General features: G+C 38.2%; 3 protein-coding genes across 3 annotated transcripts; 2 read left to right on the top strand and 1 right to left on the bottom strand.

The window, feature by feature from the left end:
* Positions 1-24,830: 24,830 nt before the first annotated feature.
* On the top strand, positions 24,831-28,781 carry LOC133032397 (uncharacterized). The gene is made up of 3 exons (XM_061106327.1): positions 24,831-25,384; positions 25,483-27,384; positions 27,437-28,781. Exons 1-3 carry the CDS (start codon positions 24,831-24,833, stop codon positions 28,779-28,781), a joined length of 3,801 nt encoding a protein of 1,266 aa, XP_060962310.1.
* Positions 28,782-31,071: 2,290 nt separating this feature from the next.
* LOC133031942 (uncharacterized) lies at positions 31,072-33,223 on the top strand. The gene is made up of 4 exons (XM_061105731.1): positions 31,072-31,964; positions 32,059-32,250; positions 32,338-32,663; positions 32,743-33,223. Exons 1-4 carry the CDS (start codon positions 31,461-31,463, stop codon positions 32,879-32,881), a joined length of 1,161 nt encoding a protein of 386 aa, XP_060961714.1. The 5' UTR covers positions 31,072-31,460; the 3' UTR covers positions 32,882-33,223.
* A 14,319-nt stretch (positions 33,224-47,542) lies between these two features.
* Positions 47,543-51,237, bottom strand: LOC115699949 (probable transcription factor KAN4). Its single transcript, XM_030627499.2, has 6 exons — positions 49,853-51,237; positions 49,704-49,780; positions 49,355-49,391; positions 49,038-49,224; positions 48,129-48,222; positions 47,543-48,018 (listed from the first exon to the last, which is right to left on the bottom strand). Exons 1-6 carry the CDS (start codon positions 50,508-50,510, stop codon positions 47,863-47,865), a joined length of 1,209 nt encoding a protein of 402 aa, XP_030483359.1. The 5' UTR covers positions 50,511-51,237; the 3' UTR covers positions 47,543-47,862.
* Between the last annotated feature and the right edge of the window lie 9,711 nt (positions 51,238-60,948).

Raw genomic sequence — 60,948 nt, 5'->3', positions numbered from 1 at the left:
TTCGGGGGCCCCGGACCATGAGCACTGGCAAGTGGGTGGCAACGTTGTAACATTGCCTGGCCTCCCCTTGATTTCCCCTCACCGTTCCGACTCCGGCTTCCTGAGTAGGAAATTTTAGGCATAGGTGTCGGATGGAAGTTATTGCACCAAAGTCGACGAGGGCCGGTCGGCCTAAGATTGCGTTGTAGGCTGTTGGACAGTCTACCACCACGAAGGTGCAATACTTAAACGTGCTGCGGGAGTGTCCGGGCACGGGGTAACCGGGAGCCCGACTTTTCCCATCGGGATTAGAGTTGTCCCGTTAAACCCCGTGAGCCGCGATCCGCTAGGAGAGAGGTCCCGGTCGGTCAACCCTATCGCAGTGAAGGCCTCTTTGAAGAGCAGGTTCACGGAACTTCCATTATCAATCAGGACCCTGGCCACCACTTTATTTGCAATGGGGGTCTCTATGACCAGTGGGTCGTGGTGAGGAAAACGCACTGTCTTGGCGTCCTCTTCCGTGAACGTTATGGGCTGGTCCATTAGCCGAGGCCTTTGAGTGGGAGTTGAGTAACCTCCCACACCTCACTGTGCCTTGCGGCCTCGGCGTATCTTTTTCGCTCCTTCCGAGTGTTACCTCCGATATGGGGACCTCACGGAGATCATGGCTACCCGTCCATTAGGCCGGGGCGGTAGTCCGGGTATATCTTGGGTGTCACTGCGGGAGCGGGCGGAGGCAATACTCCTGCTGTACCCCCTGGTGTTCCCGAAGGCATGCCCCCTGCCACCTGCCCCGGGTTAAGGTGGGGTAACCTATTCTTGATCCATTCATAGAGGTGGCCCAACCGGATCAGATTCTCAATCTCATCTTTGAGATTTTTACACTCGTTGGTGCTGTGGCCGATGTCGTTGTGATATTCGCACCTTTTGCTCGGATCTCTCCGGGAGCTGTCCCTGTACAATGGCTGGGGCCTCCGGTAATGCGTATTCTGCCTCGTGGCAAAATAGACACGTTCCTGAGAGTCCGTGAGCTACGTGTCTTGGGTGTATTGGGGTGTGTACCCCTTCTTTGGCGCTTCTCTCCGTTCGGGTGCTGCCCTTGGAAGACCTCTTGCTTCTAGACCCTTGAGTAGGGCTGTTAAGCTAGCGGTTGGGGCAGCTGTGAAGGAGCCCGTCCATTCACCCGGACGGATTGCCGTAATGGGAAGATGCGGGGGCGGGGCTTGGTTGTATCCGGGGTAGCGGAAAACCGTATGCCACCGAACCGGCGGGGTCGCGGTCGGGACGATGCCGAGGGCGATACCCACGGCATGTATCCCGCTATCCGGTGGGATAATAGCCTCCGTAAGCCACGATCCGGGCCTCTTCGAGGTTAATATATTTTTGGACTCGCTTCGGAAGTCCCGAAGGCTAGCGGCGCCTTCTTGCCGTAATGGTCGTTCCGGAAGGGAGTTCCGGTGCGGATTCTGCTTGGAGAAGCGCAAGCTGTTGTCCGTCATCGACCTTCTTGGTCTTCGAGGCTTCCTCTCGGAACCTCTTGATGTAATTTTTCAAAGTCTCGGTGGGTAGTTGCTTGATGTTAGTCAAGGCACTAACTTCCAAATTGACCTTCCTGGCGGCGACAAATTGTCTCCGAAGTTGGTTTGGAGTTTGTTCCAACATCCCACCGATCCCGGTTCTAGTTTCTTGAACCACTCCTCCGCCGAACCGCTCGAGTGAGGGCGAAGCATAGGCATTTGGCGTCATTGCCGACCCGCATGAAGTCATGACTCGGTTGAATCGGGACAAGTGATCACCGGGGTCGGAGTTCCCGGTATATGCCGCCATTTCGGGCATTTTGAAGTTTTTAGGGAGCTCCGCCTCCGGGATATGCTTGGCGCGGGGCTCCGGTCCTCACTGTCCGAGTCGGAGTCATCTCCCTTCTGCCTCCGGGAGACTCGGGCAATATCTTTTCGAAGGATGGCAAGCTCTGCCATAATCCCTTCGTTTACGATGCACCCGAGGAGACTTCGGGTACGTATCTTTTTGATCAAGGTGATCCCGAAGGTCACCTTGATTCCCATTGATTTGATTTCTCAAATCAATGGGTGGACATCTCTGTCCTCCTCTTCCTCTACCCCCCGGTTCCTGGTGCACGGAAACGCTTTTTCGGTCCCCTCGATCCTGAGGGCCAAGACTCCCTCTTTGGGGCTTGCCCCTCTGCGGACCTTTCCCTTTAGGGAAATCTGAGCGGACCTTACGCGGATCCCCGCGCCTTTTCTTTCGACCGGGGGCGAAGTAGGGTTTTTTGTTTGGTTTTCCTCGGCGGGGTGCCTTATAGGGCTAGGTTCCCTAGGCCTTTGCCGCCGGGAATTGGGCGAAGACGTAGCCGGCTCCCCGTCGAGTCCGGCGGCCATTGCCTTGGGATGCACGTGAATGCCGTGCCTCCATGGCTTTCTCGCATGGCTAGCATCACCTCATGCATCTTTTGATTTTGCACTTTACGAGCTTCGATCTCAGCTTCGTGATCGATGGCTTTTTGTCTGAGGAGCACCAGCTCTTGGTAGCTTCCATCATCGTAAGCGTACTCGTCGAGGTGTTCCTCGTGGTTTTCATCTGGAACTTCTTCCTCGGACTCCTCTGCTGCCCTTGAGGCTACATCCTCTTCATTGGGATCTTGAGCATCTTCTAGAGGGCGAGGGTGACGTGTAGCTCTTGTCTCCACCATTGTTGTGAAGTTAAATGCTTGTTGTGAAGCAGCCTTCCTCAGCTCTCAATGAAAGCACCAAAATGTTGACCGAGGTTTTCGGCAACTAATAAAATATGAATATAATAATGAGCTGTAAGAAAGCGAGATGAAGACTTTTTACGTGGTTGGGGCGTTAATGAGCCTTAGTCCACGAGCCACTGATATTTATGGATGTCTTTAATACAGATTCTACACTTGGGAGAATGTTTCTCTCTTTAATACAAAGAATGTTCTTGGTGAGTTTTTTCTCTGTTTGCTCTTAAGCAGCCAAGATTCTCCGACCTCCTTAAATGAGCTTTGAGGGGGTATTTATAGTGTTTTGGTGGGGTAATCCCTAGAATTGTACTTACACATGTGTCTGTAAGTATCCATAAAGTTGGGCATTTCCGATGAATATACCATGGGTGATGCATGGTCAAATCCCTAGGTGCTGTAGGGTTTTTATGGGGAATGTCCTTTTTGTCTTATGATTGACGTGACTCTTCGCAGAGTAGCCGTCGCTAGACTTAAATGATCATTACTGTAGCGCTGCTGTTTGGGGGATGTGCCGTCAGACTTTATTGCGTGTTACAGTCCCAACACGCTTCCTCCCATGCAGCATTAAATGCGACTTGATGTCTCGGGAGAGACCTGACACATCCCGGAGTGCCTTTAAGCTATGCTCGCTTCCGGGAGTACCTTGTACTCCGGGGGCATCATCCGGGACCCATGCGAACAACGCTTCCTGGTGTCATACAAAGACTTAGCAGTTCTTCTCAAGTAATTTGATCCATGTGTCCCTTCCTGATTGGTCCACGTACATTGGGCGATTTTAGGAGCAACAGTTATAAAATAATATAAAATAATATAAAGAAGATGAGAAGAAAGAAGAAGAAGATGAAGAGAGAAAGAGAAAGTGAATGAGAATTTCTGAGTTCTTTATTCCAATGGGGTGAACCCCTATTTATACAAATACAAGAGTGAGATATTAAGAAACTAAGAAAAAGGGAAACTAAGAAAAAGAGGAATATTGATTACAATTAATGGTAATAAATAAAAGATTTGGACATCCACATAATTATTAATATTTATAACACTCCCCCTTGGATGTCCATAATAACTGCCTTATTAAAAATCTTGCTGAAAACTTGATCAAAGGAAAAAGAGTATAGTGTAAACTAACTCCCCCTCATTTAGGCATTTGTGGAGATCTTCTAATCGACGAATTTCGATCTTATCTGCCGTCTTCTCAAATGTTGATGTTGGTAATAACTTTGTGAATAAGTTTGTAAGATTGACACTTGATTGAATATGTTGAACACCAATATGCGTTTTCTTGAAGCGTATAAAGAAGAATTTCGTGAAATGTGTTCTAACTCTATCTCCTTCAATGTACCTCCTTTTAGTTGAACGATGCAAGCAGTATTATCCATAGAGAATTGCTTGGGTTGATACTTCTTTATTGAGTGCAATTCATATGTTTCCCAAATATGCTATGTCAATGATCTCACTCACACACATTCTCTACTTGCTTCATAAAATGCAAGTATGTTAACATAATTTATAGTTGCCTCGTTAAAAACCTTGCCAGAAAAACCCAGTGGGACAAAATCTGAGCTAAGGGAAAAAAGAGTACAATATATATTTCATATTCATAACTATTTGCAAGTTGCCTCGTTAAAAACCTTGCCAGGAAAACCCAGTGGGACAAAACCTGAGCTAAGGGAAAAAGAGTGCAACATGAATATGTCTCCCCCTCATGCACATATGATCCATAATTCTGTTGGTGATAATATATCTCATAAGATTATTGTTATCACTTTTAAAATATCACCATATATAATCTTTGATCATATATTTTCTATAACTCTTTCAGAGTATGCATGGACTTCTAAATTATAGATGAGGGGTTCGTGGAACATTAGTCTTTATCCAACTAATTGTATCATTCATGTGTGTACACAACTTTGTTCATACGAAAATTTAAAATTTCAAGTAGATATGAACATAACACATTAATGGTACTACAAATTTTCATTTGTGACAATGATGGTACTCCAAGACCATATATTTATTCCATCTTGTTTTATGATCTTAATTTCCATATCAAATGATCATATATCTATAATTCTTGATACATATGAAGTACTTCAGGACTTCAATACTAATGAACAAACTTTATACATTAATATTTCTCGAAATACAAAAGAAATAAAAGTTTGTTCTTCAATTAATCAAAAACTCTTCAAGAGTCTATCACAACGTATAATTTACGTATTTATATTGCATAGACAACCATAGGTATTTTTCAAATAATAATTTACTTACATGTCTTTATTTCATACAAAGATCTTTGTCATATAGTGCGCGCGACTTTGAATTTATATCACTTAAGACATGTATTAAATTCTTTTAGAATTTTTAGATAAGGCTTATTTCAAATTCTCACTATATTAGGAGCTCCAAATAAATAACCTTTTGTTGCAACATTTATGTGACGCTTATAAATCCTCATAAAATATATTCCAGGCTATAATCAAATCATGATTATATTTTCTCAATATTTAAGCCTTACTTCAATCAATCTCATGTCTATGCAAACTTTGTACAACAATTCATTATGTACAAATACATATATGCAAATTTCTCATTAGAAATATTTATTTGCACACCCTACAGGTCTTACTTCACTTTATGTGAGTAAATTTGCCTGGATTGCGTCATAATATTTTGGCCAAAAATCAAAATGTATGTCGATGATTCTCGACAAATCTAATACCATGATCCTTGCTATCTCATGTTAGTTTATTGCATATGCAAACATTCAATATTTATTGTCGACAAAAATTTCAATAAATGATAATTTCCTCCCATATTGACATAACTTATAGAGATCTCTTTAAATTACATATTTTTCAAATATGTTTATCATTTATAGGTACCTATAACGAATCACTTCAGTGATTCAATTATGATAAAATGTGTTATGTCTAACTTCTCTTGGGAGTCTTTTCGAGTACCGTTTTCATCACGGTTATCATTTTAATACTTTATAACATTAAGGTATCTCCATGAGTACCTCTAGATTTAACAACTTCAGGGCAAATCAAATGAACATTTATTAATAATTTCTACATTGTTCATTTACGCTTCAGGCGTTTTCAACTCATTCTATCTCAACTTTGAATAATATTGATTTGCAGTTGGTATATATCATTTTGAACTATATTGTTCTTATATACTTTGTGCAAGGATCATTTTTCAAAAATTATCATCGATCCCAACTGCTTCTCTCCCCCTGATCGAGAGAATTTTTAAAAATTGTGATATCTAATAATATTAATATACCTGTAGGGATTTCAGTATATCACAATGAATCAATATTTGTTTAAACTCATATATACTATATGACATTTAACTTCAGGTTCAATAAACTTCAGTTTCAAGTTCAATCCTTATGAACTTAATTCATTTCTAAGAATGAGTCATACGTGTATAATTAGAAATACATAAATTTACACATTTTGTAAATGCATGATTATATAATCTTATCACATCGATAAGAAACTATGCAATAAAAATCTAACAATGGCTCAAGATTGTTAAGAAAATATAATTTAAATATTTTCTATATGCAAATATATGCACATTCTTCTTTTGAGCCTTATAAATTAACAATGAGAAGAATCTTCTGGTTCTTCAACAAAATTTAGTCAAATTTTTTGACAATTTATTGCATATGATTGATCATGTCAAAATAATTCAATTCATGAACTTCAGGTTCACTATAATTTGTATTTCAATGAAACTTTCACAAGGTAATGTAAAATCACTACAACATATAAGTAATCATAAAAAGTTTCATTTTTATATACACGAATAATATAATTATATTATTCTCCAAAACATATACAATCTTCAGGAGTCACTATTATGTTTATCAAACTTTATATTTCTTCAGGAATCACTATCATCAATTTAATGATGTGTATAATTTAAAGAACATGACAACTTCATCATGTTATTGTAATGGTCAAATAGATATAACCATAATATATCATTCATTTTTCCTGGTATCTTTTTAACAAGTCGTCTAATTTATTAATAGACTATTCATCAGTCTAATTATCATGACTTGATATATTATATATTTAAATGTACGACCAGTACATACAATAAGCTATTTCTTATTACTTTCATAACTAGATAAAAGTTATACATCAGGTACATACAAATATATTTTACTACTCCAAGTAGCAATTGTATGTAAGACTTCTTCAGGAAGCTTTTCAAATAATCATTTTGTGATTCTTTATCACTTTGATTATATTAAATCACTAACGAATATTAGTAAATTATATATCCACTTTTGGGAATATGCAAACTGAATTAAATAGTAACTATATATACATATTCTGTACCAACAATAGTTTGAAACTATTGATTTTAAGAAATAATAAAATATGTATATATTAATTTGCTTCTGGCATTACCAATATATGTGAAATCTATATTCTTTGAAATAGAATTTCATGCCTATTCATTCTCTTTAGGTAATGATATTTAAATATTCTAAATGTACAATAAGTTTGTACAATTCACATTCTATTAAATAATCAAGTATACTTTTATCTTGATTATAAGTGTGTCCGTACTACAGGTACGCGACTACTATTATTCAATTCCACACATGATATATAGATTTTATGCACTTTGATTGTGTGTGGTAGTTCATCTTTTGGTTGTTTCCAATTTCTTCTGGAAATATTTGAGTAGCAAACAATGCCATTGATTATTTAAAATCATTACATTCACTTCGGGGAATGACGTTGAACAAGTAGAACATTATTATAAATTTCTTAAAAATTTATTACTTGTTCATATATAAAAAGAAATTACTCAGCAATTTCTTTAACAATATTTCAAAGAATATATGAATGCAATTTTTGCATAGTCTCCAAGATGTATGCAAAATTTAATCTTTAATATATGTCAGATTCAATAATTTCCAACATTGCAAGTAATAACAATGTATAATAACATGACTAATACGAGTAACCTTTAAAAGTAATTGAATTCAATTCGTATCATTCTCTGCAGGGAATGATGAACAATAAATACATGTCTCATGTATTTAAATAACATTAGTCATGCTCATTGTTATTCTTATACTTTGATGTTTCAATGCAATTTTCTTAACATTCTTTTTAGGTATTCAAAACCCACTATAAAATTGCATCAATAATAATCATTTTTAATGATTCTTTAGTTGTATTCACATAAATACAATCATTTTTTTTTTTGACAAATATAAAACATTTACTTCAGGAAATGTTTGTCAAAATCTATATCGATATTAGATTACTTTTCATTGTCATCAAAGAATACAAGAACATATATATAAATATGTATTCATCTCTTTCATTATATATCCATCAACTATATAATGAATATTACGTTTGCATAATCTTCAGGATATATGCAAGATTTTATTGAGGACGCATAATCATCAGGATATATGCAATATTTTATCGAGGATGAATAATCTTCGGGATATATACAATTTTTTATCGATGATGCATAATCTTCAGGATATATGCAATATTTTATCGATGATGCATAATGTTGACCGAGGTTTTCGGCAACTAATAAAATATGAATATAATAATGAGCTGTAAGAAAGCGAGATGAAGACTTTTTACGTGGTTGGGGCGTTAATGAGCCTTAGTCCACGAGCCACTGATATTTATGGATGTCTTTAATACAGATTCTACACTTGGGAGAATGTTTCTCTCTTTAATACAAAGAATGTTCTTGGTGAGTTTTTTCTCTGTTTGCTCTTAAGCAGCCAAGATTCTCCGACCTCCTTAAATGAGCTTTGAGGGGGTATTTATAGTGTTTTGGTGGGGTAATCCCTAGAATTGTACTTACACATGTGTCTGTAAGTATCCATAAAGTTGGGCATTTCCGATGAATATACCATGGGTGATGCATGGTCAAATCCCTAGGTGCTGTAGGGTTTTTATGGGGAATGTCCTTTTTGTCTTATGATTGACGTGACTCTTCGCAGAGTAGCCGTCGCTAGACTTAAATGATCATTACTGTAGCGCTGCTGTTTGGGGGATGTGCCGTCAGACTTTATTGCGTGTTACAGTCCCAACACGCTTCCTCCCATGCAGCATTAAATGCGACTTGATGTCTCGGGAGAGACCTGACACATCCCGGAGTGCCTTTAAGCTATGCTCGCTTCAGGGAGTACCTTGTACTCCGGGGGCATCATCCGGGACCCATGCGAACAACGCTTCCTGGTGTCATACAAAGACTTAGCAGTTCTTCTCAAGTAATTTGATCCATGTGTCCCTTCCTGATTGGTCCACGTACATTGGGCGATTTTAGGAGCAACATTTACCCCCCAAGCCTTGTTTACTTAGTAAAAATAAACCAAGGCTTGTTCAAGTGTCTCCAGTTGACTCCTCGTTTCCCCAGCTCGAGTCTCGAGCGCGTGGGGGCACACTAAATGATGTTATTTAATGCGACAATATGCTTGTTCGCAGGAATGTTTCCAGCCGCCTCCTCGGTCTTATGATACGACTTGGGGGCGCGTGAAGATGTGTCTAATAATGGCATTAAATGCAGTGATTCACTTTTGCAGAGGTCGATTCGTTTCACGCCCCATGATTGATGCGGCGCATTGATGGTGTCAGGCGGATACTCAAACGTTTGCACCGCCTTAATGGCGGATTGATCTGGCCCGTTGATCTGTTGGGAATTCGAATCGTGCGTTTCCCCTACCGTACGATTGGTAGGTGAAGACGCCTGTTCCTCATGCACTTTTGCCTATAAAAGCCACCACCTTTCCTTCATTTCGGTTACTTTCCATTCCTTACCATTTTTGCTTGAATTTCTCAGAGAGAAAAATTCCTCAAAGTAGCACAAACCGTCTTAACACTTAAACACTTTCTGTAATCTTCCAGTGTTCGATTTCGCCAGTGCTTCTCAACTCTCGCTCAACCATACCCAGTACCCCCAGTTCAACAATCAACTGTAAGTTTTTCGCATCTTTAGACACTAACATGCTTACATTTATTTTGTTTATTTTCTGGGTTCGTACTCAGAGATTTCTGGAGTGTGAGTGTTTGAGTTCTTCGAGTTCTGCTTTTACGTTTTACTGTATTAGTTGTAGGCGTACAGTTTTGTTTGAAGAAGGCCGTGTATCCTTCGTTTAGCAATTGCTTAGGGCGTAGGAAGACTTTTCTTTTCCTTTTTGCAAAACCACTTTTACTGTGATTTTACTGCACCCGACACTTGTTCAGGGATTCTCTTTCGAATTTCCCAGGTGACACGTGTCCGGAGGGGGCCTCTTTCCAGCGGTTAGGGGACCCCCACTCCCTTTTTTCTGGTTTAGGGTTTGATATGGGGCCTAACTGCTGGGTTTTTTCTTTTCGTTTTTCTCAGAGCATAACATGTCTGCTTCTGGCTCGAAGTCTTCGAAGAAGAAGGGGAAGAATATTGCCACCCTGGAGGAGGTTTCTCTGGGACCTGTTGCCCAGGAAGGGTACAAGTCCCGCGCCACTGGCTGGGAGGCGGCCGAGCTTCGATCGACCCTGACCTGCCCTCACCAGCTGGAGAACATCATTAACGTAGCTGGAATCAAACCCTCTACTTCAGGGACCTTCCACCGGCCTCCCCGTGACTCGGAGACGCCCAACTTCAACTATGATGGCTTCGGGGCTCGGAGTCGGACCCATCCGATGGCGGTGCAATGCTCCCGCTCCAGGATTATTTTGTTAATTTTCTTGTATTTGTCGGCCTTGCGCCATACCAACTTATTCCTCAAGCTTACCGCCTGCTCTCAGGCTTATTTATTTTTTACGCCACACGCGGCTGGGGGTCTCCCAGCCCGGCGGAGATTTTATATTTTTACGAACTTGTATCCGTCCCCAAGAAAGGGGACAAATTTAAGGACGGTTTTTATGGGTTCCGGATCCACCCTGCTAACGAAGGGAAGGTTCCGTATAACAGGCAGACTCATGTTAAGGAATACCGCCACCGATTTTTCTTCTCCTCCGGTTTTAGGGCCGTGGACCATCCGGAGCTTCTCACGGAGTGGGTGCGGATCCCACCTTACCAGCGGACGCTTACCACTCAGGCTTTCCTTCGAAGGGCCCAAGCCTTCGCCTCCTACGAAAATGCCGATCTTGACGTCGGGGGCCTGGTCACCACGGAGAATTGTAGAAAGGCCAAACTTATCCTTTCTCACCAATCCGTGGATGACTCCAACCTTTCCAAGGTTATCTGCCCTAACGTGAGGGCGCCAGTCGCGGAGAAGGCCTTCCGGGATGAGCTTATTGCTACGGCAGAGAAGAAGTACCAAGATTATCTCTACGGAAGGCCCGGGAGAAGGCGTATTCTAGTGCCAGTGCTGCCTGCGGGAGAGGGCTTCGCGTGGGGAGCCCGGTGGTGCGGAGGAGCCAAGCCATTGGCGGGAAGTCCGAAGCTAAATTTTTTGACAAGATACTTCAAGAAGAGATTGGAGGTCCTTCCGCCGGGGGACCCCTTCGTCTTGAAGGTTCTTCTGAGAACCAGACTTCCCGGCCTCAGCCTTCGGTCCCGAACCAAACTCGGGCGCTCCCGGTGCTAGCACTTCTGGTGCTGGTGGTAAGTCTCCTTTGATAATTCAATATGTCCCTTCCGTTGATGAATATACCAGTCGTAGGCCCATAGGGTTCGACGAGCGTCTCCGTAGGTTTAAGATGCCGTCGACCCGGTGGGGGGATCATTTGAAGGAGTTTTATTTTACAAACTTAGGAGATTACCTAGGTCGGTCCCGGATGGGCCCCGGCCCTCCGGAACCTATTCCCTTAGGTCCGTCGGCTTACATAGCGTCCAGCTGGTTTCGGCCCTCGGACAGTTATCTTGGAGATGATGCTGCCAGCATTAAAGTTCGGGACTTTGCTAGGGCCGAACTAGGGAGTCCGGGTAGGAGTAGTTTATTTACTGCACCTTTTTGTAAGTAATTTCTCACGGACTTTTAACACTTGCTTGTTTTATTGGAACAGGTACCTCCATGGATGCCATCTTGGAACGGCTGGCTGGGGTCCATACTCCGGTGGCTCCTCCGGCTTTCACCCCCTCTCCCCCGGCCCCTTCCTTGAAGGTTTCCTCCGGCGCTCCTCCCGAAACCATCGACTTGGTGGATGACGAGGAGGTGCTTCCGGGAGAAGGCCAGGGGAAAGGGTGGGACTTCTCGGAGGAAGCCGCCGAGGGTGCTGGAGAACCTCAAGCTCTTCCAGTGGTAGCAGAGGAGGACGAGGAGGAGTCTGAAGTGGCTCTAATTCGCAAGCGTAAGGGCAAGATGATCGCCCAGGACGAGCCGAAGAGGCCTCGGAGGGCCGACACTCCCGCTCATGGCCTAGACGGCGGGGTTTCTCCGATGGAGGAAAATCCTGCTCCTCCTCGCATTGAGCTTACCCCGATTCCGGGGGATGAGGCAAGGCAGGAGCTTCGCATAGCCAAACACAACTACGCTATGGACGAGTACTCCCGGGGATATGCCGATGTGGAGGCCCTTAGGAGGATTCTGCGAGCGGAGGTTGAGGCGAGCATTAACCATCCGGACTATCATGATCCGTGGAACCTCAACCTGGATCCTTTGGCAGACTGGTTCCGTCCCCTCCTAGGGCCCACTCTGGCTCCCTTCGCCGCGGAAATGACCGGTGAGTTCGCTTCTCAGCTTACGCGCTGTGCGCCCAAACGATTTGCCACTTGCGCTTCCCTGAACTCCATCTTCCAAGTCCAGGACCTCAGCCATTCCCTCACTGTGGTAAGTACTTTGCAACTTCTTGCGTTTCCTTTTTGGTGTTTGTATTTTGTTTTCTTCCTTTGAGAAATTTTTCCTTATACCCCGTTATGGCTCAGCTTGCAGCTGAGGCTGGTCGCCTCTCCAAGAACATCATAAGCCATGGCTTCGCTCTGTCCGATTTTGGGGACATGAACGACGTCAAGAAGGTCCTCCAAGACCTTACAGCGGAGAGGCAGATCTATCAGGAGGCGGCTGAACGCCAGGAAGCAGCGGCCAAGGCCAAGGAAGAGAAGGCCAAGGCCAGGGAGGAAGAGGCCATCCGGAGGAGGCTCGGGCGGAGGACATGATCCAGCCGAGGCCCAGCGGAGAGGCAGGATGGAGGCCCATCATCAGGAGGAGCTAAGGGCTCAAACCGAGGCTGCCGAGAAGGCTAGGCGGGACCTTCGGGAGGCCAGGGAGGCTTTGGACGAAATGGCCGCCAAGGTGAGGTCTCTAGAGGAGACTCACCAGTCGGATATTGAATCCAAGGCCGCTCTGGCTGCGGAGTTGAAGGAGCTTCGGGACTATAAAGATCAGTCCATTAGGAAGGCCAAGAGGGCCGAGCTCCTTTCTCCCGTCTCCTGTGCCCGGTGCCCGAAGCGCTTTGATGATGGTGTCTACATGGCTTGGGCCACCAACGATCAGAGTATCAAGCTTTCCTTCTATCCCAAACCCGAGGACATGATTGCCAAATTTCGGGAGAAGAAGAAGAGACTTGATGCTGAGCTTGAGGCACGGATCGGACCTCGTCTTCCGCCGCGGGCTGACTGAGCTGCCATATTACTGACCCAGATTGTACCCGTTCTCTTCATAACTCTTTTTTTTTTCTTTGTACATACTTGCTGCTGCCTTAGAACAATTTACTTACAGGCGGCAGCTTTTATTTGAAGGGGAGACAATTTAAGGCCTGTCCCCGGGCCGTTTATATGTGTATGACCTAACCTTCGGGCTAGGATATTTTATATATTTTTTTTTATTTATATATATGTGCGATCTTTTTTCCACACTTTATATATTTCAACCTGTCCTTTGGCTCAGGATTTCATACTTACGCCCTTTATTTTTGCGCATGTTTTTGACCTGCCCTTTGGGTCAGGATATTTTACTTAGCTTAACCTGCCCTTTGGGTCAGGATGTTTTACTTAGCTTGACCTGCCCTTTGGGTCAGGATATTTTACTTAGCTTGACCTGCCCTTTAGGTCAGGATCTTTTACTTAGCTCGACCTGCCCTTTGGGTCAGGATATTTTACTTAGCTTGTTTTTGTTTGCCCGTGTGGTATACCCTAGTACCCCCCTGAGTGGCATAGAAACTTTGTTTTTAAGGCACTCAGCTTTATTTAATATAGAGGAGGCATACATTTGGACGGTACAAACCCTTTGAACAAAAGCTAAGTTTAATTCGCTACTGGTAGTATTTTCTGAGGTGATCGGCATTCCAGGCTCTTGGGACAGTAGTTCCGTCCATTCTTTTCAATTTATAAGTGCCAGAGCCGATTTCGTCCTCGATTTCATATGGTCCTTCCCAATTTGGTCCAAGTACCCCCACTCCGGGTTCTTGGGTGGCTGGGAAGACCCTTCTTAGGACCATGTCACCGATAGCGAATTTTCTGTTTTTAACCTTGGAGTTAAAATACTTGGTCACCTTCTTTTGATAAGCGGCCATCCGTATTTGGGACTCATCCCGGAGTTCTTCGACTTGATCCAGAGCTTCTTGGAGCAGGGCCTGATTGGGGGCCGGATCGTAGGTCGTTCTCCTGTGGGATGGGAATAATGTTTCCACCGGGACCATTGCTTCACAACCGTATGCCATTGAGAACGGCGAGTGACCGGTTGTGGTTCTGGGGGTCGTCCGGTAGGCCCACAATACCCTTGGCAATTCTTCAGGCCAGTTATTTTTACAAGCCAGCAGCTTCTTTTTCAAGGTGACCTTTAGGATTTTATTGACTGCCTCCGCCTGGCCGTTCGTTTGAGGCCGGGCTACCGCGGAGAAGCTTTTTACTACTCCGTGTCGGTTGCAGAAGTCAGTAAATTCCTCGCAATCAAATTGCTTTCCATTGTCTGAGACTATTTTGTGAGGTAAGCCGTATCGACACACTATGTTTTTGATAACAAAGTCCAACGCCTTCTTAGCGGTTATTGTCTTCATAGGCTCAGCCTCTGTCCATTTGGTGAAGTAGTCTACTGCTACTATTGCATACTTTACTCCTCCTTTTCCCGTAGGTAGAGACCCGATGAGATCTATGCCCCAGACCGCGAAGGGCCAGGGGCTTGTCATCAGCGTGATCTCATTGGGAGGAGCTCTCGGTATGTTCGCGTACCTTTGGCACGAGTCACACTTTTGGACATAGTCTATACAATCTTTTTTCATTGTTGGCCAGAAGTATCCCTGCCTCAATATTTTCTTTGAGAGGCTGGGTCCTCCCGTATGATCTCCACAGAACCCTTCGTGGACCTCCAGCATGATTTGTCTAGCTTCAGGGTCCGATACACACCTTAAATAAGGCATGCTGAGTCCTCTCCGGTAGAGAATTTGATCCATCATTACATAACGATGAGCCTGATATCGAATCTTTCGAGACGGTGCCCTCTCTTGGGGCAACTCACTCCGTGGTTATGTATTTTATGATGGGGACCATCCAGTCGGGTTCTTGCCCAACCGTTTGTGTGGTCTCTTTTATTTTGATGCTTGGCTCTGCCAAGCGTTCCACGGGTACTACCCCCAGCTCTTCGATCTCACTATCCGAGGCTAACTTAGCCAGACAGTCCGCATGAGCGTTCTTTTCTCGGGGGATTCTTTCTATTTTATAGTCCGTGAACTCGTGGAGCAGTTCTCGGGCTATTGTTACGTACGCGGCCATCCTTTCGCCGCGGGTTTGGTATTCTCCGGATACTTGGTTTACGACCAGCTGGGAATCACTGTAGATTTCCACCCTCTTGGCTCCTACAGCTTTAGCCAATTTTAGCCCTGCTATCAGGGCCTCATACTCGGCTTCATTATTCGAAGCGGTGAAGTTGAATCGGAGTGCTGCCTGGAGCCGCAACCCAGTGGGTGATATCATAGCCACTCCGGCTCCCGAACCGTTTTCGTTTGAAGCTCCATCCACAAATACTCTCCAAGTGGGGATGGGTGGCTCCGGAGTATTGGCTGTTGCCTCGGCTTCATTACATTCGGTGATGAAGTCCGCCAAGGCTTGGCCTTTTACGAAATCCGGGGCACGTAATGCAAGTCAAACCGACTCGGTTCCATTGCCCATTTGAGGAGTCTTCGGAGGCTTCGGGTTTACGGAGGACTTGCCGGAGTGGATGATTGGTCAAAATTCTGATTGGATGGGCTTGGAAGTATGGTCTCAACTTCCGCGATGCCATCAGGAGGCAGAATACCAGCTTTTCAATGACCGGATACCTTGTTTCGGCCCCTATCATGCGTTTACTAACATAGTACACGGGGTGCTGAATCTTTTCTTCCTCCCGGACCAATGCAGCACTGACCGCATGCTCGGAGACGGCCAAGTAAAGGAACAAGTCCTCTCCAAGGACGGGCTTTGATAGTATAGGAGGTTTGGCCATATGGTCTTTTAGCCTTTTGAATGCCTCTTCGCATTCGTCCGTCCATTCGAACTTTTGGCATTTCTTCAGTATGTTGAAGAAGGGTATGCACTTGTCCGTGGATCGTGAGATAAAACGGCTCAATGCGGCCACCTTTCCGGTCAAACTTTGCACGTCCTTATGTTTCTTGGGGGATGGCATGTCCAGGAGAGCTTGGATTTTCTCCGGGTTCGCTTCAATCCCCCTTTGGCTGACTATGAAGCCCAGGAATTTTCCCGACTTGACCCCGAAGGTACACTTCTTCGGATTGAGCTTCATGCCGTATCTCCGGACGACTTCGAAACATTCTTCTAGGTCGTTTGCATGACTATTGCATGCTTTGGATTTGACGAGCATGTCGTCTACATATACTTCCATGTTTCGTCCCAGGAGGCTTTTAAACATCCGGTTAACCATTCTTTGATAGGTTGCCCGGCGTTTTCGTCCGAAAGGCATGACTAGGTAACGGTATACCCCACTTATCGGTCCCGAAGCTAGTGCACTCCGGTCCGCCGTATGCATCTTTATTTGATTGTACCCGGCATAGGCATCCATGAAAGATAGTAGTTTAAATCCGGAGGTGGCGTCCACCATCCGGTCAATCCCGCGGCGGAAAGCGGTCCTTTGGGCGAGCTTTGTTTAGATCTGTGAAATCTATGCAAACCCGCCAAGTCCCGTTCGGCTTGGGCACCGGGACCGGATTGGCCAGCCATTCGGATAGTATACGTCACGGATCATCTTTGTTGGACAAAAGTTTATCCACCTCTTTCTCTAAGGCCTCGGCTTTCGCCGAGTCGAGCGGGCGTCTCTTTTGTTGTATAGGAGGCATGTCCGGGTTGACGTTGAGGACATGGGTGATGACATGAGGGCTGATGCCGGTCATGTCCTCTTGGCGCCATGCAAAAATGTCAGTGGCGCCCTTCAGTGTCTTTATTATCTTATTCTTTTCCTCCGGATCTAGTCCTCTCCCTATCCGGAGTACTTTGGTGGAGTCGTCGTCGCACACTGGTATCTCTTCGACGTCCTCCATTGGTTCTACGACCCTTTCGGATCCTATACGAGGATCCAACTCGTCTTCTTCAGCCTTCTCTCGCTTCGGGGGCCCCCGACCATGAGCACCGGCAAGTGGGTGGCAACGTTGTAACATTGCACGGCCTCCCCTTGATTTCCCCTCACCGATTCCGACTCCGCTTCCTGAGTAGGAAATTTTAGGCATAGGTGTCGGATGGAAGTTATTGCACCAAAGTCGACGAGGGCCGGTCGGCCTAAGATTGCGTTGTAGGCTGTTGGACAGTCTACCACCACGAAGGTGCAATACTTAAACGTGCTCTGGGGAGTGTCCGGGCACAGGGTAACTGGGAGCCTGACTTTTCCCATCGGGATTAGAGTTGTCCCGTTAAACCCTGTGAGCTGCGATCCGCTAGGAGAGAGGTCCCGGTCGGTCAACCCTATCGCAGTGAAGGCCTCTTTGAAGAGCAGGTTCACGGAACTTCCATTATCAATCAGGACCCTGGCCACCACTTTATTTGCAATGGGGGTCTCTATGACCAGTGGGTCGTGGTGAGGAAAACGCACTGTCTTGGCGTCCTCTTCCGTGAACGTTATGGGCTGGTCCATTAGCCGAGGCCTTTGAGCTGGGAGTTGAGTAACCTCCCACACCTCACTGTGCCTTGCGGCCTCGGCGTATCTTTTTCGCTCCTTCCGAGTGTTACCTCCGATATGGGGACCTCCGGAGATCATGGCTACCCGTCCATTAGGCCGGGGCGGTAGTCCGGGTATATCTTTGGGTGTCACTGCGGGAGCAGCTCGGAGGCAATACTCCCCGCCGTACCCCGGTGTTCCCGAAGGCATGCCCCCTGCCACCTGCCCCGGGTTAAGGTGGGGTAACCTATTCTTGATCCATTCATAGAGGTGGCCCAACCGGATCAGATTCTCAATCTCATCTTTGAGATTTTTACACTCGTTGGTGCTGTGGCCGATGTCGTTGTGATATTCGCACCTTTTGCTCGGATCTCTCCGGGAGCTGTCCCTGTACAATGGCTGGGGCCTCCGGTAATGCGTATTCTGCCTCGTGGCAAAATAGACACGTTCCTGAGAGTCCGTGAGCTCTGTGTACTGGGTGTATTGGGGTGTGTACCCCTTCTTTTGGCGCTTCTCTCCCGTTCGAGTGCTGCCCTTGGAAGACCTCTTGCTTCTAGACCCTTGAGTAGGGCCTGTTAAGCTAGCGGTTGGGGCAGCCTGTGAAGGAGCCCGTCCATTCACCCCGGACGGATTGCCGTAATGGGAAGATGCCGGGGGCAGGGCTTGGTTGTATCCGGGGGTAGCGGAAAACTGTATGCCACTGAACTGCGGGGTCGCGGTCGGGACAGTACCCGAGGGCGATACCCCTGGCATGTATCCTGCTATCCCGGTGGGATAATAGCCTCCGTAAGCCACGATCTGGGCCTCTTCGAGGTTAATATATTTTTGGACTCGCTTCTGGAAGTCCTGAAGGCTAGCAGCGCCTTCTTGCTGTAATTCGTTCCAGAAGGGAGTTCCAGTGCGGATTCCTGCTTGGAGAAGCGCAAGCTGTTGTCCGTCATCGACCTTCTTGGTCTTCGAGGCTTCCTCTCGGAACCTCTTGATGTAATTTTTCAAAGTCTCGGTGGGTAGTTGCTTGATGTTAGTCAAGGCACTAACTTCCAAATTGACCTTCCTGGCGGCGACAAATTGTCTCCGGAAGTTGGTTTGGAGTTTGTTCCAACATCCCACCGATCCTGGTTCTAGTTTCTTGAACCACTCCTCCGCCGAACCGCTCAGAGTGAGGGGGAAGCATAGGCATTTGGCGTCATTGCTGACCCGCATGACTGTCATGACTCGGTTGAATCGGGACAAGTGATCACTGGGGTCGGAGTTCCCAGTATATGCCGCCATTTCGGGCATTTTGAAGTTTTTAGGGAGCTCCGCCTCCAGGATATGCTTGGCGCAGGGCTCCCGGTCCTCACTGTCCGAGTCGGAGTCATCTCCCTTCTGCCTCCGGGAGACTCGGGCAATATCTTTTCGAAGGATGGCAAGCTCTGCCATAATCCCTTCGTTTACAGTACCCGAGGAGACTTCGGGTACGTATCTTTTTGATCAAGGTGATCCCGAAGGTCACCTTGATTCCCATTGATTTGATTTCTCAAATCAATGGGTGGACATCTCTGTCCTCCTCTTCCTCTACCCCCCGGTTCCTGGTGCACGGAAACGCTTTTCCGGTCCCCTCGATCCTGAGGGCCAAGACTCCCTCTTTGGGGCTTGCCCCTCTGCGGACCTTTCCCTTTAGGGAAATCTGAGCGGACCTTACGCGGATCCTGCTCCTTTTTCTTTCGACCAGGGGCAGAAGTAGGGTTTTTTGTTTGGTTTTCCTCAGCAGGGTGCCTTATAGGGCTAGGTTCCCTAGGCCTTTGCTGCTGGGAATCGGGCGAAGACGTAGCTGGCTCCCCGTCGAGTCCAGCGGCCATTGCCTTGGGATGCACGTGAATGCCAGTTGCCTCCATGGCTTTCTGCATGGCTAGCATCACCTCATGCATCTTTTGATTTTGCACTTTCTGAGCTTCGATCTCAGCTTCGTGATCGATGGCTTTTTGTCTGAGGAGCACCAGCTCTTGGTAGCTTCCATCATCGTAAGCGTACTCGTCGAGGTGTTCCTCGTGGTTTTCATCTGGAACTTCTTCCTCGGACTCCTCTGCTGCCCTTGACGCTACATCCTCTTCATTGGGATCTTGAGCATCTTCTAGAGGGCGAGGGTGACGTGTAGCTCTTGTCTCCACCATTGTTGTGAAGTTAAATGCTTGTTGTGAAGCAGCCTTCCTCAGCTCTCAATGAAAGCACCAAAATGTTGACCGAGGTTTTCGGCAACTAATAAAATATGAATATAATAATGAGCTGTAAGAAAGCGAGATGAAGACTTTTTACGTGGTTGGGGCGTTAATGAGCCTTAGTCCACGAGCCACTGATATTTATGGATGTCTTTAATACAGATTCTACACTTGGGAGAATGTTTCTCTCTTTAATACAAAGAATGTTCTTGGTGAGTTTTTTCTCTGTTTGCTCTTAAGCAGCCAAGATTCTCCGACCTCCTTAAATGAGCTTTGAGGGGGTATTTATAGTGTTTTGGTGGGGTAATCCCTAGAATTGTACTTACACATGTGTCTGTAAGTATCCATAAAGTTGGGCATTTCCGATGAATATACCATGGGTGATGCATGGTCAAATCCCTAGGTGCTGTAGGGTTTTTATGGGGAATGTCCTTTTTGTCTTATGATTGACGTGACTCTTCGCAGAGTAGCCGTCGCTAGACTTAAATGATCATTACTGTAGCGCTGCTGTTTGGGGGATGTGCCGTCAGACTTTATTGGGTGTTACAGTCCCAACACGCTTCCTCCCATGCAGCATTAAATGCGACTTGATGTCTCGGGAGAGACCTGACACATCCCGGAGTGCCTTTAAGCTATGCTCGCTTCCGGGAGTACCTTGTACTCCGGGGGCATCATCCGGGACCCATGCGAACAACGCTTCCTGGTGTCATACAAAGACTTAGCAGTTCTTCTCAAGTAATTTGATCCATGTGTCCCTTCCTGATTGGTCCACGTACATTGGGCGATTTTAGGAGCAACACATAATCTTCAGGACATATGCAATATTTTATCGAGGATGCATAATCTTCGGGATATATACAATTTTTTTATCGATGATGCATAATCTTCAGGATATATGCAATATTTTATCGATGATGCATAATCTTCAGGATATATGCAATATTTTATCGATGATGCATAATCTTTAGGATATATGCAATATTTTATCGATAATACATAATCTTTTGGATATATGTATAATTTATATAGATTTTCTCTATCATATCATAGGCACACATATATTGTAAATATTATGAATGATAAGAACATAATATACATACATATATAATATATAGATATATAGATAAAAAGAAAAAAAAAACCAAATGATTCTTAAAATTGTTTCAGTCAGATGAGTATATATATAAATATATATTTAGTGTATCGTGACTTTGAAACAATTCAAGAACTTTAACAAAATACTTACATTGGGTCTTAGGCAGAGATTCATGCTTGAAGCTTGGGCAGAGACTCGTGCTGATAACGTGTTATAAAATAATATAAAATAATATAAAGAAGATGAGAAGAAAGAAGAAGAAGATGAAGAGAGAAAGAGAAAGTGAATGAGAATTTCTGAGTTCTTTATTCCAATGGGGTGAACCCCTATTTATACAAATACAAGAGTGAGATATTAAGAAACTAAGAAAAAGGGAAACTAAGAAAAAGAGGAATATTGATTACAATTAATGGTAATAAATAAAAAATTTGGACATCCACATAATTATTAATATTTATAACAATATAGAGATATTCATATTTCTAAAGGAAAGAAATATAAGACATTAATAAAACAATTAGTTTGTATATTATCTTGTCTTTTGTGTTTTGTTAAAAAAAAAAACAATTAGTTGGCTAGGCTACAGAGAAAGAGAAATGAAAAATAAAAAGTGATAATGCTGAATAAAATGAGGAAGGAAGCACGGAAGTGAATAAATTTTCGGTAAAATAAGGACAATATGTGAGGTATTAAAATAGCTGAAGCTATTCACATAAATATTATTTTTTGAATAGTTTCACATAAATATTATTAATTTCATGTATACATTTAAAAATTCCGCTATTTATTTACCAAATTTAAAGTTTCAGGTGAAAGCAAAGCAAAAAATATGAAAAAAAAACTAAATATATCATTCGTACACGCGAGTACTCAGATTGTACTGTTTTTTTATTTAAATTTACATACATATAATCTATTTTCCAAAAAAAAATTAAACTACAAAACAAAATTACATATAAACATATCCATTTTTTTAAAATTTTATTAAAGTAGTCTTAGACACGTACATTTTTTTCTAGGACCGGCCCTGCCACACTATACCTAGCCGACCAATAGAGCCTCACATGCCAGCTAGGCCCCAAAAATAGTGCTGGTCGGCCAACACGTGCAAACAGCCTCAAAGAAAGGCTGAATGGATTGCGGGATCCACAACGAACTTTCTAGAAGATTCACAAGCTAAACTACAATTACGGGGCTGTTCCAACAGCCTATAAAGATAGGGATGTTCTTCTATGATATTAGTCCAATATTTTAGGGATTTAATTATTCTTTTTGTAATTTAAATATAAGATAAAAATATTGTTATTTTCCCTATTTTAAAGGAGATTTTTACCAATTTGAATTAGGATTAACCCGGTTAATCTGCCCAATCCAAACTTGCCAACCCACCAACCTGCAACACGTGAATAGACTGGGTCCGGATACAATATTTTTAACCCAAAACTCGAGAACCTAAAACTCGCCAACCCAAAACCCAATCTAATAATAATAATAATAATAATAATAATATGAAACTTGAAAGCACCTCATTAATTCATTTCAAGACTTGACAGGCGTATTGCTCATAGTTTTCAACCCAAAATGCAGCATATCCTACATTCCTACTAAAAGACATTAAACAATCATGATGTGCATTGTGCACCTCTATAATATATTTAAGTTACTCATTTTCTCTTTGAATATTTAATGTAATGGTTAGTTATTGATAAAATATATATGTATAATACTGTTTATAATATATAGCTTAGGGTCATGTACATATGTGTTAGGGATTATTTCACAAAAATATAAAAATAACAAAAAAAATTACAAAAATATAGTTTTATGGAATTTTAAATATTTTTACGATTTTTTTGATTTTATTTACAGAAAATACGGTCTTTTTATGTTATAATCTTGTTAATTTGTTGATTTTTTGTTATATGTATGTTATTTTTTGTTGTTATTTTGATGTTATTTTCATGTTACTTTTATGTAGTTTTCTTGTTGATTTTATGTTGTTTTCGTGTTATTTTTTAGAAAACCGTAAAAATGTAAAAAAAAATATTCTTTAAACGTAAAAATATAAATATTTTACAAAAAATAGTACCTTATGTAATTATTTCCTTAAGACCCTTCAAACTAACCACTCCAATCTTCATACCAATTCTTACCTAAATACATTTTGTTTAAATTATTTACAATTTTCACAGTGAAAACATAATATACTAAAATACTTTAATAAAATTTTATATCTAACGTTTATATTAAATTGTAGTACCAATTTTCCTTTTATCGTTTTTATTCCTTTTACTTGTATACTCTATTTATATACAATTAAATTGTATTGTTTTAACCAAATTAAAAGGGAAATTTCAAAATAATTAAAAGTCGTATCTTTTGATACGTAGCTGTCTCTCTGTTTTGAGAGTTTGCTGTTCTTGAGTTTTGTTTTGTTTGTGTCGATATGGCGTCCAGTAGTATGGGTAGAAATGATGTGTTGACAAGTGGGGACATGGTTCCACTAGAAGAGGAAGAGGGAGAGGTTTTACGGGTCCCAGTGAACAAAGCAGAAGAAGTGGTAATTGATACTAGATGGTGTTTGGTGGGCAAACTGTTGACGGGTCGAGTCTCTGATTTCAATGTTTTTCAAAATATGATGGCATCTCTTTGGCAACCGGGCATGGGAATGTACGTCAAGGAACTCAATCCGAATCTATTTTTATTTCAATTCTACCACGAGGTTGATATTCAAAGGGTTATAGACGGTAGCCCGTGGACTTATGATCGTAAGCCTTTTATTTTCACAAGGTTGAAAGAAGGGGACAATCCAAGGCTTGTGAAAATCAACCATGTCGATATGTGGGTACAGCTTCATAATCTACAAACCGGAAATATGACCCTTAGTGTGATCACGGCTCTTGGGAATTTCATAGGCACTTTTCTTGAATCGGATCCTAACAATTTCTTGGGAGTTTGGAGGGACTACCTACGCATTCAGGTAAGGATTAATGTTGACAAGCCGATCAAAAGGAGAATGAAGATCAGCATAGATGACTCCTCATGGTACTGGGTAAATTTCAAATACGAAAGGTTGCCCACTTTTTGTTTCATCTGCGGAATCATTGGACACTCGGAAAGATTTTGTCCTAGACTTTTTCTAAAACCTTTGCACCTCCAGGAAAAGCCATACAGCCTTGAACTGAAAGCTTTACCCCAACGACGGCAGACGACTTTCGGGGCACAATGGCTCCGTTCAGGAGCGGTGGTTCGCGGGGGAGTTCATCAAGATTACTCCGGCAATAATTCAATGCATCATGCTACTGTGATCCCAAGGATCTCGGAGGGAATTGGGGGATTGAATGACAAGAATCAAGGGGCTGACTTTCCTCCTAATCTGGTAATCAATGTGCACCGAAATAGTATATTTGAAAATCTGGAAGATAATGGTGATGAGGTGGCGTTAAATGTCCACAAAAATGGGGATTTTTTTGATTCTAATCTTAACTCTTTGGTTGATTCAAAAAGGAAAAGGCCTGATAATGGGCTGGGAGATATAGTGGGCCTAGAAGAAAAAGATCACAACGATGGAGTTGATGTCATGGAACATGACACGGTGGGGGTTTCAAAAAATGGCTTTTTGGCGGGCTCTGGTTTCCAGACCCGCCCAGAGTTATGAGTTGTATAAGTTGGAATTGCCGTGGGCTTGGGAACCCGCGGGCCAGACAATTCTTAGCGGACCTTGTGTTCCAAAAGAAGCCCATCTTGTTATTTTTGTGTGAAACAATTTGTAGTAAAGTTAGTATGGAGAAAATTAGAGCCCAGTTGGGTTTTGATTGTTGCTTTGTGGTTGAAAATCGGGGTCATAGCGGAGGTTTGGCTTTGTTGTGGAAAGTATCGCATGAAGTGGTGATTCAAGGCTTCTCTTTTAACCATATCGACGCCAATATCCATCTTCAAAATTCCTTGCCGTGGCGGTTTACGGGTATCTATGGTGAGCCAAAACGGGATTTGCGTTTCAAGACTTGGACTCTCCTTCGTTCTCTTAAAAACGATAGTACACTTCCTTGGTGTATTATGGGGGATTTAAACAACTTGGGCTCTCAACTTGAGAAGAAAGGTGGAAGGGCGTATCCGGATAGTCTCATAAATGGTTTTGTGGGGGCGTTGAGTGATTGCAATTTGGTCGACCTTCCCATTGTTGGCTACCCGTTTACATGGGAGAAGGGAAGAAATAGTGGAGAGTGGATAGAGGAAAGGCTTGACAAAACTTTGGTAAGTCCCGATTGGTTGGCTATGTTTGCTAGGCCGGTTCTTTACAACCTCGAATTCTCTACGTCTGATCATTGTCCCATACAGTTGGTGTTTAAAGATGTGTTTCCAACTACTTCCTTTCATTCCTTTCGTTTCGAAAATGCTTGGCTCCGTGAGCCTTTGTGTAAACAACTTGTGGAAGGGGCTGGGTGGGTTCGGGACATACAAGTATTCAAAGAAAAATTCAGGAGTGTGGGGAGGTTTTGGAGAGATGGGGCCGTGACATTACTGGGAGTTTCAAAAGCCGTATAGCCCAGTGTAAGAATCGGATTAAGAGTACCAAATGGGGCAGGGATTCGGCTTCTATTCAGGTTCATCAGGAAGCTAAGGCGCAATTGTCAGAAGTGTTAGCTCAACGTGAAATTTTTTGGAAACAACGCTCTAAGCAGTTTTGGCTAAACTCTGGCGACAAGAACAGCAAATATTTTCACTCTGTTGCAAGCTCTAGAAGAAGAAACAACACTATAAGTCAACTCCAAGATAATACTGGCACTTGGGTAAACTGGGAATCGGGTTTGGAGAGCGTCATTACTGGTTACTTTTGTGAGTTGTTCCAATCTTCTCACATTAACACAGGCACGGTGCTTGATGGTGTCCGCCCGTCTGTGTCTCGAGACCAAAACAATGAGCTCTTGCTGCCTATTTCGGAGGATGAAGTGAGAAGTGCCTTATTTCAGATGCATCCTGACAAATCCCCGGGTCCTGACGGTATGACGCCGGCCTTTTATCAAAAGCATTGGAGTATTGTTGGACCGGACGTGGTTCAATTTGTTCGTGAATTCTTTGATTCCGGTAAGTTCCCGAACTTGATTAATGATACTCACATCGTCCTCATTCCTAAGAAGAAGAACCCAACTCAAATGGGTGACATGCGGCCTATCTCTCTTTGTAATGTTCTCTACAAAATTGCCTCAAAGGTCATAGCCAACCGTATGAAGAGCGTTCTTGATTATGCTATCTCTGAAACTCAAAGTGCTTTTGTTTCTGGGCGGTTGATTTCTGATAATGTTATGGTGGCCTTTGAAGTCATGCACTATTTGAAAAGGAAAACCAAGGGTAGGAAAGGCTATATGGCACTCAAGTTAGATATGAGTAAAGCCTACGACCGCGTTGAGTGGAGTTTCTTGGAAGCAGTCCTTCGGGTTATGGGGTTTAGTGAACGTTGGATTGGTTTAATGATGGGTTGTGTCAACTCAGTTTGTTACCATGTTGTGCACGGGGGAGTGAAGCTGGGGCCAATCATTCCTACTAGAGGCATTCGACAAGGTTGTCCCTTATCTCCTTATCTGTTTATTGTATGTGCCGAAGGCTTGTCCTCATTGATTAAACATTATGAAGCCAGTCGTCTTCTCACGGGGTGTAAAGTTGCTAGGAGTGCGCCCACTATCTCCCATTTGTTGTTTGCGGATGATAGTTATGTGTATTGTCAAGCAACGGAGGAAGAAGCATCTCGAGTTCTCTCATTATTACATGTCTTTGAAGTCGCCTCTGGTCAAAAGGTCAATCTGCACAAATCTTCGGCCTTTTTTAGCTCTAACACCATGATGACCACTAGAAGCAGGATTTGTGACTTGATGCACATCCAAGAAGCAGGGGTGGATAGTATGTATTTGGGGCTCCCAAGTATCGTTGGTCGTAATAAGAATGCAGTGTTGGGGTTCCTTAAGGAGAGAATGAAATCAAGAATTAATAGTTGGGAAGGTAAATTCCTCTCGCGAGCTGGGAAAGAAGTACTTATCAAGTCTGTGGTTCAGTCCCTCCCGTCGTATGCCATGAATGTGTTTCTTTTCCCAATTGGCACCTGTAAGGAACTAGAGAGATTGATGGCGAGCTTCTGGTGGAAATCTAATAACTCTAATGGTAATGGGAGCGGCATTAGTTGGATGAGTTGGGATAGAATGACCAAGCACAAAGTTGAAGGAGGTATGGGGTTTCGTAATCTTAGAGACTTTAACCTTGCTATGTTAGGCAAGCAAGGTTGGAGATTGCTTTTCAGACATGATTCCCTAGCTAGCAAAGTCTTCAAAGCTATACTATCCAAATGGTGATTATCTTTCTGCTGAGTTGGGCTCAAACCCGAGCTTTATTTGGAGTAGTATTTATGCGGCTAAGGACACTGTTAAGCTTGGCTTAAGGAAACGAATTGGGGCCGGCCTTACTGTTCAGATTACCTCTGATCCATGGCTCCCTACTTTGGATAAATGCTACCCTTCTCCGACTGTTCCTGGTCTGGAAAATTTCACTGTCAATTGCTTATTCCAAATAGGCCAGCAAAGGTGGGATTCCGATGTTGTGTGTGACCTGTTCACTCCCACAGAGGCTGCTATTATCCTGGGTATACCCATCTCGCAGGCAGGTGGGGAAGATTCTTGGTACTGGCTCGCTGAAAGTAATGGCTTCTACTCCGTCCGTAGTGCATACAAGCTGCTTCAAGCTCAAAAACAACAGGCGGATGCGCCCCAGACCTCTCAATTTTGGAAAAGATTGTGGGAATTGAAAGTCCCTCCGAAGACCAAGGATCTAGTGTGGCGAGCGTCGTCAAACTGCCTCGCCACCAAGGCTAACCTTTGTATCAAAAAAGTCTTGGTCGATAACCTTTGTCCCATGTGTGGTGTCTTCGCGGAAACGGAAGTGCATCTCCTTGTTTCTTGTCCGTTTGCTTGGGCATGTTGGGAGTTCTCGGGCACCTCTACTGCTGACAGAGATTCTTCTTCATTGCTGTCATGGATGGAAGCTTCGGCCAACAGTGCAAACAAGGAGGAGCTGGGTAAAATTGTAGTGCTTTGCTGGGCAATTTGGTCCGCAAGAAACGATTTAATTTGGCATCAGCGTGTTCGTACCGTTCGGGATGTGGTCGTGTTCGCCAATTCGAGTCTTAATCAATTTCTCAAAGCTCAAGGTAGGGAGAATATCCCTTCGCTGTCTCCACTTAAAGCAGGTGACGGGTCCGAGCGTTGGATTAAACCGGTTTCAGGCATTAAGCTCAATGTCGACGCAGCTACTTTTGATCGACATTCTAAGCACGGTTACGGGTGCGTGGTGAGGAACTCGCAGGGGGCCTTGATCTCTGTTTTTGCTGGCTGCTACAATGGCAAAGTTACAGCCGAGCTAGCTGAAATTATGGGGATAAAGGAGGCTTTAAGTTGGTTGAAGCGCAGCAGCAACACCCAGGCAGTCATCGAGTCAGACAGCTTGGTCTGTGTAGAGGCAATTCGGAGTGCTGAAATAATTGCTTCTGGTTTCGGTTTTATTGTTGATGAGTGCAAAAATATGCTAAAAAGTTTGTCTAATGTTGCTTTATTTTTTGTTAAGCGTTCTGCGAATTGTGCCGCGCATTTTGTTGCCCGACACTCTATTTCTCTTGCTGAACGTATGTTCCCTATTAACAGTGTTCCTATGGACTTCATGTCTATCTTAACGAGCGATTGCTCGAGTCAATAAAGAACACTTCTATTCAAAAAAAAAAGGGAAATTTCATATTTTGGCCCTAATAAAATACTCAATATCAAAATTTAGACTCATTAATTTTTTGAACAAATTGATTCCTCTAATTTGAAAAAGTTCCTAAAATACCCCTAAAATAAAATTTTCACTATCTCTCTGACTTTCCCTCTCTCTCTCGCTCTCTGACTTTCCCTCTGTCTCGCTCAAAGACTTTCCCTCTCTCTCGCTCTCTTCACGAACCCACACGAACCAGACCAACGTACCCACTGCGTCGACCACGAAACCAACAAACCCACGCCGCCGTCGACCACCCACGAACCCAACCCCACGAACCAAACCCACGAACCCAATCGACGAACCAAAACCGTCTGTCGATCTTCGACCCAAACCGACGCAAAACTGCCGTCGCCACCACGAGGAGAAACTGCCGTCATCACCCACGAGCAAAAACCGTTGCCTACACCACGAAATTCAGTCAAAGGTAAGATTTTTTTTTTGAAAAAATATATTTTTCATAGATTTGGATGCCAATTATTGCATGTTGTTCAGATTAGTGGATTTTTTGTAGCTTTTGTTATCTTAAGGTTGTAGATGTTAGTGTTTCAATGAAAGCTGTGTATATTACAGAGTTGTCGATGACATGTCGATAGGATGTCGATAGATTGGGTGTCTGTTTGAATTTTTGCTGTAATTTGTATGTCGATAGGATATCGCTTGTATGTCGATAGGATGTCGACATAGTAGTTAAAGTGTATTTCTGCCCTATATTGTCGACGAGTTGTCGACAGTATGTCGATGGTATGTCGATTAAATTAACTCGTTGATTGTTAGGTTGTATTGTCGACTAAATGTCGACAGTATGTCGACAGTATGTCGATATGTTGTGTAATTGTTATTTGATTGAATTTATGTTTGCATTGTCGACTGAATGTCGATAGGATGTCGATTGGTAGTTTAAATGTATTTCTGCCCTATATTGTCGACGACGTGTCGATGGTATGTCGATTATATTAACTTGTTGATTGTTAGGTTGTATTGTCGACTGTATGTCGACAGTATGTCGATATGTTGTGTAATTGTTATTTGATTGAATTTATGTTTGTATTGTCGATTGAATGTCGACAGGATGTCGATATTTTGTCGACATAATAGTGTTGTGTCTGCTTTTGATAATGTCGACATAATGTCGACATATTTTTAAATTTTTTTGGCAGCTTTATTTATTTGTTTTTTGTTTTTTCAGATGGCTCCCAGACTCATTATTCCAGCCACCGAGCATTTTACTGGCCGCGTCACATATAGGGGCACTGGAGTGTTTGCAAAAATCAAAGCTCGGTTTGAGGAGTTCAACCTTAATAACACGGCGAAGGAAAGCCGTTTCGGGAACTTCTGGAATGCCGTACCCTTGACATTCTCCTCGGTGTTATTTCACCAGCTGATGTTCCACAAAATGAAAGTGGATGCTCAGGAGGAGTTGAGGATGAGGTTTTATGTTGGTCGGAAGGAGGTCCGATTCGGGGTGCTGGAGTTTGCACTCATTACGGGTTTGGACTTCTCCTCGGGGCCAACAGAAGAGGAGAAGGCTGTGCAGGTCGCGCGCTCAGGGTCAGACCGATTGATCAACAGATATTTCAACCGGTCTGATAGTGTGAAGACAGAAGCACTCCAACTTCAGTTCACAAACTGCCAGAACCCGGAAAACTTGTACAAGCTCGGCTTGTGCTTGTTTGTGGAGTCAGTGCTTCTGGGCCGCGAGGCAAACGCGCTGATCACGCCTCACATACTTAGATATGTGGAAGACCTCGAGTTCTTCTTCCGGATTCCTTGGGGGAAGCACTCATTCGCCAGACTCATGCACTCGCTTCAGAAAGACATGTTGAAACAGAAGGCCAACTACGAGAAGAAGCTGAGTTCGGATGTTCAGCACGAGTGCAAATACACAGCATATGGCTTCGCACCTGCAGTACAATATTGGGCGTACGAGGCCATTTTGGAGGTTGGGAAGAGGTATGGCACGAACCACGGGATTCGGTTCCCCAGGATGCTTAGCTGGACAAGCAAAGGCGATATTGGGAAGAAAGACGTCAGCGCATTATTTTCTAGACGGGTATGATTTTCACTTATGTTCAGAATAATTATTTAACATAAATGCTTCTAATAAATGCTAAATGGTTTTATTTTGATATTTTTTGAACCATAAACAGAATCTTGAAGTGGTGAAGGGGCTACTTCCACGGACAGAGGAGGAGGAATTTGTGAGGACCATATCTTACGATGGTGTGGAGAACTTGGTTGATGATGTTGTGGATGACACAGAGGCTGAGGCAGGTAGTCAGGTACCAGAGACTCAGGTCCCAGACACTCAGGTACCAATTTTTGGAACTTTTTTTTTATGTCTTTATTTTTTATTGTTTTTGTTTTGTGATATTTGTTACATTGTGGAATTATCGTATGCTTACCGTATTTTTTTGATATATATTTTTTCAGGCCACTGGTTCAGAACCTCAGCCCAGTGCACCATCTTCATCAGGCGTTCGGGGTGCCGAGTACACTGATTTAGTGGCTCGGTTGGATAGGATCGAGGCTGACACTCAGGGTCTGTATGCTGCTCATGTCGAGCTGAAGAAGGCATACGAGACCAGCCATGTAGAGCTGAAGGGTGGTCAGAATGTAATTATGGAGCAGCTCAGACACATATTGGCCATGTTGAATCGTCCGCCAACGACGGCTTCACCACCGGAGGCCCCAGCAGATCCATCTACCCCACCACCAGCTGCTTCACCCCCAGTAGAAGAGGATGAGGTCTTCCCCGACGATTACGATCCTTATGAGGGAGCTCCAGCGACTCCGATCGAGGCACAACCTCTTATCCATGTACATGACACCGAGTCGCAGGGTGAGATTCTGTCCATAGAGGCACAACCTGCAGTGGTTAAGAGTCGGAAGAGGAAGAGAAAGCCTCCTGTATGGTTCGGTGACTATACGGAGATGAAGAGGAGACATAGGCCATCTTCGACTTTTGATCCCCTGGAGCCACCGGATGAGAAATTGTTAACCACTTTCCGAAAGTGGTGTGTTGGACTCATTCCGAACCACCGACTTCGGGATTTGAGAAGTGGTGATTACGGTCCAGGATTCTTTTGGATAATGCTCACACCAAAGGAATGGCTTACAGATGACGTAAGTAAAGTATTTTATAATATTACTTCACTTTACAACTGTATGTGCAATTAATATATTTTTTTGTCTAACTGACATTTCCCTTTATATGCAGCATATAGATGCAGCAATGCATATGCTGAGGAGGCGACGCACCGACTATCCACTGACATTTCCTCAGAAGGGTATCATTCTCTCCACATTCGTGACCGCCATGATGAGCAGTGCATGGACGAGCCACAAGGGTCCGAGGAAAAACTTTAAATGGGAGGATTATATCCTGGACTACTGCACAGGGGCTCATAAGGTATTGTTTTAGTAAGATTTTAAATGTTAATTGTTTGGGAAGATTATTATGGTTTGTTAATTGTTTCGTTGTTCTCTGTAATTACAGTCCCAAGTCTTTGAGAGATGGAGGGGTAACGAGTTTATTTACTTCGTTCTGAACCTTCCCGAGGCAAGGCACTGGGTCACAGTTGAAGTCGACATAGAGCTGTGGAAAATTAATGTCTACGACTGTGATTCCAGCGTCTGTCATTGGACCGCCTTGGAACCCATCCTGAAGGTTTGGGCAGAACTGCTGCCCTCGCTAATCCTTGCAACCGGGGAATTTCCACATAACAACCAGATCATGGCGTTAGCTAACTGTGACATCACGGTGCTTCCAAAAATGCACGCGACTCGAGCCACTCACGACTTAGTTCCGAAGTCAGCAACCAGGTACATAGCGATAAAAAAGTACTATAGTATTAAAATATGTTTTACGTTAGACTGACTTTACATTTTATTTTGCATTTAGTGGTGATTGTGGCGTCTATTGCATTGAGTATGTGGAGCATCTCATGATGCAGCGTGGATTGACCGATGTGACGCCAGACCGGATAGCTATGTTTCGTCAACGGTGGTGTGTCGATTTATTTTACCAAAATGTCAGCTGATTATATGTGTAATTATTGGGACATTGTATATTTTGTGTAATTAACATTACAGTTATGTATATATAGATTTTCTTTTCGTTCAAATTTTGATAATTATTCGTGGTTTCAAATATAAAATATCAATATTATTCAACAAAAATAACTATTAAACCTAAAAATAATTAAAATATTTGAAAAATATTCAACCTCAACAAAAATAACTATGACAAAATATGCATCATTACAATATATCAAATTTCCCAACGAATACGTACAAGACGCCTCAGATGCGGGCTTTGCATGTTGCTCTGTTGTGGCCTGAACTGCCACAGCGGCTGCAGTTTCGTGGTACAGAACCTTTTTTATCACCAGACGGAAACGGTTCTCCCGTCTTCTTCCAGCGTTGCTTTTTCTTGGACGACCTACAGGCTTCTTTTCCACAGGTACCCCAACTTTCATATTCTTGATGTGTTCTGGGAGAACCCAATCATCCTCGTCACCAGCAAGATTGATGGTATCATCGTAAATCTTCCTCCACGTTTCTTTTGAATAATAAGGTGAGCAAAGCGTGTACACACTTGTGTTCGTTTTCAATGTCGCGGCACATGCATGAAGGCAAGGGAGTTTCAATAACGTGAACACGCCGCAAGTGCATGTTCTTTCAACTAGATTCACATCACCACCTCTTTCACCGTTAGGTCCCCTACCAACGTTATACAAATTGGCTCCATTTCGTTGGACGCGCCTGTACCTTGCATTTTCATGAATTTTTGCCAAGTTTTTTTCAAAGAGCGTGGCCAAAGGGGTGACACATTTGTCAGCATTTTCGAGGCGATCAGCGAACCACGATTGGAGTGTGAACCTGATAAATTCAACCAAAGTAGTTATTGGATATTTCCTGAACTCTTCTGTGACACTATTGAAGCTTTCAGCAGCGTTGCTCGTCATGATGTTGTATCTATCGCCCAAACAATAAGGGTGAGCCCACTTCTCAAACCCTATACTCTCCACATATGCAGCAATGGTCGGATTCATCTTTCTAAGCTTCTCGAACTCTCTATCGCATTCAGTCTTCGACCATGCGTAAGCAACATTATATATTTGGTTGTGAAAAGCATCAGTCTTGAATTTGGCGTTCACGTTCATAACAATGTGGTGATAGCATGCACAGTGGACTGCTTCGGGAAAAACGAGTTCAACAGCATGATCAATGCTTTGATGCCTATCTGACACAAACACTAAGTTCTCAACCACGCCAATTGCTACCCTCAACTTCTGTAAGAAATACGTCCAGGAGTCGTTATTCTCACTGTCAACGATACCATAAGCAACCGGCAACAATTGGTTGTTCGCATCTTATGCCACAGCAACTAACATTATACCGCCGTACTTCGTCTTCAAGAAGGTGCCATCGATACTCAAAACAGGACGACAAAAAGAAAAGCCCCTTCTACATGCACCGAGTGATATAAAACAGTACTTGAACCGCTCATCCTCTAAGTACAAGTCAGTAATGGTACCTGGATTCTTCTGTTCCAGCATGTACAAGTACCCAGGAAGCTTCATGTATGAAAACTCAGGCGTACCCCTAGCATACGTAAGTCCCATCTCCCTGCACCTCCACGCCTTCACATAACTCATACTGATACCGTAGTTGTCAAACATGTCCCTCTGTATGTCTTTAGCCTTGTACTTAGTTCCGTCTTGGGTGTACTTCCCCTTAATAAGGTAGCCAACTACCCATGGTGCTGCTTGACGGTGATCTGAACGTCTCGCATTCAAGTTACATGTGTGTTCATTGTGAAATACAGTGACCTCAAAGTTGTCAGAATGCATCTTCTTCCTCCCCCTCAATCTCCATTTACAATCTGGAGCCTTGCATGTAACGTACAACACATCAGGGGATGACTTCTTCACCATCCACTCGAAATTGTTATTAAGTGCAAACCTACCCACTACTTGTCTCAGTTCTTCCTTGTTTTCATAAAAATTACCAAGCTCTATCACCCCTGCTTCCTTACTTTGTAAACAAGTAGTTAGCTCATGATTTTCCATTATATCTTCCTTTGTCCACATGGGAGCTTTGAACTTGGTACAAACTTCAAAAGAGGAGAACGTTGAGAACGTTGCATGACGAGCATGTTCTTCAGTTCTGCCTGGTTGACTACTGCTAGTTCCAGGTGTAGTGCGATTTTCACTACGAGGTTGTCATTCTCGCTGTGTACCTTGGTTACTCGGTACACACTCTAACCTCAACAATGGTCCCGCTACGGGTTCATCGACTGCTAAATCATGTTCATCGTCCATATTCAAATCTACAATAGGATCGTTATTGTAGAAGGGTGTATCGAACTCTTCAAACTGATGAAATCCTGTCACTTCTTGTTCTTGCCCTACATTGGTCGGAACCTCTAAATTGGTCGGAACCTCTAAATTGGCCGGAACCTCCTCATTCACACCAATCCCAACATCTGTTTCGGGAACGGAAGACCCTACCACACTCTGAGGGAGAGGATTAGTAGGCGGCGTAGGCTCCGAATTCCCAACTTTTCTCACCTTGGTCACGAATAATGGCATAAACTCTGTATTTGACATTGTTGCCCTCATCTCTAAAAACGTTCTCAGTTGGCGTTCTCTCTTAATAACCTCTGGCGCAACCATTTTTCCCTTCATGTACAAGGAACAAATCTCCAACTTTAAATCATACGCTACCGGATCAACTTCCAACTCTTCATATAAAATTTGTCGCAGTTCTTGTAGGGTTGTCTCGGTTGTAACTGTCAACGTCAAGCTGCTATTTGCTTTGTAGATCCAATTATAATTCTCACATAACCAAACACCATCGTACGATACAACAAGGAACACTTTGTCTCCTCCAATTGCAAACCAAAAAAACAAGGTGAGTAAAGGAAAAAACACCAAAAAAAAAAAAATCGACATCCCATCGATATCAATAGACATAATGTCGATAATCACAACAGCAGAAATAAGGGCACTGATTGTCGACATTGTGTCGACATACTATCGACATACAGTCGACAACCACACCAAGCATGCTCGCCATCGACATAATATCGACATACCATCGACATTCAATCGACAATTAACAACGGTTGCACATTTAATGTTAATAAATTTTACCTACGTTCCCAACAACCCTTCCCAACTGACACGTTGCATGTCAGACACGTGTCCTATCGACAACATGTCGACATGACGTCGACATGGCATCGACAAATGTGTTAGCAGTGACACTAAATTGGCATGTTGTCGACATGATGTCGACATAGTATCGACATTCAGTCGACAAATACACCATTTCATGCGTTTTACTCCGTACGATTACGCATTTAATGACCATTAAATTTTCATACATTACCAACATGTTTACTGCTCTATAAAAGCAAATCCCTTTCTTATTCATAAGTGCTCTTGTCTTCTACTTCTCTCTTACTCTTAAAAATTTCTCTTATTCTTAAGTTCTAAATATGGCCCCAAGAAAGAACGGCAAATTCTTCATCTTAACTCCTGAAGAGCTGAAGCAGGAGCCTGATGTTGGCATAGTTACTCCTGAAATGCAGAAAGTTTTTGACGCCCAAAGAGCTTTCGAAAGAGAACGATGTGGGAACGAGTTCAGGTTCAGGCAACTTGAAGCACATTTTTGCAAAACAGGTGTATGGCCGGCTCCACCACCAGGGTTCTCCGAAGGATGCCGTCGTTGCAAACTAGGCATCTTTAACGGTAAACCGGTGAAGCCTGGAACATTATGCAAGTATTGCAAGGCTCACCCACAAGCCAAAGAATTTAAAAAAAAAAATAATTTCTTATGTTATGGCTTGTGGTGAGTTTTATTTAATGTTTGTTTTTTTTTATGAACTTTATTTTCTGTTTTTTTTTTATGTTTTTTTATGTTATGTTATGTTTTTAATGAACTTTATTTCATGTTAATGTTATGTTATGTTTATGTTTTATTCACGGTTTTTTTTTATTTGCATCGATATTTTGTCGACATCACAACTTCTAAAAAAAAAAAAATGCTTGTTGTCGACATTCTGTCGACAAAATGTCGACAAATAGTAAATACCATGTTGGTTGCATGATGTCGACATAACGTCGATAATGGTCGTCACTGACCTTTCCTTTTGTAATCATCGGCAAACCATCGACATAGTATCGATATATTATCGATAACACTGGAAAACCCAGAATTCGACTGAAAACCAGATCTGCCAGATCTCAACAATTTCAGACCAAAAAACAGCAGTTCCAACAAAAAACACACATATAACAATTTTAAACAACATAAAGTCAAACAAAATGCTTAAAATACAACTTACCCATTATAATGGTGTAAGATTCTTGAGTGATATTGAGTTGTGCTTCGGTTTTCCACCAACACCCACCGAGAAAACAACCATTCAACAGGGAATAAAGAGAGTGACGAGAGAGTGGGACGGATAGAGGGAAATTTTTTGATTAATTTTTTCAGTTTTTTTCTAGAGAGAGAGAGTGGTGCACGAGAGAGAGAGAAGAGGGAAGAGAGAGAAAGATCATTTCAGATTTTAGCTATTTTTTTTTAAAAAAAGGTAAAATGGGAAGTTCATGTAATTAATGGACTAAATTTGTACAAATTAAGGAAGGGTATAAATTTTGATATGGCTTGTATTATTAAGGCCAAAAATTGAAATTTCCCAATTAAAATAATCAAAGTTTCACGCCTACTCCAATATTTATATTTGATATATTTAGATATTATTTTGTATTATACATTTCATATGTTAGATTTATTTTGTTATCACTTAAACTTTTCTTTTAAAATACAATTTTTTTTATATATAAACTATTTGGTATCTTAAGTTTAATGTTATAATTTATTATACTAATTACTTGTCATTTCTTATAAAAAAATGAATAAGATACCAAATCTTTGTTATAAATATTTGTTATAAATATTAATAATTATGTGGATGTCCAAATCTTTTATTTATTACCATGAATTGTAATCAACATTCCTCTTTTCCTTAGTTTCTCTTTTTCTTAGTTTCTTAATATCTCACTCTTGTATTTGTATAAATAGGGATTCACCCCATTGGAATAAACAACTCAGAAATTCTCATTCACATTCTCTTTCTCTCTTCATTTTCTTCTTCTTTCTTCTCATCTACTTTATATTATTTTATAACACGTTATCAGCACGAGTCTCTGCCCAAGCTTCAAGCATGAGTCTCTGCCCAAGCTTCAAGCATGAGTCTCTGCCCAAGCTTCAAGCATGAGTCTCTTCCTAGACCCAATGTAAGTATTTTGTTAAAATTCTTGAATTGTTTCAAAGTCACGATACACTAAATATATATTTATATATATACTTATCTGACTGAAATAATTTCAAGAATCCTTTGTTTTCTTTTTTCTTTTTATCTATATATATCTATATATTATATATGTATGTATATATTTTTATATATTTATTATTGATTCATATATATATACATATGATGTACTTATCATTCATAATATTTACAATATATGTTTGCCTATGATATGATAGAGAAAATGTATATAAATTGTACATATATCCAGAAAGATTATGTATCATCGATAAAATATTGCATATATCTTGAAGATTATGCATCATCGATAAAATATTGCATATATCCTGAAGATTATGCATCATCGATAAAATATTGCATATATCCTGAAGATAATGCATCATCGATAAAATATTGCATATATCCTGAAGATTATGCATCCTCGATAAAATATCGCATATATCTTGATGATTATGCGTCCTCAATAAAATCTTGCATATATCCTGAAGATTATGCAAATGTAATATTCATTATATAGTTGATGGATATATAATGAAAGAGATGAATACATATTTATATATATGTTCTTGTATTCTTTGAGGACAATGAAAAGTAATCTAATATCGATATAGATTTTGACAAACATTTCCTGAAGTAAATGTTTTATATTTGTAAAAAAAAATGATTGTATTTATGTGAATACAACTAATGAATCATTAAAAATGATTATTATTGATGCAATTTTATAGTGGGTTTTGAATATCCAAAAAGAATATTAAAAAAATTGCATTGAAACATCAAAGTATAAGAATAACAATGAGCATGACTAATGTTATTTAAATACATGAGGCATGTATTTATTGTTCATCATTCCCTGCAGAGAATGATACGAATTGAAGTCAATTACTTTTAAAGATTCCTCGTATTATAGTCATGTTATTATACATTGTTATTACTTGCAATGTTGGAAATTATTGAATCTGACATATATTAAAGATTAAATTTTGCATACATCTTGGAGACTATGCAAAAATTGCATTCATATATTCTTTGAAATATCGTAAAAGAAATTGTTGAATAATTTCTTATATTTTTATGGATGAACAAGTAATAAATTTTTAAGAAATTTATAATAATGTTCTACTTGTTCAACGTCATTCCCCGAAGTGAATGTAATGATTTTAAATAATCAATGACATTATTTACTACTCAAATATTTCCAGAAAAAAGTGGAAACAACCAAAAGATGAGATACCACACATAATCAAAGTGCATGAAATCTATATATCATGTGTGGAATTGAATAATAGTGGTCGATCGCGTACCTGTAGTACGGACACACTTATAATCAAGATAAAAGTATACTTGATTATTTAATAGAATGTGAATTGTACAAACTTATTGTACATTTAGAATATTTAAATATCATTATCTAAAGAGAATGAATAGACATGAAATTCTATTTCAAAGAATATAGATTTCACATATATTGGTAATGCCAGAAGCAAATTAATATATACATATTTTATTATTTCTTGAAATCAATAGTTTCAAACTATTGTTGGCACAGGATATGTATATATATAGTTACTATATAATTCAGTTTGCATATTCCCAAAAGTGGATATATAATTTACTAATATTTGTTAGTGATCCAATATAATCAAAGTGATAAAGAATCACAAAATGATTATTTGAAAAGCTTCCTGAAGAAGTCTTACATAGAATTGCTACTTGGAGTAGTAAAATATATTAGTATGTACCTAGATGTATAACTTTTATCTAGTTATAAAAGTGATAAGAAATAACTTATTATATGTACTGGTTGTACATTTAAATATATAATATATCAAGTCATGATAATTAGACTGATGAATAGTCTATTAATAAATTAGACGACTTGTTAAAAAGATACCAGGAAAAATGAATGATATATTATGGTTATATCTATTTGACCATTACAATAACATGATGAAGTTGTCATGTATCTTTTAAATTATACACATCATTGAATTGATGATAGTGATTCCTGAAGAAATATAAAGTTTGATAAACATAATAGTGACTCATGAAGAGTGTATATGTTTTGGAGAATAATATAATTATATTATTCGTGTATATAAAAATGAAACTTTTTATGATTACTTATATGTTGTAGTGATTTTACATTATCTTATGAAAGTTTCATTGAAATACAAATTATAGTGAACCTGAAGTTCATGAATTGAATTATTTTGACATGATCAATCATATGCAATAAATTGTCAAAGAATTTGACTAAATTTTGTTGAAGAACCAGAAGATTCTTCTCATTGTTAATTTATAAGGCTCAAAAGAAGAATGTGCATATATTTGCACATAAAAAATATTTAAATTATATTTCCTTAACAATCTTGAGCTATTGTTAGATTTTTATTGCATAGTTTCTTATCGATGTGATAAGATTATATAATCATGCATTTACAAAATGTGTAAATTTATGTATTTCTAATTATACACGTATGACTCATTCTTAGAAATGAATTAAGTTCATAAGGATTGAACTTGAAACTAAAGTTTATTGAACCTAAAGTTCAATGTCATATAGTATGTATGAGTTTAAACAAATATTGATTCATTGTGATATATTGAAATCCCTACAGGTGTATTAATATTATTAGATATCACAATTTTTAAAAAATCTCTCGATCAGGGGGAGAGAAGCAGTTGGGATCGATGATAATTTTTGAAAAATGATCCTTGCACAAAGTATATAAGAACAATATAGTTCAAAATGATATATACCAACTGCAAATCAATATTATTCAAAGTTGAGATAGAATGAGTTGAAAACGCCTGAAGCGTAAATGAACAATGTAGAAATTATTAATAAATGTTCATTTGATTTGCCCTGAAATTGTTAAATCTAGAGGTACTCATGGAGATACCTTATTGTTATAAAGTATTAAAATGATAACCGTGATGAAAACGGTACTCGAAAAGACTCCCAAGAGAAGTTAGACATAACACATTTCATCATAATTGAATCCCTGAAGTGATTCGTTATAGATACCTATAAATGATAAACATATTTGAAAAATATGTAATTTAAAGAGATCTCTATAAGTTATGTCAATATGGGAGGAAATTATCATTTATTGAAATTTTTCTCGACAATAAATATTGAATGTTTGCATATGCAATAAACTAACATGAGATAGCAAGGATCATGGTATTAGATTTGTCGAGAATCATCGACATACATTTTGATTTTTGGCCAAAATATTATGACGCAATCCAGGCAAATTTACTCACATAAAGTGAAGTAAGACCTGTAGGGTGTGCAAATAAATATTTCTAATGAGAAATTTGCATATATGTATTTGTACATAATGAATTATTGTACAAAGTTTGCATAGACATGAGATTGATTGAAGTAAGGCTTAAATATTGAGAAAATATAATCATGATTTGATTATAGCCTGGAATATATTTTATGAGGATTTATAAGCGTCACATAAATGTTGCAACAAAAGGTTATTTATTTGGAGCTCCTAATATAGTGAGAATTTGAAATAAGCCTTATCTAAAAATTCTAGAAGAATTTAATACATGTCTTAAGTGATATAAATTCAAAGTCGCGCACACTATATGACAAAGATCTTTGTATGAAATAAAGACATGTAAGTAAATTATTATTTGAAAAATACCTATGGTTGTCTATGCAATATAAATACGTAAGTTATACGTTGTGATAGACTCTTGAAGAGTTTTTGATTAATTGCAAAACAAACTTTTATTTCTTTTGTATATCGAGAAATATTAAATGTATAAAGTTTGAAGTCCTGAAGTACTTCATATGTATCAAGAATTATAGATATATGATCTTTTGATATGAAAATTAAGATCATACAACAAGATGGAACAAATATATGGTATTGGAGTACCATTATTGTCACAAATGAAATTTATATTATCATTAATGTGTTATTTTCATATCTACTTGAAATGTTAAATTGTAGTATGAACAAGATTGTATATACACATGAATGATACAATTAGTTGGATAAATATTAATGTTCCACGAACCCCTCATCTATAATTTAGAAGTTCATACATACTCTGAAAGAGTTATAGAAAATATATGATCAAAGATTATATATGGTGATATTTTAAAAGTGATAACAATAATCTTATGAGATATATTATCACCAAAAGAATTATGGATCATATGTGCATGAGGGGGAGACATATTCATGTTGACTCTTTTTCCCTTAGTTCAAGTTTTGTCCCAATGGGTTTTCCTGACAAGGTTTTTAACGAGGCAACTTGCAAATAATTATGAATATGAAATATATATTGTACTCTTTTCCCTAGCTCAGATTTTGTCCCACTGGGTTTTTCTAGCAAGATTTTTAACGAGGCAACTATAAATCATGTTAACATACTTGCATTTTATGAACCAAGTAGAGAATGTGTGTGAGTGAGATCATTGACATAGTATATTCGGGAAACATATGGATTGCACTCAATAAAGAAGTATCAACCCAAGCAATTCTCTATGGATAATACTGCTTGCATCGTTCAACTAAAAGGAGGTACATTGAAGGAGATAGAGTTAGAACACATTTCACGAAATTCTTCTTTATACGCTTCAAGAAAATACATATTGGTGTTCAACATATTCAATCAAGTGTCAATCTTACAAACTTATTCACAAAGTTATTACCAACATCAACATTTGAGAAGACGGCAGACAAGATCGAAATTCGTCAATTAGAAGATCTCCACAAATGCCTAAATGAGGGGGAGTTAGTTTACACTATACTCTTTTTCCTTTGATCAAGTTTTCAGCAAGATTTTTAATAAGGCAGTTATTATGAACATCCAAGGGGGAGTGTTATAAATATTAATAATTATGTGGATGTCCAAATCTTTTATTTATTACCATGAATTGTAATCAACATTCCTCTTTTCCTTAGTTTCCCTTTTTCTTAGTTTCTTAATATCTCACTCTTGTATTTGTATAAATAGGGGTTCACCCCATTGGAATAAACAACTCAGAAATTCTCATTCACTTTCTCTTTCTCTCTTCATTTTCTTATTCTTTCTTCTCATCTACTTTATATTATTTTATAACAATTTGATATATTTAGATATTATTTGGTATTGTACATTTCATATGTTAGATTTATTTTGTTATCACTTAAACTTTTCTTTTAAAATACAATTTTTTTTATATATAAACTATTTGGTATCTTAAGTTTAATGTTATAATTTATTATACTAATTACTTGTCATTTCTTATAAAAAAAATGAATAAGATACCAAAGGGTATCAAAATACCAATTCTTGTTTCATTTTGCCACTCATTAATGTCTGCCACTAAATAATCAATATATATAAAAAATACTATATTTATTATTTAACATCCTATATATAGTGTTAGGAGTGTATTCATTTAGTTTGATGAATAGGAGTTAGTTATGTTAAGTATTACCATTTTTACTTTTCTAACCAATTTTATTATATTTCAACAAACTACAACTGTAATCATTAGCTATATTGTCAATGTTCTTTACTGAATAGTATGATTACTCTTTGTTTTTCAATCCTCTCCTTCTCTATCTTTCCTTCTCTATCTTCTTTCTCTTTGTCTCTGTTTTTTTCTAATTTCTTGTTCTTGCTTGCTTGGTTGTTCATCAATGGCAAAGAAATTCAATATGGTATCAGAGCACTTTCCCCTACTGTCGGCTAACATGGCGAACATTGGAGCTAGCACCAACAACTCGAACATCAACAGACCAGTCAATCAACCTAATGAAGCTTCGAATCTCAATCGTTCAAGAAACAACTCAGATGAGTTCAATTCAGTATACTTCAATCACAATATGTCTATTAGACTAAATGATCACAACTTTCTTTTGTGGAAATTACAGGTTCTTGCTGCAATTCATGGAAACAGGTTGTAAATGTTCATTCAAGATCGTGCCCCTCCACCTCAGTTTCTGAATGATGTTGATTAAGCTTCGAACAATTCCAACCCAACTTTTCTTGAATGAGAGGTTCAAGATCAGCTCCTTGTTTCCTGGCTTCTTTCTTCAAATAATGACAACACCACTACTGCATCAACTGAACAAACACCTACTGCTACTGTCACACCAGCTCCTGTTGTTGAAACTGAACCAGCACCTACTGCTACTGTCACACCAGCTCCTGTTGTTGAAACTGAACCAGCACCTACTGCTACTGTCACACCAGCTCCTGTTGTTGAAACTGAACCAGTTGCTGCTGCACAGAAAGAAATCACCACTAATTCTCATGCCATGCAAACAAGGGGAAAGTCTAAGATTCATATACCCAAGGCCTATCTCACTACCAAGATTCCAAGAACTGTATGTCAAAGAAGCTTTGCAACAAGAATAATGGAATCATGTCATGACAGATGAGATATTGGCTTTAACAAAAATGGAACATATTCTCTTGTTCTATTACCTAAAGGAAGGACTCCAATAGGCTACAAATGGGTATTTAGAGAAAAAAAAAACTCAGATGGGATACATCACATGTACAAAGCTCATCTTGTTGCTAAGGGCTTTCATCAACAACATGGGTTCGATTTCACTGAAACTTTCAGCCCAGTTGTTAAACCTGTCACAATTCGAATTGTCCTAACCATTGCTCTGTCACATTGTCACATGGTTGGTCAATCAAGTAACTTGACATCAATAATGCCTTTCTAAATGGCACTTTGAATGAAGAAGTTTACATGGTTCAACCCCCAGGATTTGAAATTGCTTCAGCCCCTAATCTTGTATGCAAGTTGCACAAAGCTCTATATGGATTAAAACAAGCACCTCGTGCTTGGTTTGACAAGTTTCATCATTGCCTCTTAGATCTTGGTTTTGTTCCATCTAAGTCTGATCACTCTCTCTTCATACAACACACTTCAACATACACTACCTTATTAATTCTGTATGTTGATGACATACTTGTAACTGGCAGCAACAACATTGCAATCAAAAATGTAGTTGCAACTCGCAATAGCAAGTTTTCACTCAAGGACCTCGGTGACCTACACTATTTTCTAGGAATTGAAGTGCAACAAACCTCATCTTGCCTACACTTATCACAAGCCAAATACATCAGAGACTTGCTTTTTAAAGCTCAAATGCGTGATGCTAAACCAGCACCCACTCCTATGACAAGTGGTCTTCGACTCTTGGCATACGTCAGTGAACCAGTTCAATACCCACATTTGTATCGATCAATTATAGGTTCTCTTCAATACCTCGTGATAACAAGACCTGAAATCTCTTTCAATGTCAATAAAAGTCTGCCAGTTTCATGCGAAATCCACAATTAAGTCACTGGTTAGTTGTTAAAAAAATCCTGCGATATCTCAGTGGCAACATTAGTTATGGTCTTCACCTCAAAAAGTCTCCTCTGTAAGATGTAGTAGCATTTTGGGATGCTAATTGGGCCACTAACATAGACGATCGTTGCTCTACTTTTGGCTTCACAATCTTTTATGGAAATAATCTGGTTTCTTTGCAGTGCAAAAAGCAACACACTATTTCCCCTATCGAGTACTGAAGCCGAATTTCGAAACCTAGCCAGTATAGTTGCAGAGCTAACTTGGATTCACTCCTTATTTACTGAGTTGCACATCAAACCATTCAACCTCCAGTTATATGGTGTGATAACCTTAGCACTGCACTTCTCACAGTAAATCCAGTGCTTCATGCACGCACTAAGCACATTGAGTTTAATCTTTATTTTGTGCGAGAGAAAATCATCCAAAAACTTGTCCAAGTCAAGCATGTTCCAGCTCAAGATTAGCTTGCTGATGGACTCACAAAGGCAATCTCCACTCAAAGGTTTCCTCTATTTCGATCCAAGCTTACTATTGAAGACATCTCAATTGTTCAAGATGCTTCTAATTGTAACCTTGAGGGGCCGTGTTAGGAGTGTCTATTCGATTAGTATGTTGAATAGGAGTTAGTTATGTTAGGTATTACCGTTTTTACTTTTCTAACCAATTCTATTATATTCAACAAACTATAGCTGTAATCATTGGCTATATATTGCCAATGTTCTTTACTGAATAGTATGATTGCTCTTTATTTTTCAATCCTCTCTTTCTCTATCTTTCCTTCTCTTTCTTGTTTCTCTTTGTCTCTGTTTTTCTCTAGTTTCTTGTTCTTGCTTGTTTGGCTGTTCATTAATGGCGAAGAGATTCAACATATAGAGACAAGTTTTATGAACACATATTTTTACATAATGTTTTACACAAATTTTAACCATTAGATTGTCAACATTAGAAGACTCGTCATTGCAACAATCCTCACCTACTAAGAATTTTCTTATCGAGAAAGTAATGAAGGATTACCTATCGAGAGAAGGGAGGAGCTGGATTTCGAAGGGTGGAGAAAAATCGTCGGAACCCTTATTTCAATCGATTTGGAGAAGAGAAATGAACAATGATATTTATTTTTAAAATAAATCTACTCCAAAATTAATTATATTATTAATATTATAAAAAAAAATAGAATGTTTCATTTTGGGATAACAAAAAATTAGAATGTTAATTATCCTATGATACTAAATAATTATAAAAGATTATAAAATTATTTTCAAAATACTTTTGTACGAGACTAAATAATAATGAAAAATAATAATAATTATAAAAGATTATAAAATGAAAAAGAATTCCAAAAAAATATTAAAAATTATTTATGTAAAATTATGACATTTTACCAACGCAGTTTGCGAGATGCCTTGGTAAAAGTGACTTTTGCCAGTGCATTACACTTTTGTGCTAGTAAAAACGTATCAAGGGGAGGATCTTTACACGGATTGATATGCCACTTGTACTGATAAAAATAAGTTTTGTCAGTACAATTGTGTGTTAGTAAAACTGACATTCTTACTATCATAGTTTGTGAGATGTATGCGCTGGTAAAAGTGACTTTTACAAGCTCAGTAGCAAATTGCGCTGGAAAATTAAAGTAATATTTTTTGTAAGTGTGATGAATGGGCAAGGGTGTAGGAATGACAATTTGTGTTCATGGGTCATGTTTGTGTTATTTCGTGTTATGTTATGTTGTATTGTGTTGTGTTGAGGTTTAAGTATTACAAACAAATATCAAACTCAAATTTAATCCATTTATTAATTGCTTGCATCGAAAACTAAAACTCAAATACGACGTGTTTATAAACTGGTTGACCTGAGACAATATCCATGTAGTCCATTTATTTTTTTAAGACACATTTATGAGTCATTTATGAGTCATGTTTATGACCTACTTTAAGTAAGTAATTAATATAGTATGATGTAAATTATATAAATGTTTATACTTTTAAATAGATTAATTTTAATTAAAACTTATTTCATGCGAGTTATGAATTGCGTCTAATCCATTTTGTCCGAGAATATATAAAATTTTATATAAAGAGAACAAACTAATTATTATAGATAGCACAAATATTATAATATATTAGAGAGCATGTAATATAACCACAGTTCCCATCCTCATAATATGATTATAACTACGTACGTACTATGACAAAACTAAGAAAGACAAAATTGGGGGGAAAATGGAACAAATGCGTAGGTGTACATTTGATATTTTTGCAACCACCGACAGAGTGAGAAAATTAATTAACGTTATGTAGTTGTAGAAGTAATAATAATAATTATGTTATATAATTAATTCAACATTTGAGAAGGGTTAGTACTTCGTTGGATGAGTCATGATGATGAGCATAGTCCTTCTGCCAGCTTGGCCTTCCAAGGGTGAACTCAAGGTTAAGACGCATATTCGAAGAAGATGACAATGACAATGATGAGCCTGAACTCACTTTCTCCACCTACGTACGTACACAATTATTATTATTATAGATTAACTATATATAATCAACCATATTATATTCATTAATAAGTATAATATATATAGAAGTATATATACATATGTATGTACCTTGGCACCATTTTCTCTGAAATCTTGATCATGATCAGCAACTGTCCAACCATTTTCATGACTTGAAATGCTTCTTTCAATGGGACGAGTACTTCTGCTTAATTACAATATTAATAATTGTTCTTATTAGACAATACCCTTAATTAATTAATGTGCATTTCTTTTTATTGCCCCTAGTGATGACACAATTAATTTCTTACACTAAAATGTAAATGATGAATTGATGAATATTGTTACACCAAATTAAAGTTTATTACAATATCATTTGACTGTTTTGTAGGAAAAACAAAAGTCAACAAAATCCAGCTACAAAATCATTAATTACTTAATTGATCGGCCAGGGCCAGGGGTATGGCCTCATGCCCTTACCCCATACACTACACCATTTGAAAAGGACTAATAAATTCCTAGTAATTTGTATCTAAAAAAATAAAATAAAATAATACAAAATTTTGTCTGTCAAATTGTCACAGCATTGAGATTTGTACAATTTAATTAATTAATTAATAACGTTCCCTTATTGACTTTCTCTTCTGAGAGTCTTTTAGGGTCAAGATACTTATTACAATGCGAGGTGTGGTACTCGGTACAAAAAACACGTAAGAATATAATTAATAAATATTAATTATTGAAACTTTTATATATATAAGTTATAACAAACAGCTCAAATGTATAATTTTTTTTTAAAAAAATAGATATGTATAAATATCATGTGGACAAAACAAAACAAGATAAAATACACATATGATCACTTACGTATATAGGTGTGTTACTTAAAAAGTTTTATTATAAAAACGCATGAAATGTATGTCTAAAAAATAAAGTTGATGTGTTATATTATTATTTTTATATATATATATAATAAATATATTTATAAGATTTGAGGTTGAGATCAATAAAAGCACTTACACATGGGAATGGGAATTAGTTGGTAGTCCTAAGTGGGGTTGAGCTAATATCTCGGAAGATAATACTCCATCTGATCCATCTACATGCTCATGCTCATCATTAACAATGTTCTTATTATTGTTATTATTAATCCCTACTACTCTCCTAATTTGGTTTAAACCCAAATCTGTCTGCCCTTGTCCTTGCCCTGCAATTAATAAGGACACATATATATATTATAGAGTTAATTATATATTTTCCACACTAATTACTTGCTTTATTATATAAATATATACTTGATATGAAATAAAAGGAGGAAAAGGAAAATCCAATTACACCTGCTGCTTTGTCAGTACTCTTCACTGTTCTATACATCTGTATAAATACCAAAGAAGAAGAAACGGTACAAATTAATTTTTTTCTTATTAAAAACTTTTTTAAAATAAAATACATAAACAAAAAGGTCCGCATTGTAAAGATTACACTAGCCTAGATGCCATTTTGTCGTTACTTCTTGTTCTCGACCACCATCAAAATTAAAGAATAAGATAATTATTAAAGAATAAGAATAAGATAATGATAAGAAAAATACAAATAAGGCTCTATATATATATGTACGACTTTCCTCCAAATAAAATTAAAATGACAATGAAAAGAATAATTATCAATAAGATTAATTAAGCCCACCTGTAAATGACTCTTGACGTGAGCTAGGGTTAGATCCTTAACATTCATCAACTCTAATACAGATTTCGGTGTTGCTCCTGTATAAGAAAACAGTTTAATTAATTAATGAAGAAAACATAATAATTAATTAATGATTATATTATACGTACTTTCATGGCCACCAAGAAGCTGAACGGCGTGAACAAAATGAGCATGAAGGGTTGTGGTCCATCTCATTCTAGGAGCTCTAACACTTCTCTTCATTACTCCACCAATCGATCTGGGATTTCTCTTCATTAACTCACCACTACGCCCATATATCTGAGCTTGGTGACCATGGAAATGGTACTTATGATGATCAATGCTAATATTATTATTAGTACTAGTATTGTTAAAGCTTGATCTAGGTAGATGATGAAGCAGTACAGCTGGTACTACTGATACTGGTGGTGGTGGTGGATTATTATCTTTGGTTTCAAAACCTAAACTCAAGGTGGGCTCCTGATTATAACAATTAGTAGTAATAGTAGTTTTGATCTCTAAACCATTTTCATGGCTTAAATCACTGCCTGTAGTAGTACTGCTACCTGAATCGGTGGTGGTTGAGCTCCTCAGTAGTAATACCTCATTACTATTATTCTTATTATTATTAGCTTCAGTAGTAGTGATGGCATGATAATAATCTGGAATCGAAGGTGGGCTAATCTGCAACGAAAGGTCTGGCATAGATGATGATGATGATGACGATGACGATGATGATGATGATGAAGTAGTAGCAGTAGTAATACTAGTTCTTCTCATCATTTTAGTGGTGTGGTTAGGGAACATTATTACTGTGCGCAGGAGAAGAAGATATGGAATATTGGGATCTAGAAAAAGAAAAAACTTTTTGTAATGAAAGGTCTCTTAAAGAAGAAAAAGTAGAAAGTAGAAAGTAGAAAGTTGAAAAGTAGAAGTAGCTAGAGAGAGAGAGAGAGAGATATGGTGTTGATTAAATCATGAGTGGCTTATGATTTTATTTGCATTGGTGTTGAGGAAGAGATGAAGAGATCGATAGACGTGGACGGGAACTATACTTAGGCTTTGCTTTTTTAATTATATAGAGTAGGATTGATTGATAATAATAAATATTTAATAAGAACTACATTAAATGTATATAGCAGATAGTTTTGCCAGAAAAAGGAGAAAGCAACAGACTCACTTCTTTCTTTCTTTCTTTCTTTCTTTCTTTTCTTTTGGGAGAAAGATTTTAAGGGAAAAGTAATTGGTATTTAATAATCAGAAGAAAGAGAAAGAGAGATAGAGACCCTTTTCCACGGAGAGATAAAATAAAAGAATAAGGAGAAGAAAGAGGGAGGAAAGAATAGGGTATGGTTTATTAATAAATGATTTCCCCTTATCTTTAGGGTGGAGAATATTAAGAGAGAGAGAGAGAGAGAGTGAATGAATGGAGGTTTCTGAAGGGAATGGTTGGAATTCGAGAAAACAAAAAGGGCATTGTTCAATGGAATATTGGAATGGGGATTGAGTCTCTTTCTTTAATTTCCTTTTCCTTTCCCTTTCCCTACGTTGATGGATCAAGACAGACCTATATATTTAAATTTATTATATCTTTTCTTTTTGTTATGAGATTTTATTCTGAAATAATTATATATATAAAACTTTAATAATAATAATAATAATTAAGCTCTAGTATATATAGCTATATAATCTAGCTAGCTGGCTACTCTGAAAAATGAATTAGAATATTCCCATTTTATTTCATGAACGAGGATTGAGTGGCAGGCCAAAATATCCCTGTTTAATCCTCCCTTTATTGGTTTCTTTCTCGCACACGTGGCACGTTACTATATTTACAAATTAATTTTCAAACTCAATAATTTTCTCCCATTCCATAACAATTAACATTAATTAATTCGTTTCAGAATAGGCATTTTATGGTACGTACAGCACTGTAACTTCTTATGAATTATATTACTGAATTTTTTATATATATAGTAATAATAACTCTCAACAAGATAATAACCCTAATAAAGCAGCTTATAATTAAAAACACTGGTGAGTGGTGACATCTTATATATATACATATATGTACATTTCTCAACGGTAAATATCTAATACTTTTTAATTCCTCGTGCTGAAAGTTAATTTCACGTTCAAACTCTGATATGAAATCCTGCCAAAAATTAATTATTTTGTTCAAAAAGGATTTGATTAAAATTAAAAAATTAAATCATGCATGCACTTATTTAAAATATATAAAAATATTGACATCTCTGATGACCTAATATTTTTTATTTTATGAAACTTTGATCAGTACTCTCATCCTAGCTATTTGATTAATTACACCATGATAACTATATGGCCAATTCTATTCGAGCTGTACACGTGCGATGCTCAGCAGATATTTTTCTCTTCAAGCCATAGTAATAAAAATATGATATAATATTAGCTTGGTGAGATTGAAAAATAAGAAGAAAAAATAATTAGTGCCCTAAACATTGAGAAAGCGTCAATATAAATATATATAGTTATTAATTATATTCGTATATTAAATTAAATTCCCTTAGTCAGTTATATATAGTTATATATGTCACATATTTTAGTTATAAACTGTGTTAATCACTTAATTGTGGACTATATAGAAGTGAGTAATTAATTAAGAGGCCGGGTTAGATGGAGCGCGTGAGGTGAGGGCGCGTAAAGAGTAGTAGGATGAGGTGGGTGAAATTTGAAAGGGTAGCATTTGTCTAATGTGGAGGGGCTCCAATATTCCCTCTCCGTGTCCAAATATTCCCAATGCCCCACCCACCCGCGCGTGGAATCAGACCATATTCCTCGGCGTCAACATGGCTTCCGCTCACGTGATGACACACATATATATATAAATATATATATATGGACGTGACCTTGTCTAGCTATCTCTTATTACAGATATAGTGATCCCTTAATTATTATTCTTACTTCTCATTTTCTTAACCTAGCTCAAACCCCCATGCATATGCTTTTAAATTACAATTATTAATTAATTTACAGAAACAACAACAAGATGACTAGAAAATGATAATGATTTGTTAATAGATTTCGAAGCCCCGGTCAGCGCCTGATGCGCTCTAGATTCTCCGGGAAATGAGAAACTTTGTAGTTTTGTTATATGTATTAGTTTAATTAATTAATTAATTAATAAATTCTATTCTCTTGTTGGATTATTGAATCCTAAGCTTGCAGTAGGGCAATATGCGGTCAACATGTCTCTCTATGGCTCACTTCTAATGTTGTCAAATGCTTTGGCTACATATATATATATATATTCCATATTCCATGTGTTTGTCTTATAATGTATTGTACATCACACCACCTAATTCATTATTATTAATTTCTTCATATTTTTTAATATTAAAAAATCTTTTAATATTTTGTTTATGTCGGTTTTATAATTTCTTTCATGAAAAAGGACCCCATTTGTTCACGTCGAGACAATCTTCATTGCTTACTAATTTCAATTCAAATACTATCTATTGATTAATACTATATATATATATATATATATATATATATTTACTCCTTTTGAGTAAAATAGTACTATACACAGAGAACAAAAAGAAAAAGAGTAAACATACAAAGTAACACATTTATAATATTCTTTTTCGTTCCTTCTTGCATATTTGATTCCCCGGCCGGTTCATTAAGTAATAATGTCGCTCAAACTCTAAGGAACGAATAATACAACAAATATTTATATATGTCAAATTGTTATAACTATACATATATATTTATATAGGTTACTTCTGTTGGCCACTATCTATTTTCATGTTAAATGCTTAAAAACAACATTATTACAAATTAACAATCATATATATATATATACATATATTTATTAGAAGGATATTTTTTTCTTTTTGAAAAGGAATATTAGAAGGATTTGAATAAATAATTTTAATAACAGGCTCCTGATTAGCAATATATACTCCATAAATATCTCTATACATAATGATATATATATATATATAGCAGAGCAAATCAAAATATACCCGTATCTAGTTATTTAATAATATAATTAGTTATGTAAACAGATCATATATTTATAAAAACATAGAAAAATATTTAACTTCTTGGGAGTTGTTTGTAAAAATAGCAGTAATTAACACATATATATATATAGGTACTCGTTTAAATCAACAACATGTAATTACGATATATATATATATATGGAAACTCATTAATATATAAGGAATATATATATCATCCAATTATGAATTGTTCAGGTTTAGGTGAACCTGTTCATTGTACAGCACTAATTAATTAATTAAAGCCTTAATTACTTCATAATACTCTGATAACTAATAAGATTAATGTATGTTTGCTTTTACAAACAATTATTAATATTTGTCATAAGAATAAAACTTCATATTATGTATTTTTCGTAGCCAAAGTGTGTTGTACTGTACTACTACTAATCAGAAGAATATTAGTTTCTACGTGGTGATTCGTGAGATTAGGATACAGCCAGAGGAGCATGTACGTAGGTTTGCCTTGAGATTTGAATTATATGCCTAGAATTAATTACTCCTCTCTCTCTCTCTCTCTATCTTTGTGCTTTGAGTATCAGTGAAACGACAAAAACGAAAGGAAGGAATCACCGAAATCAACGCCGTTTAGGCTGACGAGCGCCACGACATTAAAACAATATTTATAATTTAATAATAATATTATAAGATATATTTTGAAACGTTTGCATTATATATATATATAAATAAAAAAAATGGATTAATTTCCCAATGTACGTCTTACATTTTAGTGATACAAGACATTTTTGTTATATTAAAACCTAGCTACTATACTATTAACCCAATAAGGGGAAAGCTGACGACTGGAATTGGCAATATATATAACTTATTATTCCTCCAATAATAGATATATCATCGATGCATTTATATAATATATAATGTAATAATGAGTTAATGAGTAGCAGCACAAAACGCGGTCAAACTGATCTAAACTTAATTTAGCTCTGCCTTTAATTAATTAATTTGAACAAGATTTTGTCTATTTTTTCCATTTAAGCATCACTTTTTTTGGAGATGAGTCTGAGTCTCTATATTTATTTATATATAATATATATATAGCTTATATCTTAATTAATTAGCCTGGCCTAGAAAACAAGTAGAGCTGAATATTGAGGCCCCAGTAGTTACATATATAGCATCCCTAAGCAAAGTGGTCCGACATAGTACTGGGCGGGGGTGAAAATGAAGTTTAAGTCAATTTATTACCTGGGGAGAAAATAAGGACTAATTAATTAAATGCATGAATTGCTCAAGTCATACCCTACGTAATTTAATAATTTCCTCCTATATATATATCTCTTTTTTATTACTATTTCTTTTAAAATAAATAAATAAATATATATATATATGTGGTTAAAGGAACTAAGACAAAATCTCATGCTTTGAAACTTGGAGCTTGGGAATATTATTATTTAGTTTTTTATTTGATTTAAATTAAATTATATAGGTGTGTGATTTTTCATGGGTACAGCTTACCGGTTAGTACCTTCACCTTCTTAATTATATATATATATATATATATATATATATATTTATATCTTCGACCTCATCCTCTCGTTTATCCATGCATACACAGTAAAATTTTGAGAGTTTTTTTTTTTTTTTTTGACAAAAAATTTTGAGAGTTGTAATGTACCACTAACAAAATAAATGCTGCTCTCTCCAACTATAACAAAATGAAATAATAATATATATTATTAATTTATATATAGCTATTGCATCTTAAGGAAATTTGATAATTAATGCATAAATTAATACAGAACTTAAAAAAAGACTTAATATTTTGACACTCTAAAAAATGATCACATTTTTGCCTAAATCTTAAAATACCCCCTTATAATCCTACTCTCTCTTCCCAAATCCTACCAATTTCTCTCTTCACTATACCCAAAAACTTTTCCATTTAAGTATAACTTTAGTGAAAAATGAATAAATTTTTATGAAGTAAGAGCCTTACTAAGTTACTATAAGTTTGTTAAATAGAGATAGGAGGCAAATATCAAAATTTTTAAGGTTTTAAAAATGGGGATATGATTTTATGTTAAATTTATTGTTAAATGTTATAATCAAGATATGATCAAGTTTGACTTAAAGAAAGCATATGACATGATTGAGTGGGACTTTATTGAAGAATTATTGTATGCTTTTAACTTACCAAGGAAATTTGTAGAGCTGGTCATGATTGTTAGAACTCCAAATTTAATCTCATTTTTAATGGTTCTTTGAATTAATTCTTTGAACCAAAAAGGACTCTTCGTTAAGGAGATCCAATGTCACTCCTACTTTTGAGTATATCCTCTCATGTGTGTATTGGAATGTTTCTCAAACATTAACAGAATTCCAATTATAATTAAATGTTATGTTTTGAATATACGTGTAACATTGTGGAGTTGTACATTTGGGTTGGGCTTTTTGGGACAAGTCCAAGTGACATGAGCCTGAAACGTTGCGAGAAAATATGAGTTTGGGCCTAGTACGACATGAAAAGGCTTGAGGCACTATACGAAAAATAAGCACAACACGACATAATAAGCGCAAAAGCGCGAGATAAAATCACGAATATATTAACACGAAATAAAAATATTAATTGAATCCATAAATATAAGTTTTTTAATTTGTCATCCATAGATATTCTTTCAAAAATAAAAATATATATTTAAAGTTTATTGGCAGCCTAAATACCTAATGTTTAGAGTTTGTAACCACCAAAAACCCAATCTTTTTGTAAGCGAAAAAAGGTACCCCGTGTAGTAATTTTGTTATTTCTCATTTGTTAGGTCTATTAAGTAGTTGAGTAGAATGAAATATGTCAACTTCTAATTGGTCTAACTTATAAATATTTTAAAAAATAAAACTATTTTAATAGATTTAAAATAAAACTTAAATAAACAATAAATCTTAAAATTTTGAAATGATAATAAAAATTAAGAAATATAAAAGAAAACAAAATTGTGTTGGTTAAGATTTTTCTCTGTTCTATTCTCTCAGCTTTTGTTGGCGCCATGGCAAAGGGATTGAAGAAATAGGAGAAGCCTAAAAAATTGATCATGAAGACAAGGCAGAACAGGGGTTGTCATCCTCAAAAGGGGTGAAGAAAATAAAGTCAATTATTGAACTTTTGGAGTGGAGCCAATCACTTTCTCTAAAGAGGAGCAAGATGCCAAAGATGAGGAATTGATTACAGAGGCTGAAGGTCCATATTACTATCACCTCGACTGGCATTGCAACAATTGCAAAAAGAACATTAGATTAGGAAGGATTTATCTACCTACTTAGTAGAGCTACCCAGCCCCCCCCCTCTCGAATATTCTCAAATATGGGAATATAATTTAGAGGATAAAGGATATAGAGGAAGAGATCTAGAACTAAGAATCTAAAGAAGAAGGGATATAGAGGAAGAGATTAGATTATGGAACTTTGCTTTGGTATGCTATGTCTTGTGCTAACCCTCTGATATTGGTTTTTGTTGGGTTTGTCAAGATAGTTTGGAAGGTTAAAGTTGATTAGGTCGGATTGATCATACATGGAGTTTTCATAGCTAGATTTCTAGATGAAGAAATTAGAGATGATGTCATAGCTTGGGGTTTTATTCTCTTTAATAAGAAACCCATAATTATAAAGGCTTGGGATGCTTCAATGGACATCAAGAAAGAGGATGTGAGAACTTTCCCAACTTGGGTGCAACTACTAGGACTTGATTTGAAATACTGGGGGTGAGAGAGTGTTGTTCAAGATTCCCTACCAGATAAGAAAGCATATGATGGTTAACTGAATCACAAAATAGAAGGAACGACTTAATTATCTAAGAGTCACGATTGACGTACGATTATCCCAAGAGTGTCCAAAGGAGATTTCCTTTGTTAATGAGTGTGATGAGGAAATTAGGGTTTTAGTGGTGTGTGAATGGAAGCCTAACATGCATGCTCATTGCAAAAGGATGGGGCATGCCACAGAGGTGTGTAGGAAGAAGGAAAGTACAGAACATGAGTGAGTGGTGAAGAAAAAATATATAAGGAAAGCTCCAATAGTGGCTACACAACCTTTAGATAGATTAAGATGGATTCCAACGAGTCAAAAAGGGTGGCAAAGTTGACTTAACAACTGTGATGCCCACAATCTCTACAAAAAAATTCCAAGCCCTAAAAGAACAATGAGAATGCTCAAAGGAAATGGAAAGCTAGAACTATTAACAACTGTAAGGCAAAGTTCACTCTTAACTATTTTAAAACTCATCCAAGCCTCTATCCCCACTTATTCCCCATCGAATGCGGGGCGGAGAATCCTTGCTAGAGCAAGTAATTGTTGGGTTTTATGCCCTAAATAAAACTCATTTCAATATAATCAGATTTACTTATTAATATAGATCAGAAATAACATTTACTGTTGCATGGTTCACATGATTTATTTCATGATTATATGTACATAATGTATAAATTCATCTGAAACCCTTTTCACATACTTGATCCTGTTTATTGTGCCGTCAACACATTGGAAAGTAAACATGACTATGTGAATAAAGTTTCCTAGATTTATCAGTCATAGGGTTTTACTGATATGATAATCTACAACAGAGTTTACTTGCATTTGGAGAAGTGCTATGTTCTTTCCAGAGCATTGGTTAAAGTAAAGCTCAGGTTGGATGCATGGAGTATGCATCGGAAGGGACCGATATTGAACTTTGACTTAGATTTATTAAACTTACCGTAATATCTATTCAAGTCAATATCGCCTAGTTGATCCTAGATCAAATGTTCTTAATCCTGTTATGATTAGGCTCAATCTTGAGAGGCTATTCGTGTTCTTTGATTTGTTAGTTAAGCCTACTTTTAGGTCAGGGTGATACGTACATTTTGGGAATACGGTAGTGCAATTGAGTGGGAGCGCTAGCATAAACATGGAATCTATAGCTTCTATCTGGCGAATAGTAAGCAAAGGATGATCTCCTTCAAGCTTGACCAAACGAACATAAATGGTGGAGTACTCATTTCACATAAGCTGAAATATCATTTATACGGGGTCAAGTGTTTTAAGGAATAAATACATTGTAGGGTGTAACGGTAATCTAATCCCTTTACAGTGTAGATCATTCATATAGAGGATCATTGATCACATTAGGATTATAACAATGGATAACTAATGATGTGTCTATATGGTGGAACATATAGAGCATTCTATATACTGAGAGTGCAATTCTAAGTTCTATGCGTGGATTCAACGAAGAATTAATAAGTTAGTGAATTTTAGTGCTAAATTCTTGATCTACTTATTGGAAGCTCGGTTATATAGACCCATGGTCCCCCCACTAGTTGAGATAATATTGCTTGTAAGACTCATGTAATTGGTTTTGATTAATCAATTATAATTCTCAAATTAGACTATGTCTATTTGTGAATTTTTCACTAAGTAAGGGCGAAATTGTAAAGAAAGAGTTTATAGGGGCATATTTATTAATTATGATACTTTGTATGGTTCAATTAATAAATATGATAAATGACAATATTATTTAATAATTATTTATAGTTATTAAATAGTTAGAATTGGCATTTAAATGATTGAATTAGGAAATTGGCATTTTTGAGAAAATCAGATACAAAAGGTGGTAAAATTGCAAAATTGCAAAACCCAAGGCCCAATCCACTTATGTATGGCCGGCCACCTATATGTATATTTTAAATTGATTTTTTCATTATTTTAATGCCATATAATTCAAATCTAACTCTAGTGGAATGCTATAAATAGATAGTGAAGGCTTCAGAAAAATATGACTTTTCTTCAGACTTTCTGAATCAGAAAAAACTGAGCCTTCTCTCTCCCTATCTTTAGCTGACCACTCTCTCTCTTCTTCCTTAGAATTTCGAAATTCTTAGTGTATGAGTAGTGCCCACACACAGCAAGTGATACCTCAATCATAGTGAGGAAGATCGTGAAGAAAGATCATCAGCAAAAGAGTTTCAACATCAAAGATTCAGAGAAAGAGATCCAGGTTCAGATATTGATAATGCTCTGCTACAGAAAGGAATCAAGGGCTAGATATCTGAACGGAAGGAGTCATATAATTCCGCTGCACCCAATGTAAGGTTTCTTAAACTTTATATGTGTTTATTTTATCGTTTTAGAAAGTTCTTATTTAGGATGTTAATAAACATACTTGTGAGTAGATCTAAGATCCTGGTAAAATAAATTTCCAACAGTAATACCCACAAGGGACCCATTTATTTTAAAACAAAATTAAATTATGAATAAAAATGGTAAATTGTATAAAAATATTATATATGTTAATAATTTAAAATAGACAATACTATCTAAAATAAAATAAAAATATTTAAAAATTTACTAATAATAAACTACAAAGCACATAAAGATAATATATGATAATTAAAAATAATATTATAAAATAAGTAAAAAATTAAATGGGTCCCCATCGAGGGGATATCTCCATCCCCATATGTGTAACATTCCCTGTTCTCCCCCCATTTCCCATTTAGGCGAGGAATCCTTACCCGGCCCATTAGGGGCGGGTACCCATGGGCCCTAATACACATCGGTGCAATTTCCATCCCTATTGCCAATACAAGGTACAACCATGTATAAGATTGTATAGAAACTAAGAGATTGATTGGCTTCATAACTAAAATTTTATTTTCAGTTTATAAAAATAGAAAATAATTTTTAAAAACTAATAGAGAGCATTTGGCCAAATTTTCTAAAAATTGTTTTTTAAAAATTAAATTTTAAAAAACAAATAGAAAACATCAAAATGTTGTTTTTTATTTCAAAAATATTTTTTTGCCTGACATATTCTTTTTTACATTTTTGCTCACATACTTGAACTTGTATCCTGGACCCGGACCCAGAATCGAACCCGAACCCTGATCTGGACTCGGTCCCCAAACCCCAGACCTGGACCTTAGATCCTAGACCCAAACTCCAGACCTAAACACATACCCAAACTCTAACCCCAGATCTGGACCCCAACCCCGACCCCGGATCTAGACCCGGACCCGGATCCAAGTCCAAGATTTAGTTCGAGGTGGGATGTGTTCATGTCATGGTTAGGGTATAGGATATTGAATTTTTTTAGTAAGAAAAAAATCTAATAATAGTTTTAAAAAATTTGGGTCAAATACCATTAAATTTTTAAAATGACAAAAGATTATTTTCTATTCTCACTTTTGAAAACACAATTCTGAAAATTAAAA

Source organism: Cannabis sativa, chromosome X, assembly GCF_029168945.1.
Source record: "Cannabis sativa cultivar Pink pepper isolate KNU-18-1 chromosome X, ASM2916894v1, whole genome shotgun sequence".
NCBI lineage: Eukaryota > Viridiplantae > Streptophyta > Magnoliopsida > Rosales > Cannabaceae > Cannabis > Cannabis sativa.
Note: the sequence above shows the minus strand (reverse complement) of the source record. Positions and strands in the feature narration are given on the sequence as shown.

Coding starts and splice junctions, on each gene's coding strand:
- LOC133032397 (XM_061106327.1), top strand. CDS start 24,831: ATGGAGAAAATTAGAGCCCAGTTGGGTTTTGATTGTTGCTTTGTGGTT. Junction 25,385..25,482: donor TCTGATCATTGTCCCATACA/GTTGGTGTTTAA, acceptor AACTTGTGGAAG/GGGCTGGGTGGGTTCGGGAC. Junction 27,385..27,436: donor AAAGCTATACTATCCAAATG/GTGATTATCTTT, acceptor TATTTGGAGTAG/TATTTATGCGGCTAAGGACA.
- LOC133031942 (XM_061105731.1), top strand. CDS start 31,461: ATGGAGCAGCTCAGACACATATTGGCCATGTTGAATCGTCCGCCAACG. Junction 31,965..32,058: donor AGGAATGGCTTACAGATGAC/GTAAGTAAAGTA, acceptor CTTTATATGCAG/CATATAGATGCAGCAATGCA. Junction 32,251..32,337: donor ACTGCACAGGGGCTCATAAG/GTATTGTTTTAG, acceptor CTGTAATTACAG/TCCCAAGTCTTTGAGAGATG.
- LOC115699949 (XM_030627499.2), bottom strand. CDS start 50,510: ATGTTCCCTAACCACACCACTAAAATGATGAGAAGAACTAGTATTACT. Junction 49,225..49,354: donor GAGTACTGACAAAGCAGCAG/GTGTAATTGGAT, acceptor TATTAATTGCAG/GGCAAGGACAAGGGCAGACA. Junction 48,019..48,128: donor TCAGAGAAAATGGTGCCAAG/GTACATACATAT, acceptor GTACGTACGTAG/GTGGAGAAAGTGAGTTCAGG.